The sequence below is a fragment of the Lathyrus oleraceus genome, chromosome 7 (genome assembly GCF_024323335.1).
Source record: "Lathyrus oleraceus cultivar Zhongwan6 chromosome 7, CAAS_Psat_ZW6_1.0, whole genome shotgun sequence".
NCBI lineage: Eukaryota > Viridiplantae > Streptophyta > Magnoliopsida > Fabales > Fabaceae > Lathyrus > Lathyrus oleraceus.
Genome location: NC_066585.1, coordinates 296544828 through 296616916, shown reverse-complemented (window position 1 = coordinate 296616916; position 72089 = coordinate 296544828). Strand labels below are relative to the sequence as shown.

Below are 72089 nucleotides of genomic sequence, written 5' to 3'. Positions count from 1 at the left end.
CCTCATGTTTACTTGAGGAAAAATTTGGCATCTGCGTGGTGTCATTAAAGCATTAACCAGACCTTTAGAACCCTAATTGACTCATCCTGGCCATTAGAAAGTAGTGAGATAACTGACTTCGGTTCCGACTGGGGTCGGTTGAGACTCGATACTACACTCTTTGAGATTGGACTTTAGGGAAGCTTTGGTCAACCACTTGGCGTTGCACTGAAGTGGACTTAAAGAAAGGTCGATGATCTGAGATCCTTCTAGAACCCGGTTACTATTCTAGGACAGGTTGAACCAACCAAACTTCAGTGGGGAGGGTACTTACCTATGGAACTCATGCAAGCCTTAAAACTTAGGAATGATTGTTGTGTGACTTGCTTGTGCTTGTTATTTACTTAACATCATGACATCATAACATCATGGCATTGTACTAACCATTTCGAGGACTTAGGGATTTAACTTTGCTCTATTTCGTAAAAAAAAAAAAAAAAAGTTTCCTTTTTTGGTAGTTTATGCAAAGTTAAATTCCAAAAGTCCTTGAAAATATTTCATACATTGCATAGCATAACATTGCATAACAGGTACTCTAAAGGGATCAATGTTCTCACGGTTTTCCTCCAAACAGAAAAAATGGATCTCGAACAAACTGTCAAAGATCTCCAGACTCAGAATGCTCAATTCAAGGAGATGATGCTAAGCTTATCCAAGGGGCAGGAGGAACTGAAGGCTCTTTTGCTCGAAAAGAAGAAAGACAAGAAAGTTGTGAGTTTCATTAACCCGGGAAGAAGGCGTAAAGGACAGGCCGCAGGAGTCAAGTTTGGAATCCTGAATGGTCCAGAAGAGGGGGCGGAGAATGATTCATAGGAAGAGAATGTTGATTTCTCCAACCCTGAGGATGACGATGAAGATTATGAAAATGAACAGTACTCTCCAAGAGATGATAAGTACAAGTTGCTGGAAGAACGTGTGCTAGCTATGGAGGGTCAGAAGGCGCCCGATCTGGATTTCGAAAGTTTGGGTCTGGTCTCCGATGTGACCATTCCTCGCAAATTCAAAATCCCCACTTTCACTAAGTACGATGGTGCGTCCTGTCCTCAGATGCATCTGAGAGCTTATGTGAGAAAGATTCAGCCGCATACCACTGACAGGAAGCTATGGATCCATTTCTTCCAAGAGAGCTTGTCTGGCACACAGTTGGAATGGTATTATCAGCTCGAGAGCTCTGACATCCGCACCTGGACTGATTTAGGAACAGCTTTCTATAAACAGTACCAGTATAACTCTGAACTAGCACCTACCCGGCTACAGTTGCAGAATATGACTATGGGATCTAAAGAAAGCTTTAAAGAATATGCTCAAAAGTGGAGAGATTTGGCTGGCAGAGTCAAACCCCCTATGACTGACAGAGAATTGGTGGACATGTTCATGGGCACACTGACCGGCCCATTCTACAGCCATCTACTGGGAAGTTCTTCATCAGGTTTCACTGAACTTATATTAACAGGTGAACGTGTTGAAAGCGGCATCCGAAGTGGAAAGATACAGGCGGCTACCTCTGCAAGCACCAAAAGGTCCTATCAGGGGAGGAACGAATCAAATGCTGTGTACGGTCAAAAGGGTCGTAACAAGAAAAACCGTGACCACGACATTGGAGCAGTTACGATTGCAGCACCACCATCTTAAAACTTCCAGCCCAAACAAGACAGGCCAAGAAGGCAGTTCACCAGGATCAATATGACCTTGGCACAGGCACTGCAGGGAATGCTAAAGGCAAATTTGATCACCCTTAGAGATCCTCCTACAAATCCCAACACTACCTCTTCTCGTTATAATCCCAATGCCAGGTGTGCATATCACTCCGATAGCCCCGGGCATGATACAAACGATTGCTGGTCATTGAAGAATAAGATTCAGGATATGATCGAAGCTGGAGAAATTGAGTTTGAGCCTCCGGAGACTCCTAATGTCATCACTGCTCCTATGCCTAACCATGACAAGACTGTTAATGCTATGGATGACGATTCTCACATTTCCAATGTGGCGGACTTAACATCTCCTCTCCCGATCATAAAGAGGAATTTATTGCAAGCTGGTTTATTTCCAGGTTGTGCTGAAGATTGCAATCTCTGCATACTCCGGCCCGAGGACTGTTTGAAATTGAAGAATGGTGTTCAACGGCTGATGGACGATCGTACAGTTCTCTTCGAAAGGATTCCTAAGGCGGAAAACCCTATTGAAGAAATATCTGTGATTGCTAGGTCCAAAGTTCCAGTGAAGATTACCGCTACCAGGGCGCCTGTGAAGATTACTGCTGAGCCCAGGGTTGCTCCCCTAATCATCACTGCACCTGGCCCGATCCCGTATTCCTCAAGCAAAGCTATTCCGTGGAATTATGGCGGTGATGTTTACGTCCATGGCGTAAAGCAAATTGACAATTCTACTAATCCTAATGGCATCGTTGGGACTAGTAAAATTACTCGAAGTGGAAGGATCTTCTCTCCAGAGATCTCACCTCCAGTTCCCGAAAACCGAGGAAAGGAACCAGTCAACCCTTCTCAGTCAGAAACACCGGTCGAAGTTACTACTGAGGATGTTGCCAAACAAGAAATGGAAGAAGTGCTGAAGATCATCCGCAAGAGTGATTTCGATGTGGTAGAACAGTTGGGGCATACCCCGTCTAAGATCTCGATGTTATCCTTGTTGTTATCTTCTGAATCTCATGCCCATGCCTTGATAAAATTCTTGAAGACTGCTCATGTACCTCAGGAGACCTCCGTCGATCAGTTCAAAAATTATGTTGCTAGCCTGACTGTTGACGATGGCCTAGGTTTTTCCAATGCTGACCTGACACCAGCAGGGAAGAATCACAATAAAGCTTTGCATATCTCCATTGAGTGTAAGGGGATCACCTTGTCTCATGTGTTGATCGATAATGGTTCTTCCTTGAATGTGCTACCGAAAGCCGTGCTCGATAAACTTGACTGCAAGAGCATCGAACTGAAACCTAGTGACATTGTGGTACGTGCTTACGATGGTGCTAAGAGTGTTGTACATGGTGAAGTGGTTCTCCCTATCAAAATAGGACCTCAAGTCTTCAACACTACCTTCCACGTAATGAATATTCGTCCTGCCTATTCCTGCTTGCTGGGACGCCCTTGGATTCACGGGGCAAGTGCTGTAGCTTCGTCTCTCCATCAAAAGCTGAGATATCCAATAGAGGGTAAGATCGTCACTGTGTGTGGGGAAGAAGAGTATATCGTCAGTAGTGTGCATACCTTCAGATACGTTGAGATGGATGGTGAATTCTTCGAGACTCCGTCTCAGTCATTTGAAGTGGTTCCTCCGCCCAGCCCTGTCCATAAGCCAACTCCCCTTATGCCCGAGGTTATTCGAGCTCCTCCTGCCATGATTTCTCTGAAAGACGCTCAAGCTGTGGTCGAAAATGGTGGTCGTACTGGTTGGGGTCAACTGATCAACATACCTTACAAGTCTGATAAATCTGGTCTGGGATTTAACTCTGAAAAGAGGGTCAAAGATCAAATCAATGCTGTAGAAGATGCTGATAGCGATTGCGACCTGGACAGCTGGATTTTCCCAACAATTGGCGACGGACTCAATAATTGGAAGGCTGAAGACACTATCCCGATTTCCTTTAGTCAGGAGTAATTGTTATTGTCTGTTTTAGTGTTGCAAATTTTTTAATTTTAATGTTTACAATTGAACTTCTTAAAGCATTGTGTCTACGCCCGGGGCACAATAGCTAATTTTTCAAGGGTTTTGTCATTTTCATAAGCATATTCATATTCAATAAATCAATGGACCTTTTGCATTCAAATATTGCGCTCTTTATTTTTCCTGTCATCTTTCAAACAAGCTATGTTTTCTTTACCGATCCATATCCACTCTGGATCCTGTTGGTAATAACTCTTCTACTGTTCATTATGACTTTGAAAATCCGATCTACCAAGCCGAGGATGGAAGTGAGGAAGATTGTGAAGTACATGGAGAGCTTGCCAGACTACTGCAAGAAGAAAAGACTACTCAGCCGCATGGGGCATCGATCGAAATCGTAAATCTGGACCACGTCGCCCGATTTAGCTCCCATTTGACCGCTACTTGCAAATCCATCTCCAAATTACTGAGACAAAATCAAGAAGTAGCTCAAAGAACCTCCAATTCTGATGCCACCTATCGAAGGAAGACCTCTAGTCATGTATTTGACCGTGTTAGAAAATTCAATAGGGTGCGCTGGGGCAACATGACGAGTCTGGTCGAAAAGAGCATGCAATATACTACCTTAGCACAAGGTACCGACTGTGAAACAAGATATTCCCAGTGCGAGAAAGCTTGTTATGCTTTGGCTTAGGCTGCTCGCCGACTAAGACAGTATATGTTGAATCATATCACTTTATTGATTTCTAAGATGGATTCTATCAAATATCTATTTGAGAAACCTACTGCTTCTAATGGACATCGCTTCATCCTCGTCGCTATTGATTACTTTACAAAGTGGGTAGAGGCCGCCTCATTTGCTTCTGTCACCAAGAATGTGGTGGCACGGTTCATCAAGAATAGTCTTATTTGTCGATATGGCATCCCTGAAAGAATTATTACTGACAATGGTACTAATTTGAACAACAAGATGATTACTGAACTCTGCACGCAGTTCAAAATAAAACACCATAACTCTTCTCCGTACCGGCCAAAGATGAACGGTGCCGTGGAGGCTGCTAATAAGAATATCAAGAAGATCATACAAAAGATGACGGTGACGTACAAAGACTGGCATGAGATGTTACCGTTTGCCCTTCACGGTTATCGTACTTCAGTACGCACTTCGACAGGAGCAACTCCTTTCTCTTTAGTCTACGGAATGGAAGCCGTTTTACCAGTGGAAGTTCAGATTCCCTCTCTAAGAATCATGAAAGAGGCGGGCTTAGGTGAAGATGAATGGATTCAGACTCGACTCGATCAGATAAACTTGATTGATGAGAAGAGACTTGCGGCTGTTTGTCATGGACAGATATATCAGAAACGCATGACCCAGGCATTTAACAAAAGAGTCAAGAGACAGGTGTATCAAATTGGCGACTTGGTGGTAAAGCGCATCACTCTACCACAAGGTGATCCCAGAGGCAAATGGATTCCCACGTACGAAGGGCCGTTTGTAGTTAGGGAGATATTCTCTGGTGGAGCCATGATACTAGCTACAATGGACGGCGAAGACTTCCCGCATCCCGTGAACGCAGACATAGTCAAAAAATACTACGCATAAAAGAGACCTGCTAGGTCGACGTACCTAGGCAAAAGTAAGGGCATCCCGGCGAACCAAAAAGGTTCGGGCAAAAATTAAGGATAAACATAAAAAATGTACGCTCGGCAAGTCGAAAACTTGAAAAGGCGGCTTGGGCAAAAAGGGGTATCCTGGTGGATTGAAAACCTGAAAATGCGGTCCAGGCAAAAAATAGGGATTAAAGCGTATGACTATGTCCCGTTCTCAGACAGCTTCATCCAAGTTCAAAGGACTGAATAAGCTAATCACTTCTATCCGACAGCAGGAGATGAGAGGCTTGAAGACATAATGGCAGTAGTGGAATTAAAGTCAATAGGACGTTTTCGGCATAGCTTTCTCTTTGTTTTCTTGACAATTTCCTCTTACTAGGATTTTTGTCTCCTTGTACACAAATTGCCTGTTTATAGGCCCTCTTTCGAAATCAATATAATTTTAGTTTCAAAAAAATGCTTTTGTTTTACTTTCTCTGTTTTGTTTGCATAAGCGTCCATTGATTTAATTCGAATTAATATATGCATTTGGATATGATCGATGTTTACCAAAAATGCGTGCATAAAATAGAAATAGCGATTACTACTAGACTTCAGGATCGAGGAGAAGGTCTAATCATGCTTTCCAATGAATCCGTTGCTAATCCTATCCCCCAGCAAAGCCAGTCATTCCCAGAAGAGAGTGGCATTACTAGACAAATGGGTCATCTCTTCCACCCCCAGCCGGGCTTCTGTTGAACATTTCTACCATCAGACAGAAATCAAGCATCTCCGGCTAAGAAAGGGTCATCGATACCAGTATCTCCCAACCAGAAGATTGAGATTTATTTTCCCCAGTAGAGTCCCCTGGAAGAACTTTTCCGATGCATAATTCATTCATTACATCATTTCACAACATACGCATGCATACATTGTTCGCATTTAGTTTCAGAAGCATAAAACATCTCATGCATCATGACATGGCATGAAGCTAACCTTATTTTTCATGTTAATTATCCTCCTGATACAGTCAAAATGAAGATCCATTCAGACGGACATCTTTATCGATTACATTCAAGATTCAAATACATTCATTCTGATAAGCACTCTGATATCCTCCTAATGGTGGCATCTTTAAGCCCACCCCAGATATTCATTGCAAATACAGCATCTACAAATACGATCGATACAGTCTAACGTACGGTTCATTCTGATTCAGCCCAACATATAACTCCTTCCACTCAGATACGATCTAACGGACGATCCATTCTGATCTTCAACTACTCCAACACGGTCTAATGTACGACCCAGTTGGACCTTCATTTCTCAGGTACTTCCTAGCATACGGTCCATCCTGATTCATCTCAACATATGACTCCTTCAACTCAGATGCGATCTAACGTACGATCCATTCCGACCTTCAACAACTCCAATACGGTCCAGCATACGACCCATTTGGACCTTCAAGGCCTCGGGTGCTACCTAGCATACGGTACCTTCTGTAGTGTAGTCTGGCATATGACTACCCCTTCATTATCAGATGCAGCCTAACGGACGGCTCGTTCTGCTACTCAGAGACGGTCTAGCTTACGACCCGCTTGGAGGTTCATCCCCTCAAATGCTACCTAGCGTACGGTACATTCTGAAGTGTAGTCTGGCATATGACTACCCCCTTCATCATCAGGTACAGCCTAACGGACGGCTCAGTCTACAACTCAGATACGATCTAGCATACGATCCATTCTGATCCTTCACCCCCAGTAACGATACAGCCTAACGGACGGCTCGTTCCGCAACTCAGATACGATCTAGCGTACGATCCATTCTGATCCTTTATCCCCAGCGGTGTATGACCCATTCTAACTCCCCAGGGAAGTCAACGACCTAATGAATGACTCACTATACGGTCTGGCGTATGACCCAGTGACACCCATGACTTCAGATATCTTCTAACGTACGACGCACTCTGAAGCTCTCATTATCAAACTTCCTAGATGGCATCTTTAAGCCCATCTCCATCAAGACTAACTAATTGACAAGTGCAAATTTTTGGGGCGTTCTAAGTGTTCAATAATCTTCCACCTCCAGACCACGAATAGCGTACATACCATTCTGACTCTCTCGGTTCAAGAATATTGAACAGGGGCAGCTGTCATACCCCAAAATTTGCCCATTAATATTTTAAGACATTTTTTAGGGCACTCCGACTCATTTTTATGACACTGATCTTAAAGGAACGAAGGCCCAGCTCACGAATGGCCCAATCCAGAAAATGGCCCAAAATGGCCCAAACTGGCCTGTTCGCTACACGTTCGCTACACGCTCGCCTAGCGAATGTTCGCTACACGCTCGCCTAGCGAACGTTCGCTACACGTTCGCTACACGCTCGCCTAGCGAAGCTGACAGATAACAGAAAATTCTGGGCTTCACTCTGAGCCCATTAGGTCACAAAAAAAGAGCATTATAAATACCAGCACTTCAGTAATGAAAAGGAGGACGAAAACGGACGAAAGGAGAACCCTAGCACGCAAACCCTAGCGCTCACAGACGGAAAACCCTGAAGGAAAAGCCGGCGGCAGCAAGGTCACTTCCGCTCAATTCGATCCGATCGGCCAATTCAAGGTTACAATTCGATTACAAACAGGTTGGCATTGCTATTACTACCTTATGTTCTTAATTTGCATATGGTATCATGATTGAATTTATGAAACTATCTTAAGTTTTACATATGAATTTAAGTATGCATGAACACCTGAATGTCTAACCACATAATCTCTGTAATGGATGCTATAAGGTGTGAAGCTTGCTGACATTATGCTGTTATCAAAACCAGAATCCGCAGCCGCTCGCTAGCACATTGCTAAGCGAGCATGCAGCGAGTATTCGCTAAGCCTTCGCTAGGCGAGGCAGCGGCGACCGGGACAGTCGCTGATTTTTCTGTTCTGTCCTTTGCTAACCTGTCATGTTTTTATCATAGCCATGTATTGTTTATCTGACCCTACTGCTGTTCTGGTTTCTTTTGCGGTGCAATCCTTGATTGCATCCTGACTTGGTACTCTAACCCATTTGCTGAATTTTGTAAAGGTTCACCTTTCCCAGGAAAAGATTGCTGTCTAGGTCTTCCACTTTATTTGTGGGATACCCTTGTGGAGTTTCACCCTAAATTACCTAATTAATTTTAATGTATTAATTTTAATGTATTAATTTTAATGTGGAGATTCATCCTAATTACCTAATCGATTGTAAAATACGGCCTTTAAATATGTGATCTTGGACCCCTCTTTATTGCCTTACGATATTACGGTATTATGGTCATGTCCCGCGAAGGTAGGGATACACTTAGCAAAGACCCTTCGGTTAAATCATCATAAAATAAATCATGGTCCCTCGGATGTTGCCTTCGAAAATACGATTTTGTCCCTCGATGACCCTTCGGTGTAGCCTACGGTTAAATGATGATCGTCCCTTCGAATGCTAAGGTATCCTTACAACTGTTGCCTTCAATGACCTATCGATGACCCTACGATGACCCTTTTACATCCAAAGGATAAAACTACTTACTTCTCAATAGTAAGGACAGTTTTACCCTCATAAGGATAGGAAATGCCCATAACGACCTTAGGAAGGTATAACTCTCAATTACTGGATCATAACCTAAAACATTTTCCACCCCTCACACTTTGCAAGTCCTAGAAAATCACCACTTGGTATACATTCATACTAGAATCATTACCAAGTTATATTTTTCTAAACTGTTTTTTCAAAATCAAACGAGATAAATACTTTGTATACATTCATACGAGAATCATTACAAAGTTAAACTCTCTTTTCGAAACATTTTTAAACAATTCACCAACACTTTTCATACAAAAATATAAGTGATCCAGCAATTAAGAGCCCATGGATAACCATGGATACAAAGGGTGCTAATACCTTCCCTTTGTATAATGTACCTCCCGAACCCAAAATCTATTGAGGTCTTTCCTGTTCTTTTCCACCTTTCCTTATTGGATAAAAGAAAAGTCGGTGGCGACTCTTGCTATCCGCGACATTGCGATAAAAAGCAAAATACCCCAAGTCAGTTCACCGTATGACACCTTATAAATTTTAAATGCATTAAAATTATCATCTTTAGGCTTTAAAATATATACATGTATGAATCTAGAGCAATCATCAATAAAAGTATGAAATACCTATTTCTTCCACGGGTTAATATGCCATTGAATTCACACAAATCCAAATGCATAAGATTAAGTAAATTGGTATTTCTTTCTACACCATGGAAAGGTTTCTTAATCATATTTGATTCAACACGTATTTCACATTTTTTAAATTATTTACATCACATGAAATAAAGCTAGATTTGATGAACCTTTTCATAGTGCTAATACCAATATGGGATAATCTACTATGCCATAAAGAAACAAATTCAATCATATAAGCAAAAATAGAAACTTTATTAATAATATTGTCAATAGTACAAAGTTTAACCATTCCCTTAATGGAATAACCTTTTCCCATAAATACACTGTTACAGGTCAAGATTAACTTGCTCAATTCATACACATATTTAATATCCAATTTTCCCAAGAGATCCCCACTAACAAGATTCATATTTATGCAGGGAACAAGAAGTATATTGACAAGAGTAACTTTATTTGCACCAGTGAATTTGAGTTCCACATTTCCCATTCTAATGACCCTGGATCGTCTTTCATTTCCCATTTGAAAATTTTGTCCATCGGTGACTTCAAAATAGATTTTGAATGTTGTTTAGGCAGAAGAAACATGGACAATAGCACAAGTATCATATCACCATACTTGTACCTTGTCTTTGATCGCCATAATTTCGATCACAATAAAAATTATGTTATCATCTGCTTGAACATCATTTGCCTCAGTTTTGGACTTATTGTGCTTGCAATCTCGAGCATAATAACCGTGTTTGCCACACACCTAACATCCACCTTTGAAACCCTATGATCCTCCATAATTATTGAACTTATTTTGTTCCTTTTTAGGTCCAAAATAGTTCTTCTTACCATCTTGTGTTCTTCTTGCCTTTTATGCTCACCAAATTAGTATTAGAATATCCAAAAACCTCGAATTTCTTTCTATCTTTTGATTCCTTCTCAATTCGAAGATGTTTATGAATTTACTATAGTGAGAAGTCCTCATAATTGTCAAACAACTTCTTCCTATAACTTTTCCATGAAGATGTCAATTTTGCAATAATTGCACCAACTTAGAAAGCTTCAGAAATATCGATCTTTATAACCTTTAGTTTATTTTCAAGAACCTGTAACTCATGCACTTGTGAAAGAATGAGTTTCGAATCCAACATTTAGAAATCAAAATACCCTGAAATTAGAAACTTCTTAGTACCCTCCTCCTAAGCACGAAATTTGAACTCGAGTGCCTTCCACATTTCAGTTGTCGATTGGTTGTTTGTGTATAGATCATATAGACAGACAAATAGTGTGTTCAGAATGTGTCCACGACACAAAAATTCTTCCTCTTTCTTTTATTGTGTTCTTTCTTGATTTCCTCGAAATCATTTTCTTGCGGTTATGGAACCGGTGCCGAATCAGAATTTAAAACATAGAAAACCTTTAAGGAAGTCAGGAGGAATATTATCTTGTCTTGCCAATAAGCGGAGTTTGTTCCATCAAAATTATCCAACTTGACAATGTCATGGATCTTCACTTTGATGCTTGAAATGAAAGCTTCAGTAGCCATTATTTGAGATATTATTAGAGGGGTAGATAAAGATTGTAAGTTAAATGAATAAATGCTAGAATAGTGCATGTAATCACTTTACTAATAGTATTTTAAGCACTTTGTACATGTCTTAGAGTCTGCACACAGGAATACCTAGGATAATTCATCCTATATTTTAGTTTGCACAGAACAAATGAAAAATCGAAAGTAGGGAAAATGGGAATTTGGAATTTACACTAAAGGAGATAGTTATTTATGTTTTTTAATACAAAATGCCAAAGGCCAACCACCAAAATGCCTCCCGATTACTTTGATACAAGTGCTCAAGTACAGTCTACAAGATGTCACTAGTCCCTACGCACACGCCTCCTGGTACCGGTGCTGAGTCGAAGCCGATATCATCAGACAGTGAGGGGGAGTGTGAAGGTGACAAGTGGAATAAGATTTGGAACCACCACACTTATCCATGTGAAACTTTCTCCTCCTTAGCTCCTTGTTGAGTTAATGAATGTAACTCTATATAAAGAACATTAAAGTGAGTTAAAAAATTTATATGCGACTATATCTTATGCATTGGATGCTTATTCACTCACTTGCAAGTTTTCTTGTTATTATTGTAACACATCAATGGACATGTATTAATTCATTTATTAATTACAAATGTCTATAGAGCAAGAAGAAGAACAAGGTATCATCTTTTCATGTTTTTGTTATCTGCATCATTATTGTTATGGACGAGAGGTATATCTTTATTTCGCTGATTGGTTAGCTTTTTTCTTTCCATTTTCTAAATTTAATAAACAATTTCAGTCTCTATCTCATATCAGTACCACTGGTCCTTTTCTAAAAACCATATTATGAAAACTGTAAAGTAGGGAAAAAGGAAATTTGGAATTTACATTGAAGAAAAGAGTTATTTATGTTTTTTTTTATGAATCTGAAATTCCAAAATACAAGTGCCTCCTGATTGCTCTAATGAAAGTGATCAAGTACCATCTGGAAGGTAGGATACTGCAAGGTAGGATACCAACATATAACTTAATCTACACAATCTCAAATCACAGTATATCAATTACATTCTCACACCAACTCATAAATCACAACTTATTCACATACCAATCACATACCAGTTACACACAACATCAATATCATATACATTTCTCTCATTATTTATCTCATACTCAAAATACAACTCCGTGCAATTTGACACAACTCTATGCATGTGGTACCAACTCAACAATGGCTCACTCAAGAACCATGTCCCCTCTTTGAACCCATGAGCTCCCTCTCTGAGCTCCAAATCACCTCTATGAGCTTAAGACAATCCATTAGTCCCCTTTCTGAACTAGAAACCTGCCTCTTGACACGACTCTTATGATGCATGATCATATCATCAAATTAATGCGTTAAGACTCCTCTTCTGATCCCAACATAATGCATTGTCAGTTATAACAATCCCCTCTTTGGATTACATCTCAATCACAATCATAAAATGCATAACATCATAACTCAAGTATTCAATCAATCTCCTCAATTAGATTATTATTCATACATGCAACAACATAATACTCATAAATACCACCTCAAACATAATGACATCCTCACACTTTTAATTCACACGAAAACATCATTATAAAAAACATCATCATCAAGATGTCATGCATATATTTGAACATGCAACATTATAACAACACCATCAAACATTAACATAATAAGAAATACACCAACATCAATAACTCAACAAATTCATATTCACAAGCATTTAATCACGTTAATTTGTTATAACATCAATACATCATAAAATTAACACAATGATTCATTAATCGATTATACAAATCAATACAACATCAATACAGTAGGAAAATAATTATTATCCAATTATTTCATCAAGCACTACTATGATGCAGCTCTGAGTGTAATTTTCTAACGCTTCAAATTGCTCGCCATTTGGACTTACGGATTAAAAGTTACGGCAAAAATCGTGGGAGATAAAACCAATTTCAACTTCAGTATTTCTTTCAAATATTCAGAGCATCAAACATTTATCATGACCAGTCTCACCAGTTGACAGTAATTCACGTTAGCCTTCCAACACTTCGAACCGCATCTCGTTCCGAGTTATGAAACTCAAATTATAATATTTTTCGTTAGGCATAGTGGAAGTCATGAGGGTATGGACGTCACCCAGAAATGAGTTTTTCCCACGGCTAGTTTGCCGCTAAGCCCTTGAATCTGCGGAAAATAACAATTATTACCAATTGATAGTAATTCACGTTAGCTTTCCAACACTTCGAAACACATCTCGTTCTGAATTACGAAACTCAAATTATAATATTTTTCGTTAGGCATAGCGGAAGTCATGAAGGTATGGACGTCACCTATAAATGGTTTTTTCCCACGACCAGTTTGCCGCTAAGCCCTAGAATCTGCTGGTAAATACCTGGATTCTTTTCCTGTATTTTCCACCATGGAAGCCCTTCCGAACCTCTGATTTCGATTTTGTAAAAAATCCCGATCTTAAAAATCATCCAATGATTAAAACAACAATTTGACACAAAATTCTCAATTTTCTCGAAAACATTAACCCCAAAGCTTCAAACCTTCGAAAATGGTGGAAAATATTAACAATTTCAAAATATTAATCACATATCAAATTATACACGAAAATACACATCAATTCAACAAAGCAAGATTGTAATATCATAGAAACTCAAAATTCTATGAACAACCCAATGCCCTATTGGAGGTTAATGACTTCTCTACCCTATCCCTCATGTATAAGCCCTATTGAAAGCTATTTCCCCCTTACATTTTTCACTTACCAACAATGGTTGGTTATGTTCTCGGTTCTTGTCTCCTTCTTCTTCTTCTCTTTGCCCTATCTATTTCACTCTTCCAATTCACTGATCGTAAAAAAAATCTTCTAACTCTCTAACTCTCTTTTTATAATAACAAAACTCTTAAATTTTGGATTTACCTTTCTATCCTCACTTACTCACAAAATCCAGCAATGCCCTTCCTCTTTTATTTTCTATATTTAATTACTATATTCTTATTATTTTATCTCTAATAATAAAATAATTAAATTCACTAAAAAATGTTATTACTCATATTATTTCATTTAATAATTAAAACACTATTATTTTAATTACTCTAACACTTCTTCACTATCACCGCACTACTCTATTCTTCTTAACCATCTCACTACACTCCACGCACATAAAGCAGATATTCAATTTAAATCAATATATAAAATCATGTGACCATGCTAAATCACTCCAATACATAAATTAACTTAATTAAATAATTAAACTGAAAAATTGGGGTGTTACATCCTTGGTCTACCTCTTATGTGTATCCCATGTTAGGAAAATATTGGTGTGAAATACAAGGAGTATGTTGAGGTTAATAGACAAGAGCATGTGATAGATTTATGGAACAAGATCATGTATTCAAATCAGGTGTTTGAGTATGAGCAACACTTACGACATTTGCAACATTTTGAGTTTATAATTATTCTGCAATATTAATCAATTTCTTTATTACATTTTTCTCTAATATTGTTTTATAGGGTTCAGTTTGCTCATTGGAGACTAAAAACCATGTTACATACTAGTATAAGAGGTTTGTGCAAATGTCGGGATGCAATCAACATCGTGTTAAAGTTGCAACTAGATGCAATAAAAGTATATATTTTTTAAATATGTTGTTAACATTGAATATCGATGTGACACTACTTTTGATTTAAGATTGCATAGTTTCTTCTCAAAATAATGTAAACATCATCTTGTGAAAGAGTTTGAACGAGTTAAAATAATTGGTGTTGATAAAGTTTTAGGTGGATGGTTCATTAAGACGAAGATGAGTTACCTTGTGCATGTGAACTTGCAAATCTTCAAATACAAGGTGATCATGTTCCATTGGATAAGGTGAATAGGCATGCTCATTGGTTCAAATGCAGTCAAATGTTGAAGTTTTTCACAACGGTGGCCTGTATTCGAAGTAGTTCTACGACTCATTTTCAGAAGTTAGGAGTTCATTACAAATCTCTAATTTGGGTGTTCGAGGGAGTGACAAATGGATGACGATTCCTAACATGAGTTTTCTTATTGCTTATAGATATAACGGTATATTGGTCTCGTTGTCCCATAACCTTAATATCACATTCTTCCCACTTGTGTTATCTCCATCTATGTCAGTGGATAGATATAAACGCATACAATTGAGTTTGTTAATAACAATCATTGGTTCAACTGAAGTTGAAATCTAATTAACTATTGTCACTCGCCACTGACTGATGAAGAAAGAACTATAGTGAGGGTGCAGACCATGGGAAACAACATATACGAGACATATAAGACATTGAGAAGAGGAAGCGAGACAATCAACATGATTGAGATTGTATGGACACTTTTAGATGGTAGTGATTGTATGAATACTTTTGTATAGTAGTGATTGTATGAATACGTATGTATGTTCATGTTATGATATGCAATGTTAAGTTAATTTAAAGTCACAACAACATTAAATAATTCACGACAACATAAATTCTAAATAAGCCACGGAAAATGCATACTATATGTGATGCTATAACTTAAACCTTGTCATTTAGGTTTATCAAACCCATGAAAATATGTCCTCGCCATCGCGAGCAACTCTACCTTCTTAGTCATCTCTGTTAGAGCTCTCTGCAACATCCCTAACAGGTCTATCGCTCAATATGCGTATAATTTTACCATCTCTTTCTCTTGTTCTCACAAAAAATAAAATATCCGAACATAAATATTGAATATATTTGATATCAGATTTTTCAAATGTGAGGTAAAAACATAAAAAAAAAACACAGTTACTTGTAAATATTCAGCCAATTCGAGCAAAAATCAGAAACATCCAAATTTTTTTTAAAAATCCAAAAAGTTGATTTATTTTTAGATAAAGGACATTTTAGTCAAATTGTTCAAGATATAGGAGTGGTAATTATAATTTATAAGGTGCGAAACATAATCCTCATTTAAGACTGGGTAGAGGCCCAAACCCAATTACCCAACTCTTATTGTTTTGGTAAAAACATCGCCGTCAAGTCGGAAGAAGAAGAACTCTGTTATCCACTCAGCCGCTGCTAGAAGAAGAACCCTAACCGTGATACACGAGAAATTGTAGCAGCCATGGTGAAAACCTTTTTTTCGCTTCTCATATTCTACTTTGAATTTCCATTGTTGAGTGATTCATTGCATTCTCTGATAATTTATTTCGTTAATTTTCCAGGCAGATGTTGAACCCGAAGTCGCCGCACAAGGAGTGCCAAAGAAGAGAACATTCAAGAAGTTCAGTTTCAGAGGTGTTGATCTCGATGCACTCTTGGATATGTCCACTGATGAACTCGTCAAGCTCTTCTCTGCTCGTGCTCGCAGAAGGTATAGTACTGAATCTTAATTTGGGAATCAGATCTATCTAATGTTTTGAAAAAATGTGAAGAAACTGAGTTTGAAGATTCGTTTTTATGTATTTTATATCTGTTTAGATGTTGAAGTATCTTCTGCTATAATCCACCTCTCATTTTGATCCTTTATCATCATTAACAATATCTGCATTTTAGGTTTCAACGTGGTCTGACCCGCAAGCCTATGGCACTCATCAAGAAGCTCCGCAAGGCGGTGAGTTATTTATTTCTTTATTCATGTATCTATTCTTATAATTTGTTAATTCTTGTTGATGATTGATTTCAAATTAGAGGTTGGAGTTCAAATAAATTTGAAAATAGGAGGTATTTAGAAGGAAGAGTAATGTTAAATGGTTGAGCAACTGAGAAATTGTTTATTAGGGAATGAACTGATTGGATGTACATTGATCAAAGCTTTTTCTGTTATCTTTTTTTGCCTTGACAGCTTTTAGGTGCTGTGATGATTAGTTGAAATAATCTCGTTAATCTGATTTATTATGAGGATAACTTTCATATCCATTCATTACTGTCTGAGCACCCTTCTTCTTACTGTTTACCATTTTTAAATTTTTTTGTCAAATAAACTTGGGGGTTAATATCTGGAATTAGAAGCTCACAGATATCTCATTAAACTTGACTTGTTTCAGTTATCATTCTATATCCATGGTCTGTTTGGTTGGGTATTTAATTATTGCATGTTTGAATTTACGGCTTGTGTGTGCTGTGATGAATAGTTGAAATAATCTCGTTAATCTGATTTATTATGAGGATAACTTTCATATCCATTCATTACTTTCTGAGCACACCCATTTCTTTACATTTTTATATTTCAAACTTAGGGAACATTTATACTTCACAGATTTGATCACAAATATCTGTTTCAGTTATCATGTATCATCTTAAATTTTAATCAAGGTCTGTATGATTGGGTATGGAATTAATGTGTTTGGGTTTACCGAGAGAATGGCATCATCCTGGTGGCACTCTGATTTTACTAAATTCACTACTCATCCAAGCATGATTTTGCTTAGTTATGTGAGGCAGTGTTGTGTTTCATTTTAATCAGAGTCTATATATTGTGACAGAAACGGGAGGCACCACCTGGTGAGAAGCCGGAACCAGTGAGGACTCACCTCCGTAACATGATCATTGTTCCTGAGATGATTGGTAGCATCATTGGTGTCTACAATGGCAAGACCTTCAATCAAGTTGAAATTAAACCTGAAATGATTGGTCACTATCTTGCTGAATTCTCAATCTCTTACAAGCCTGTGAAGCACGGTAGGCCCGGTATTGGTGCTACTCACTCCTCCAGATTTATTCCTCTCAAATGAAGATCTCCATGGATGCCCCTATCTATCTGTCAATGGGAACTTTTCCCTGTTTTAATGCTCTATTTAAATATTTGATTTCTACTTGATACAGTTTTGACATTTAGGATATCAATGAACCCTAAATTTTTGGATTAAGTTATGTCTATTGATGAACTTTTTTTAAACTTTTCATTCCTCCATTAACTAAGGTTTATAGATAGTTAGATGTCAACCATAAAAAGCTTGGAAAAACTATGATGGACGAGTTCACTCATAGAATTGCCTAGTGCCTGCCTACACTGACAGGCACTATGTTTTCCAAACGCAAAACAAATGTACTGTGAAATCACTTGTATTTTCTTCAATTTTTGAAAAATTAGATGTATCAGACACTTTAAAATAATTTTATACCGAAAATCGACATGTATTTTGTCAAATAATTTTAGATCGGTTTTTAAAAATTGGTTAATTTATTTTGGTTTTTCTACTAGTCTGTCTATTTTTAAAATTAATTTGACATTCATATCCAATTGGGTGGATATCCACAACCAAATAAAAACTGATTAAGCCCAGTTGATTTTTTATTATTCTCTCAATCTTAATCAATGCATTCTTTGTTATTTTCCCTCAATCTCAATACAAAATCTTAAACCTAGCTTAAACGATTCTTTGTTCTATCTCATTCTCAATTTTGTTTGGTTTTTATATATGTATTGCTTTTATTAATTTGCATCATTATTATATGTAAGCTGCAGTTTCATGGACGCTAGTAGTTGAGTGAGGTCAAGGTTTTGTTGGACATATGAGATTTGAGTCATCTGTTAACAATGTTTAAAGAGTATAACACATATTCTTTACCAACTGTTGAAATTTCTATCAAATATTAAAATAAAAGAAATACAAAAAGAAAATCAATTACTAAATAATAGCCACATCACACTAATCGTGTAACTTCCACCAGTGTGACCCTTTTTTCTTTTCTGCAATTACTATTTTAACTTTAAAAGAAAATATTAACTCCTTTATTATTCACTATTTACTCACTATAAAGAACTATACTTTTTAAATTCTCCACACAAAAAAAATTTACTCCTCTTTTTTCATACGCTGCTTTTTAAATAAATTGTTTAATTTATTGTTATGCTTAATATTTGTTTCTGTTATATTTTTTAAAGATTATATTTCATACTGTTACTTCAAATCTTTCTTCTAAAATTATTTTTATATTTATTAAGAAGTAGTATCTCGTTATGCAATAGAAAGAGAAGAAGAGAAAATTGATACTCATAATTGAACGATTTTCAACTTTTTATCATAAAACGGTTTTCTATTTTTTTATCGTGTAACATTCTTGTACATAATAAAATTGAAGTAAAATATGAATAAGAGTTTATATTGTGGCAGTTTTCTTATTAGAAGGCTTTAAACATGGATATATATCTTACTCGTTTTTGGTTCCGTTAATCAAATTCTTTTTCAAATATTATTATTTTATCTTTTTTTGTTACATGTTAAAAGTGAGTTTGATTTTCTATAATATTTTTTAACAAAAAAAACTTAATTTGCAAGAACACCAAAAAATACAGTCACAATAAAAGAAGATTTGTTTTCTTCAAAATTAATGAATTAATGAAAGTAATTTTAATTTGTTTAGTTCCAACATTTTTGATTTTTTATGTGTTTTAAAATTTGTTAAGAATATATATTATTCTTCACATAACTAAATATAAAAGAAGGAGAAATTGTGTTTGCCTTAATAGTGGAGTAATAAAGAAGAAGAGAGATTAGACAAATAAAAAAAATGATGATAAGTTGCATCTAGTCCTGTTTCCATTTATGCATCGAAACAAATTTATTTTTTACTTTTAGATAATTTTAAAGAAAATAAGCCATGCAAATAATTATATTACATTAAAAGAAAGGATATAATTTATTACATAAAAAGAAAATATCGTTTAAATTTTAATATATATATATATATATATATATATATATATATATATATATATATATATATATATATATATATATATTGTTTAAATATATTTATCATTATTGTTTGCATGTAAATTTTTTTTATCCGATTGTAATAATAAATTATTTTTATGACAGGAGATGTAATTTTTATGGAAGGACAATGTCCTTGATTAAAAAGTAAACAATATATTTATTATGTTTCTTATTTTTTTTTGTTTCAAACAAATTTAATTTAATTTAATGTGTTAAAAGTATATTAAATCATAAAATGTCACTCACTTACTAGCCATCATGTCCTAATGAGAATGGGCTAAAAAAAAGAGTAAGTTTGAAACACTTTCCAATTTTAGTTCTTAAAATTTGTTTTTCAAATCTATTTTAAAAAACTATTTTTAAGAAGAAAATTAACAAAAAATTTGTTTGATAAAGTAATTTTTAAAAACTGTTTTAAAAATATGAAAATGAAAAAACTTGTTTGATAATCTAATATTTTAAAGTCACATTAATGTTATTAATGAAAATTATAATTTTTTTATGTTTTTTCTTCAAGTTTTATAATACTAAAAACCAAAAAGTGAGAAGCAAAACACAATTAAACTGTTTCACTTTTTTACTTTTAAAAACTGAAAATAGAAAAGAGTTTTTAAAAACACTTTTGCAAAATATTATATTCAAACAAGTTTTAAAATTTTAAATTTTCAAAAACTAAAAAAGAGTTTTTAAGATGCATTTCAAATAGGCCCAGGAAGTGAGTGATTTTGCAAAACAAAGAAAGAAAACAGAAAGGAAAATTATTTTAAAATTGAAATATTGAAATAAAAATATACGATTAAAAAGAAATGAAACAATGATAATAGACAAGAAAAATTAAATAATGGCTTTTTAAAAAAAATCAATACTTAGTCAAATATAATAACGAATGTCACTAGAAGTTAATTAAACTCCTAATCCTTTCAAAATGCTAATATACTATTTAATAATGATGATATGCTTAGATATGGAAAAATAAATCACACAACATCTTTAGTTATATAAAAAAAATTACACACTATACTGAGGCGCCAAACTAATTAACGCCTCCTCTCATTTATAATAGTCACCTGAGGTTGTATTAATTAATACACGGTTGAAGGGTTAAAAACTAGAATTAATCCGAAAATTCTAAGAAACTCAAATTCCCTCCGTTCCCACACGGAACCGTCTTGAAAACAATTTAAAAATAGTAACATTTTCAAACCTAACTCCACTCATTCACACAGGAAATACCATGCAATGCAAACACCACAACAAACTTCACCCACGTCTATTCTATTTTATTTCCATTCTCTATTCATTTAACTAAATTCATCAAAACACCTGACGAATATCCGCTGTCTTTTCTTGACTCTATCTTCAATGGCTTTCCTTGCCCACTTTTCCCGTCTCCCCGCCGCCACTCGCATCAACGTTCCTTCCCCGGACACTTTCCGCTGCCACAAAGTCTTCTCACTCCGTTCTTCAGCCGACTTCGATTTCGATCCCAAGGTGTTCCGAAAGAACCTCACCAGGGGTGACAATTATAACCGCAAAGGCTTTGGACACAAGGAAGAGACACTCAAACTCATGAAACACGAGTACACTAGTATGTTATCTTTTTTCTTTCCTTTTTTTCCTTCCATCCTTAATCCGTTTCTCAGGTAACTTCATCTCAAAATTTCATGTTTAGCTTCTTTTTATATGCTTATGAATCATGTTCCATCAAAAAACTTGTTACTATCTACAACCACTTCCTATTCAGGTGACATCATTGAGACATTGAAGAAAAATGAGTATGAGTATACATGGGGTAATGTCACTGTTATGCTAGCAGAAGCCTTTGGCTTTTGTTGGGGAGTTGACAAAGCTGTTCAAATTGCTTATGAGGCCACAAAACAGTTTCCTAATCACAAAATTTGGATTACCAATGAAATCATTCACAATCCAACGGTTAATAAGGTATATGCATTTCCTGTCACCTTCAACGAAAGATGAATTTGTTGATATTTGAGGTTTGATAAATTATTGATGCAGCGGCTAGAGGAGATGGGTGTGGAGAATATTCCTATAAGAGAAGGAAAGAAACAATTTGAGGTTGTCAACGAGGGTGATGTAGTCATATTGCCTGCTTTTGGAGCCGCAGTCGATGAGATGTTGATTTTGAGTGACAAAAATGTTCAAATCGTTGATACGACTTGCCAGTGGGTTTCAAAGGTGACGATGGTTTTCAGTTCATATATCAGTCAGTATGTACCAACAGATACTGAGATTATTTCTTCGATGAATTGTTTTTAAGGTATGGAATGTTGTCGAGAAACACAAGAAAGGAGATTATACCTCGATAATTCACGGTAAATATGCCCATGAGGAAACGGTAGCAACTGCTTCTTTTGCTGGAAAGTACATAATTGTGAAAAATATGGCAGAGGTTTGTCCTAAATTTCTGCTACTAGTCGATTTTATGTGCGGCGAATGCCTTAAATTGAAAAAATTTGTTGTAATTTTTGCATAACTGTCAAACTTATCCAGGCTGAATATGTTTGCGACTATATTCTTGGTGGTGAACTTAATGGATCCAGCTCAACCAGAGAGGCATTATACGAGGTGCGAGTTTTATAATGTGATCGATATTGCTTTTAAAAATCTGTAGTGTTCAATGTCATGATTATTTTGTTTTTTCGTGTACAGAAATTTAAATTTGCAGTTTCTAAGGGCTTTGAACCAGACAATGACCTGATAAAACTTGGCATTGCAAATCAGACAACAATGCTTAAAGGAGAGACTGAAGAGATCGGTTAGCTTTTATCTTTTTTAGGGTTAGCAGCATATGGATTCTCTTGTGCTCTATTCATAAATTATAATTAACTGTGATATGTATTTTGTTCATCGGTTTGCAGGGAAACTAGTAGAGAGGACTATGATGCGCAAATTTGGCGTGGAAAACGTTAACGAGCACTTCATAAGCTTCAACACAATTTGTAATGCTACCCAGGTATTTACACTTCTCTAGTCCCTTGATGTTCTAAACATGTCTTCATTCTAATCAAACAGTTTTGAATTTTTTTTTCTCTTTTAGGAGAGACAAGATGCTATCTACAAGCTGGTAGAGAAAGATATGGATCTTATGTTAGTAGTTGGTGGCTGGAACTCGAGCAATACATCACACCTGCAAGAGATAGCTGAGGAACGCGGAATTCCTTCTTACTGGATCGACAGTGAGCAAAGAATTGGTCCAGGAAACAGAATAGAACACAAGTTGAATGTAAGCATAGTTAAAAAAGATTAATACCTCGTTAACTTCTGTTAATATCAATAAAAAAAATGTATGTTTTCATCTTTCAGCATGGCAAGCTTGTGGAAACAGAGAACTTTCTACCAAAGGGCCCATTAAAGATCGGTGTAACTTCTGGTGCATCCACACCAGACAAGGTATTTTCTCTTGCCTTGTATGTGAAGTAATAAAAACTTGTGTATTTTTTCGAACTTCAAGTGTTATTCCTTCGATTCAGTTTTTGCTGATAATATCCGATTAAAGTTTGTTTAACAACGTTTTGCATCATTGATTTTCACACAGGTTGTGGGAGACGCGCTCATCAAGCTGTTTGACTTGAAAAGGGAAGAATGATTACATCTCGCATAAAGTAGATCTGCTTAAATACCATAAAAATAGACGCGAACAGTATGTAGTTGCAACTGCAAACTGTACATTATGGATGTACCAAGTAGCACAAGATACTATCCGGTTCCACAAATGAGAGGCAAAAATAATACAAGAAATAAGAGCTTTGGTATCTGGCTCTATTAAACAAAATTAATGTAATATACATGTAATATACTTTAAGAGCTTTGGTATCTGCAAAAGTTTTGTTGATTGACTCATCCATGGGATCCAATTTGTATGGTTGTATGTCCAAGTACTCTATCATTACTATATAATGATCTATATAAGTAGCTATCTTCCAATTGAAGAGTCTTTTATTTCTCACCTTCATGTCTCAAAAGCTATCAGCTTTGCTTAGATAGAGATGATGATTCAACTATTTCAGGGATTTTGTCAAGCAAGAGGTTCATCTCGTCCGGAAACTCTAATTTTGCTCTATTTGTCTTCCCTCCGATGACGACTGTTGTCCCGTCTTGTAAGGCCCATATCTTTCAATTGACCAAAAAGTTTATTAACATTTCGATATATAATTGAACATGGATAATCAAAACACAACTAAGCTACCACTTATGCATATGACATTTGTAACGAAAATCTAAAACTAATGAAATTGTAGAGACTCGCCTGTGAGTGAGATAAGTAGCTGATGCAAGTAGTGAGCATTAGAGCACCAAAGCCAGCATACACAACTGGCACACCAGGGTCAGTCTGCGTAATCATTAAGCAGTGAGTTAACAACTAAGGTAACATAACCAATTTCGGTTATAAAGGAAAATAACCAAACTTCGCTTAAGCTCGCACCTTCAAGTCCAGGCCACTACTTCCTATTGCATCAACAATGACAATTTCTGAGCCATCAATGTTGATTGGGAGATTTGAATTAGGTCGTCTAACTCCGGCAAACTTCCCTTCCGTATCATAAAGGACAATCGATTGCAGGTCACGAGCAAGCATAGATCTAAAATTCAACAAAAGTTTGTAAAAAGAATGTCAATGCAGAATATTAATGTGCAAATGCCAGAATGAACTATCATAAATTTTCTCTCGCCAAATTATCTCATAAAACTATGTAAAGTCTTAAATTAAGAGCTTCCGAATATCGAAAAGAACATTTTGTGTCAAAGTGGATATTTAAAGACTTACATTCCCTTGACATTAGGAGAGTTAACATCTCCAACAGGTAGAAAAGTACCATAAAGTTTCTTATCTCCATTGATCTTAAGAGGTGCCACAGCCAAATTAAAAGGTCCTTCTTTGTCCTTGAGAACTTGTAGAGTTGAAATACTCCAATCCGTTTGGTATATCGTGATACCCTCGTATCTTAAAGGATCATTTACACTAATTGTTTTTCTCATTACTTCTTTCCCATCCATGTTCAACAGGGAAAGATCGGTGCGGAACTGTGAAACCTGTAACATCAATCAAAAAACAAAATTGTCCATAAAAATTAATTGCAAGAAAACTTTACACTTTGACCTATTCTGGTCGAAATTTCATGAATTCAGTTGCAACTTTCATTGCACCATTTCATAGAAAACAAAAATCAACATTTACCTCTCCACTTTCATAATAATCCATAGAGAATCTGTTGACATGAACCTCTGTATTAAAAGCATCAGTCGGAGACGAAAGAAAGCCAGTAGGACCGAGAACATCTCCTACAACAAAATTTAGCCCCTGAGGCACATTGACTGAACCTTTAAAGCTCCCTGCAGCACTTAAAGTTCCTCCAGCCATTATCAACAAAAGTGCTATGTGAACTCCAACTGGGGCTAGCCGACCGGCAAGTCCACGGAAAGCATACAAAGTTGGTCCTTTCAAGAATACCTATAATCGAAAATTACATTTTGTCATAACACATAAAAGTATTCAAGTGAAGTCTATTGTTGGCAGCCAATAACTAAAGTGCTTATGTTAAGCAATTTCTATAACAAATGGTAAAATAAAGTCAATATTTGCATATAAGTTGTTTTCATAAACTATCTTCTAGAGCTTATGGAAATAAGCTGAAAACAGCTTATGAATATTGTCATTAGCTGCTAAGTATAAGTTATGGCATGGAATTATTACCTCATATCCAGCTCCCATTAGTATAGTACCAACATCTTGGATTGATGCTCTGGGCAACGCTTCTGAAAACTCTTGCTTGCGTATGACCTCGGCAGAGTGCATAAATGACCATCTACGAAACAAATATGCCTTGAGCGATCAAGAAATTTCAAAAACCAAGCATTATGATCACAGAAAACTGACAACCAAACCTTTTAGAAACCTTGATGAGTGGGAGCTGTGTCGTGTATGTGCAGGCCATAAGGGAAGCAGCAAGAAGAACCAACATGCCAAGAAATATAGGCGCCGAATACATGTGATCAAAACCAAGGAAGAAAATCCATCTCCAAGTAAAAAATCCTAAGACAGGATGATCTTCAGGGTAGTGTTGGAAATAAAACTCAGGAGTCTCACCTTGTTCAATAAAAGTGCCTGGCATAAAAGGCCAAGTCTTAGTTATTATATGGCCTTATTAAGTACTTATAGCATATAAGCTTATCATGCCAGTACTTATATATAAGCTATTTCTATAACAAAAGATAAAATAAAGTCAAACTCTTTTATATAAGCCATAAGTTCTTTTCAGAACCTCTTCTAAATAGTCTCATAAGTGCTTATGCTTGGAGATAAGCTCAAACAAGTCAATCCAAACAGGTCCTAAAGTACATTTGCTACAAGTTATTATCATAAGCTATCTAAAAAGCTTATGGAAGTAAGTATAAAAAGAGCTTATGCATATGCATGTGTTTTAAGCTGATTTCATAAGCTATCCAAATCAGTCTCAAGTACTTATGTTAGTATATAAGCTCAAGTCAATCCAAACATGTCATACGTAAATTTTGAGAAATAAAAAGGATGTAAACAGAAAAAAGAAGAAAACTTTTGATACATACCCAAGCCCATTAAAAAAGCAATGGTGAACATTTCTCCAATAGCCAAAGGCAAATTAGAGAGAATCTGCAAGACCCTTTTGCTCAACTTCTTAAACAAACCACTAGGGCCTTTCTTTTCCTTTGAAGTTGAAGGAGCATCATTATCCTGTGTGAGTGGTGGAGGAGGAGCTTCTGATAAGACAATCTTCCGGGACAATAAGTCCTTCTTCCCCACGTTTTTGAGGCTGCAGTTGATGGTGAATGAGAGAGTATGAGTTCTGTTTGAAGCATAGTTAGTGTATGGGAATGGGTTGAATTTGAAGAAAGGGTGAAAGGTGGGAACTTTGAGAAAATGGGTTTTGGGAAGACAGTGATTTGAGTAGTTCATGATGGGATTCAAGGATGTGGCAAAGGAAAGGAGTGTGTGTCATCTCTGTTTTAACGACCACAGCGGTTACTCTATCCATATCAACAGATATTTTTAAGATTTAAACATGGTTTTAGTCTCTCTCTTTCTTTTTTTTTGGTTTAATAAATGTGTCATTTTTGCTTTTTGATATTTTTATTACAAATTAATTAATTTAATATTTATTTAAAATTTTATTTTGAAAAATTAAAATCAAATATTTTATATATTATACACGTCAAATTTAATAAGAATATTTTTTTAATAAGAATATATTGTTGAATAAAAAACAAAAAACAAAAATGATAGGAACATAAAACCTAATTCATCAATCATATATTAAAAACCATAGATGAACATGATCAATCTATACTTCAATTATTTTTTTCAAAAACACAAATAAAAAATGAATCTTACTGAATGTCATATAAAAAAAGAAAAAACAAAAAGGATAAGAATATAAATCCTAACTCATCAAACAGATATCAAAAACGATAGTTGGACATGATCAATCTATCCTAAAAAAACTTTCAAAAGCATAAATAGAAAGTGAATCTTACCAAGTATCATAATCAACGAAAAAATTTTGCATGGACTAATCTAACTACACATGTATTTCCTTAATGTGAGGTATCTTCAATCTAAATGAGCGTATAATGTATAAGTATTCTTCAATTTTATTAAAAGATATCAATAGACAATGTTCACATTAGAAAATGCACAAATGGCCACCAGCATTGAGTCAGTTTCAACTCAAAGATTTCTATAATTCTTCATGTTATAGTATTCGATATCAAACATAATTTCAAGCAATTGAACTTGAAAGGAGGTGCAAACTCTAACTTTAGTTGTGTGAAAGCTCTCAAATATGTTCCTGAATTATCTCTGAATATGTCACCACAGGTTAATACTCTAGAATTTTCTCTTGAAGCTTCATCTATGTTGCACTTAATTCAATTATGACTAGAAAATCATCAATTAATGTGTATGATTCAAGGTGCGCGTGAAGAACGACATTTGATGTCCAAAAATTTAATAATTATAAACTCACGAATTGAAGAGTACATGTGCTCCTTAAAAGAAGTAGATGTTGAATTGTAATTCCTTGTGTCAAAGCAAGTTGCTCGACAGAAGTAAGGAAGTGTCGAGTCACCTGGTGTGTTGAGTTGTATTAGTGTGTCGAAGTGTTGAAACATGTTGCTTCACACAGGATTTCGACTTAGGCCTATTTTTAGTAGTGTTAACTATTTTGGGCTTTTGTAGTTTTGGGCTTTAGCTTAGGGAGCAAGCTAACCTAAATTTATAAATAGAGGGAGTAACCTTTATTCTTGTAAGAACTCATAACATTGTATTCACAGAATTTTGCAATGGCAAAGTGAATAAAGAAGTTTTCCACATGTTGTGGATAGAGAGAAAACTCTGCAGAAAATATTCTTCTTCTCAAATGTTTCTTTTCTTTCTTTCTCAATTGTTCTTTTCTTTTCACTGTCATTGTGTGGTTGATAACAATCTTATTCATCAGGATTATAGAAATTCTCCATAGGTTGTGGTGTATTTTCAACATCTGGTATCAAGAGCTTCGGTTTAAGCGATTCGTGGGAAGAAAATAACGATGGCAATGAATCATCCAAATGGGTATTTTCCAGCAAATCTTCTGATTCTCAAGAACAATAATTATGAGAATTGATGCAAGTAGATGAAGGTTGTGGTCTGTTATTAAGATCTTAGGGATCTTGTGAAGGAATGAGTAACAACGCTTGCAGAAAACGCGAAGGATCAAGAAAGGGTTGCACATAAAGAATTGAAAAAGAAAGATTATAAAGCTCTCTTTATTATCCATCAATGTGTTGATTCAAATAACTTTGAAAATGTTAGTGATGTAGAGTCAGCAAAAGAAGCATGGGAAATTCTGGAGAAGTCGTTTGGAGGCACGGAGAAGGTGAAAGAGGTGAGATTATAAACTCACAAAAGAACGTATGAATTGCTTCAGATGGAAGACAATGAAAGCATAATTGATTTCTTCACTAAGGTTACGAAACTGGTGAATCAAATCAAGGTATATGGAGAAATGTTGACATCAAAATCTGTTGTTGGAAAGATCTTGAGGTCGTTGGCTCCAAAGTTCGACCACGTGGTAGTAGCCATAGAAGAGTCGAAAGATTTGTCAAAACTGACAAAGGAAAAGCTTCAAGGTACACTTAAATCTCATGAACAAAGAATGGCTGAAAAAGTTGCAGGAAATTCAAAGAGTGATATGGCTTTGCAGGCGCAATCAGCAAAGAAAGGAAAGGCAAAGGAAGGTGGAATGGAAACAAAGGTAATGGAGGCTACAACAATTCAATTGGTTAAAATCAGCAAGAAGGAAACTCGTCAAATCAGAGAAAACCCTGGAACCAAGGCAACCAAAGAGGTGGTGTTGCAGGTAGAGGAATAGGTGGTGGTCGAAAGCAAGACAAAAGTCATATTCAGTATTAAAAGTGTTAGAAGCATGGTCATTATTCTAGTGACTGTCCAGAAAAGCAAAAGAACCAAGAAACTTATGCAAAGCTGGCGAAACATGAAGAAGAAGAGATGTTGCTAATGGTTACAACTAGAGATGAAGAGAGATTCAATGACCAGTGGCACTTGGACTTAGGATGCTCATCACATATGTCTGAAAGGAAATATTGATTTGTCAACATAAAGTCTTCAATGACGAACATGGTGAAATTTGCAAATGACAATAGCTGAAGGTGTTGGTGATGTTCTAATTATGAGGAAAGATGGAAAGAGGTCAGTATTTTCAAATGTGTTGTACATACCAGGCATGAAGAGGAATTTGCTCAGCATAAGGCAGTTAGTCGAAAAGAACTACAACATGTCGATCGAAGACAAGATGATGAGAGTTCTCAACTCAAATGGAAGGTTGATCTTGAAGGCTCCAATGTCTTATAATAGAACCTTCAAGATTGAGCTTAATGTGATGGTGCATAAGTGCCTTGCAACAGCAGCCACCAGAGATGAATGGATATGGCATTATAGACTTGGTCATCTCAATTTCAAAGACATTAGAGATTTGAAGAGAAGAAGTATGGTTTCAGGATTACCAGAAATCGACATTCCAGATGAAGTGTGTGAAGAATGTGTGCAAGCGAAGCAGCACGAGAACAACTTCAACAAAGATCCAAGAAGCATGTCGAAGGAAATTATTGAAGTCATATACTCTGATGTATGTGGTCTTATCCAGGTGGATTCGATTGGAGGTAATAGATACTTAGTTACATTCATAGACGGTTTCATTCAAAAACTGTGGACTTACCTGATCAAGAAGAAAAGCCAAATGATTGAGGTATTTTCCAAGTTTAAATCAATGGTCGAAAGACAAAGCGGTCAAAATATCAAGATTTTGAGGACTGATGGTGGTGGAGAATATGTGTCGAAAGACTTTGACACATTATGTGTGAAAGAAGGGATTGTGCATGAAGTGGTCCACCCTACACTCCACGACAGAATGGAGTCGTAGAAAGGAAGAATAGAGCCATCATTAATATGGTGAGAAGTATGTTGAAAGGCAAGCATTTACCCAAAGAATTATGGGGAGAAATTGTATCGACTGAAACATATATCCCAAAAAGATGTCCGATGAAAAAGCTAGAAGGAATCACGCCAGAAGAATGTTGTTCTAATGTCAAGCCTAGCCTGAGTCATATGAAGGTGTTTAGATCTATAGCACATAGACATGTGTCAGATCAGTTGAGAAGAAAACTTGATGACTAGTCGAGTCAGATGATCCTAATAGGATATCATTCAACTGGAGGACACAAGTTATTCGACCCAGTAAACAAGCAAGTAGTGATCAGCAGGGACATGATCATAGATGAGCTTAAGGAATGGGGTTGGAGTGAGAATGTTAAGAAGGATTCAATGAGAATCTTTTGCAATGAACCAACTGAAGGAGAATTGCGATCCAAAACGCAACGGAAATTAAAAATTTCTCCTTTAGAGATCCTTACAAATGGTCATGATCAGTGATAGAATATTTACCTCTTGTGACGATTGAAACCTTTGGTGCAGATCTCTTGTGACAATCAAAACCTTTGATGCAGATCCACAGAGCGATCACGAACCTTGAACGATGACAACGTCTCTACTCAGTCCACACTAACGGATTCCTTCAATCTCATTGCTAGCTGGTATGAATGAAGGCTTTGAATGAGAGAGAGAGAGAGAGAGAGAGAGAGAGAGAGAGAGAGAGAAAACGAAAGTAATGCAACTGCCATCAATGCTTCTGCACAAGGGTTCTATTTATAGAACCACTTGTGTGGGTTTCAAGCTAAAAGGCCCACTTAAGTGTATTTTGGCCCATATCTTATAATATGCCCAAAATCACTTAAGCCCATGGTACCCTACCATATTTCGTATTCTACTCAAGTACACCGTACCTTACGATGCTCTATAATTCACTTAAGGGCACCGTACCTTATGGTATTCCTTAGTTACTATATCTCTCATTAATCCGTCCTTTGTGTGTGACCCTGTAGGTTTTCGTGACGTTGGCAATTATATTAAATCACGCATTTAACATAATAAACAGTGAGCGGTATCTAGCAACACATCACTGCTACCCAAGACACGAAAATGTCATGTGATCTGACAATTCATTCTGTGATAATACGTATGTGTATAATTACCCTTTTGCCCTTATGTCTATATTGAACACAAGGCATAGACCGTGTCATCCTTGTCCAGTTCAATATTGGGCCCATAGACATTTATCCTATTATGCAGGATGGGCAAATTCCATCTAGGTCACTCATGTCCCTCAGCATGCTTCGTGGAGTACCCATCAACTGTCTTTATGGTTATCTAGTTACGGACAACGTTGGATCAGCAATAAAGCACTCGACTCTACATCTAGGGTCCATAGTGGTTTCAGGTCGAAGAGTGGTATACACCATTATCACCATGAGAATAACTTATGACACTTTGCATAACTTTCTATATAGTATTCTCATAGCGGGTCAATCCAGTATAAATATTACTCTTAATATTCATACCTATGTTTAAGACTTGATAACTCTTTATCCATGATCTATGAGATGCGATCATCAGTCTACAAACATAATAGTCTTAATGCTTTAATGTTATCCCACTTCACACTAAAGCTCGACTACAGATACTTTAAGAATAGTGTCCCTATGTTTAACGTGATCTCATGATCAAGTCACACTTGATACATTAAACGGACTAGCTATTCCAGGGACTTTATTAAACAACCATAATAAATAAAAAGCCTTTTTATTATTAATAAATAATTCGATACAAGTACCAAAAGTATTGGTCTCTAGGGCTTACACCAACACCAGCTAGTGAAGTCGAAAGAGAAGATCGACAAGAAGTCAGAGGTGAAGCAGGCCCAAGCAGACCTCAAAGAACAAGACACATGTCTGCAAGGTTGCAAGAATGTGTGATTAAATCAGATGATGTGGTAAATGAAGAAGGTGAATTGGTACACTATGCTTTCTACGCAGATGTTGAACCAGTCAATGCACCTAAGGCATTGAAAGATTCAAAGTGGGTGAAAGCAGGCCCAAGCAGACCTCAAAGAACAAGACACATATCTCCAAGGTTGCAAGAATGTGTGATTAAATAAGATGATGTGGTAAATGAAGAAGGTGAATTGGTACACTATGCTTTCTACGCAGATGTTGAACCAGTCAATGCACCTAAGGCATTGAAAGATTTAAAGTGGGTGAAAGCAATGAACGAAGAACTTAAGTCAATCGAAGTCAACAACACTTGGTCACTTGTCGAATTTCCCTAAGACAAGAAGGCAATCAATGTGTAGTGGGTATACAAGGTGAAGTTGAATCCTAAAGGATAAGTGACTCGACACAAGGCAAGACTTGTGGCGAAAGGATTTCTTCAGAAAGAAGGAACCGACTTCGACGAAGTTTTTGCACCTATTGCTAGGATCGAAACAATCATGTTGGTTGTTAGTCTAGAAAACATGAACAACTGGAAGATGTGTCAGATGTATGTGAAATATGCATTCCTGAATGACCCCTTAGAAGAAGAAGTTTATGTTGCACAACCAACTGGGTTTGTGAAAAAAGGCGAAGAAAGAAAGGTATACATGTTGCATAAAGCTCTGTACAGACTTAAACAAGCTCCAAGAGCTTGGAACAAGAAGATAGATGAGAAGGAATTTGTGAAGTGCAAAATTGAACATGGAGTATATGTAAGAAGAAGCAAGAGTGAAATGCTTATACTATGTCTCTATGTCGATTACTTGTTGATAACATGTAGCTGCAAGAAGGAGATCAAAGACTTCAAAGGTGATCTCAACAAGGAATTCAAAATGTCAGATTTGGGTGACATTTCATATTTTCTTGGCATCGAATTCTACAAGAGTGGTAAAGGTTTGATGATGCATCAAATAAGGTATGTAGGTGAAATACTCAAGAGATTTGAGATGCAAGATTGCAACCTAACTTCGACTCCAACTGAGCCCAGATTATAACTTTCGAAAGATTTAGATGAAGATGATGTCGACCCAACCCAATATAGAAGACTTATTGGGTCACTTTGATACCTTTGTCACACCAGGCCTGACTTAGAATACAGTGTAGGTATGGTGAGTAGATTCATGCAGAAGTCAAAGGTATCACATCTAGCAGCGGCGAAGAGGATACCAAGGTACCTGAAAGGAACTCTCGACTATGGCATTTTTTTTCTGCAGTTGATGAAGGAAAATAATACAAACTAGTTTGATACACCGACTCAAGTTTGTGTAGTGATGCTGAGGATCGAAAAACCACAACTGGCTATGTGTTTATGTTAGGTGGTGCACCAATTGCTTGGAGTTCGAGAAAGGAGCCAGTAGTGCATTATCGTCATGCGAAGCAGAATACATAGTTGCTTCCCTTTGTGCAAGTCAAGCAACGTAAAATCTAACATATACACATTAATTTAATAAGAATATTTTTTAATAAAAATATATTATTGAATAAAAAAGAAAAAATAAAAATGATAGGCACATAAAATCTAACATGCCCTTAGAAAAAAAACTTTCAAAAACATAAATAAAAAATAATCTTACCAAATGTCATATAAAAAAACAAAAAAACAAAAAGGATAGGAACATAAATTTTAACTCGTCAAACATATATAAAAAACGAATCAAGTTGCCTTCTGTTGCAATAAAATTATGCATTAACTTCTAAGTCAATAATGACTTAGCATGCGTTATGTGTTGAGAATGTATCAAGTGTGAGTAGTGTGGATAGTAGTCTCACATTGATTGAAAATATGGAGACTTTGACATTTATAAGTGAGAAACAAATGGTATCATGAGCCTTTGGTTCGAGAAAGGGGTCGACTTACTTGTATCGAAAGTCAACGGCGCCACAAGGATGGTGAGTAAGAAATGTTTCGTTGAAGATTTTCAACGGCGTCAGGGTGGTGAATAAGAAACGTTAGGTGCGGTACCATAGTTTGTGGAAGTAAGAAGAGTTTTCACTTGAGGGGGAGCATTGTGGACTCACACTTGATGGAGGTGTTGAGAATGTATCAAGTGTGAGTAGTGTGGGTAATAGTCACATATTGGTTGAAAATATGGATACTTGAGCATTTATAAGTGAGAGAACTCACCCGCCTATCACCTTAAGGTTTTGGATGAATATGTGGTGTGTCTCTCACAAAGGTCTTGCTCTAAAAAGAAGAAGTCCAACAATGTTCAATGCTCCCATTTATCATTTGTAGGAACATTTAAAAGAACACCATGATTGATAGTGTGACTGAATCTAGAATGGTAAGAATCAAATCACATTTTTTTATCAAAGAGAAATTGAATAAGAATTTTAATAAGATATTGTCAATCTAAAGTATCAAGATTTTTCTGATTTCTATCTTTAAAGTCATACTACCTTAAAAAGATTTCTTTTCTAACATATTAATGTCTTCTTAAATAATTCCATGCACTCATAAATTTATATGTCTTTAATGAAGTTTATTTTGTGTTTAAAAACAATTTTAGGAGTTAAGATGACTAATCTGTCTGCAATGGATCAATTATCTAGCCAACTCTAATTACAAATGATTACGTCAAGATTAACAGAAGAGTAAAAATCACATTTCCTCCCTTTAACCTAAATGTAATAACTGTCATTACACTCATCTTTATAAATCAATTTTTTTACTTTAAATTGAGAGAATTTGCCACTTTCATGAAAGTTAATTCCCTAAATGCCACCTGCTTTATTTTTTTTCCAACCATGCCACTTTTTTGTCTTTTAGTAAAGTTTTTTTATTAATTTTTAGGACTCTCCATCCTAGATGGCGGACACTCCAGAAGTGCAGTTGGGGTGCGCCATCTAGGATGGAGTACTTTTTTTTTTTTTTTTTAATTTCCGAATTAATTTTAAATGATTAAAATAATTAATTAATATTACATATTAATTAAAATATTATATTTAATATAAATAAGTTTTTTTTTAAAAATAATAAATTAAATACTTTTTATATAATATTTTTAATAATTATTTAATATTAATAAATTATATATCTTTTTATTTAATATTTGTAATAAATATTTAATATTAATTAAAAATTAATATTAAAAATAAAATTTAATAATAAATTGTTATTTCATATAATTAATAAATTGTATTAAAAATAAATTGTTATTTCATATAATTAATAAATTGTATTAAAAATAAATTGTTATTTCATATAATTAATAAATTGTATTAAAAATAAATTGTTATTTCATATAATTAATAAATTGTATTAAAAATAAATTGGTATTTCATATAATTAATAAATTGTATTAAAAATAAATTGTTATTTCATATAATTAATAAATTGTATTAAAAATAAATTGGTATTTCATATAATTAATAAATTGTATTAAAAATAAATTGTTATTTAATATAATTAATAAATTGTATTAAAAATAAATTGTTATTTCATATAATTAATAAATTGTATTAAAAATAAATTTATTAATAAATGGTTACATAATATTAAAAATATATTTATTAATAATTATTTAATATTAATAAATTATATACCTTTTTATATAATATTTGTAATAAATATTTAAGATTAATTAAAAATTAATATTAAATATAAAATTTAATAATAAATTGTTATTTCATTTAATTAATAAACTGTATTAAAAATAAATTGTTATTTCATATAATTAATAAATTGTATTAAAAATAAATTTAATAATAAATGGTTACATAATATTAAAAATATATTTATTAATAATTATTTAATATTAATAAATTATATAGCTTTTTATATAATATTTGTAATAAATATGTAATATTAATTAAAAATTAATATTAAAAATAAAATTTAATATTTATTTTAACAAATTAAATAAATTGTTTCTTAATATTTTTAATAAATATGAAAAATTAAATAAAAAAATTAATAGTATATTTCGTACATAAACGTAGAATATAATGTTTCCCGTCCAAATAATTTTTCGGTATAGATTTTTCCCGCCTAAAAAATATTATAATATTATCTTTTATTTCCATTAGGTTTTCTATAAATAGAGGAAGCATGTGCAGATGAATATATTAGTTGTATCAAATAATTGTTCTACATATTTGTGAATCATGTCTATGTGTTGTATTGTTTTCTTTGAAACAGATAAGCAGATGAGGGTTTGTTTGAATCCACAATGGAAGTTCAAACAATTGGTTTCTGCCATCAACGCTAGTTTTGGGCAGCTGGGTGTTCCGATTCGACGTGTTAGAAAAATTGAATATTATTGTCCTTACATAACTCTAACGAATGCTAGCCCAGATGCTACATACATGCATTATTGGGATCATGTAGAAAATGATCTGGATGTTACTTTTATGTTTTCTGCGCATAGTGGAGAAGTTAGTCGAGGTGTTGAAGAAAAACTTATTTTAGCTACTATCATTTAAAATGATAATATGATAAAGGGTGTTGGAGTGATTAGCTGTTATAACGTGTTGGAATAGTTGTTGTGTTTTATCTTTATTTGAAGTTGTTATTATGTTGTAACCTTTCTTGTGTTGTAGACGAAAATGTTAGGCTCTAAATAAAACTTGTTGTTGAAAAAGAAAATACACGAAATATAACGACGATTGAATAGACTAAAACTTCAGACATAACTAAGTAGAAGGGCCAAGCCTGTTTGGACATTTTCCGTGCATATGTCTGATTTCTCGACAAATACCACACCTCTTTTTTCTTTTTCAACATTGTCCATTTCAGTTCTAATCCGACAACTGTTTGGGCGACCTTTCTTTTTTCTCCGCATGTTGTCGTTGTGGCAAAACGTGTCACCTTCATATTGTGGCCAACTTGTTTCGGTCGGGATCCCGAGGAAACTCTCCTCGTAGACCTTAAATACGTTTACAACTTTGAACACATCAGCTATATGCACATAATAGTCTTGTCTTATGCTTGAACACGCTGCAATAACATGTGAGCAAGGGACATGAAACGTTTGGAATCTTCCACACTCACACGTCAGATTCTATAGGTCGACGTTGTAATGGGTAGTCGGCCTGCCGTCATTATGATGCACAGTTTCCTGGACCAGGAAGCAGAACCTCTCACGATCAAATTGCATAACCGTGTGGCTATTTGATTTGATTACCTCCTCCTCAATTCCCTTCATGCAATTTTCAGTGAAAAGTCGGCCAAAACCCAACATTTTAGTCTAGACATGTCCTCTTTTCCCAAACAGTGTGCCCAATCGATAATATGTTGATTTTACCAAAGCAGTAATAGGTAGGTCGCGTGTGGCTTTTAAAACTGAGTTCATTGATTCAGTAAGGCCGGTAGTCATATAACCCCAACGTTTCCCTCCATCGAATGATCTCGTCCATTTTTCTCTAAGAATATTGTCTACCCATTATAACGCTGCTATGCTAACTTTACGTATCTCTCCCCTAACTTTACGTATCTCTCCCCTGTAGTATTCATATGTTGCCTCGTTTAATGCATACCCTATGTATGAAAATGAAAAATAAATTAGTATATAGAAGTTATTGTTAGATATGTTAACAAAGATATGTTTAGGAAAATACCCATGTTAACAACTTTTTTTCGAAGTTCCTTGTCTCTGAATTCCCTCATAAAATTTTGCGCTATATGTCTGATGCAATAGACGTGTGATGAGGGATGGTGTTTCCAGCCATTATCCGGGTTATTATAGGCACTATTTATTGACTCATGTCGATCTGATATCAAACATAGGTTGGGTTATGGTGTAACATGCATTCTAAGATTCCTCAAGAAAAAATTCCATGCTTCTCCAGTTTCACCCTCTACCAATGCAAAAGCTATTGGAAATATGTTCCTATTTCCATCTTGTGCCACAACCATTAATAAAGTTCCCATGTATTTTCCATATAACCATGTGCCATCTACTTTAACCACAGGTTTGCAGAATGCAAAACCCTTGATGCATGGTTGGAAAGCCCAAAAAAGACGGTGAAAAACTTTAGCACCACTAATTTGAGTCCCTTCGTTTGAAAATACAGGAAGGGTCTCGAGTTCTATTATAGTACCTGGTAGAAATGTTTTCATGACCAACAACCATTGCGGTAGGTCATTGTATGAAGTCTCCCAATTTCCATAAATAGCAGCGATAGCCTTATTCTTTGAAATCCATGCCTTTTTGTAAGAGATTGTGTAGTTGAATGTTTCCCGAATATGAGCGATGATGTGTTTCACTTTTAATGAGGCATCACTGTTGATTAGAGACTTGATACTGTCACATATTAGATTAGAGTCAAGTTTTCTATGATCTTGAGACATTGTGGAAGACATGCATGTGTGCGGACCACTAACCTTAGTGATCACCCACGTACCACTCCCCTTCCCCATATATGTTATGAATTTGAAGATGCGTTCCTCGTTAACACACTTGATTATGAGTCGTTTAGAATCAGACTTATAAACAGAATAATCAAGACAATTTCTGATGTGAAATTGGCGAATGACTAATACACATCCCTCTTTGCTATTAAATTCCATGCCAAGCAATCCCCCCTCTATCCGAAGTGGCTTTGTGGTTTCAAATATTGATGCATTTTCATCATGTGAGTATGTGGAATTTCTCATGTGTAGTGGTGGATTGTACAGATCTTGCACTTCATCTTGATGCACCACGGGGATATCGTTGTCAGAGTTGTCACTTTCTCCACTGAAAATATTTTGCGTATTTACGTACCGCGCTTCTTCATAGTCACTATCATCCCCGACATCCTCATCTGGAACTGGTGTCAACGATAATATAGTCTCTTGACTCATTTGATATTGATGAGATTGAGAAGTTTGCGTCGAATACGTTACTTGAGCACCCTCATTGTGGTCTACTAAACACGCGTATAATTCAATCACACTTGACAAATTATACGTCGAGTGGCACTGAAGCATTAACCCGACGTCATTGTCGTCTTCTATTTTCGTTGTTGTATAAGTCACACTATTATCGTCGTCATTAAAACATGGATATCGATAATAAATATCAGATATTTGTTGTTGGAGCTTGTTTTTGAGTCTTTCTTTTAGACGCGTGTAATTGGATTTGGGGTGTATTTTGAGTTGTTGTACGTTTGTGTTTTGAAATATGACCCCGACATTGACATCTGGAAAAATACTTCCATTATAATGGACTTGAACTGTGATATTGTTTTAAGCCATTGTGTGTATGATTAAATTTGAAAATTAAGGGTTCAATTATATACAAGGAATGACCTAAAGTTAACGTGGAAGTCATGCAGAAGACGTCCGTCATTTGAGATGGAGGACCTCAACTAGCTTCTAAAAAGTGAGAAGAGGTTTGTCGTTTGAGAAGGGGGGGCCATGCATGTGAAAGAAGTTGTGTTATGGTCCACCATTTGGGACGATGTGCTCCTGCACCAATAGCCATGTAGGTGCGCCATCTTGGTTGAAGGACCAATGCACATGAAAAGAGACCATGTTGGGATGCGTCATCCTGCATGGAGGACACTACCAAAATTCTGAAAAGCTACTTTTTTGATCCACCATCTTGGAAGTTGTATATATACTGCATGTTTGGTCTTATCAAACACAGTATTAAAGCCAGACCTGAGCAATTATAAACGCATAAGCTACCTACATGGCTCTCCTAATTGGTCTAGTATACATTATTAAGCCAATATCATCTGAAAAAATTGATTCTTGCAACAGTACTTCTGATCCAATATCAATCAGAATAATGGAAAACTTTGGTTTTGACGACATCCAAACTCAGATATGTCATGTTACCGAATTTGAGAGAGAAATTGTTGCTTTGCGCTATCAAAAATCTTACATCAATTCAAATGACATGCTGCTGTATGAAGAAATTTGAATTTGTAATGACGAAGATGTACGTGAAATGTTTGACAATTATTTAAATTTCATTAACTTATGCCCATTAGAGTTGTATGTTAGTTTTTGTATAACAGTAGATGAAATTGTACCATTATGTAAAAATCCTAACTAGAACACCTCATGAAAATATATCTATAAATACTCCACCATCAATTCATTTTTACCACAACTCACACTTCTATCTTTTGCAACTTATCATCAATTCATTTTTACCACAACTCAAACTTCTATCATTTTTACCAAATCTCAGTATGTCTCAAACTCCTTTTTTTTGGATGGTGATAAACATAGGGGAACTAATGATAACATTCAAGCATTAGTAAGTGATACTTATTGTTTTATTTATTGTTTAACATATTCTTTGTTTTTTTATAAGTAAATATATATTATGTATTTGTTATTTTGTTTATTATTTTCACTGCATATATCAGGTGGAACCCGAAAGAGCTTTTAGAACCCGAAACCATAAGTTAATTGATGCCCCACATATTATACGTCCTTTTTTGGATACCTCCCGTTTTGCAAACGTCTCAAAACTGAAGGATATAGTAATTGATACAAGTTTTATATATGCTCTACTTGAACGATGGAGACCCGAAACACATACTTTTCACTTTCCAACCGGTGAGTGCACTATAACTTTAGAAGACGTAAGTATGCTTTTGGGTCTATGCGTCAATGGTAGAGCCGTCGTAGGACCATCCGAGATTAGTGCAAGTTCTTGGACCATGTTTTTGGGCTGTCAACCACCAAAAAATCAAATTAAAGGTAGACGTGTCCGTATCTCTTGGTTAAAACAAATACTAGAAGAAACTGAAATATCTGAAAATACCTCCCATGACGAACTCATTATATACACAAGAATTTATAATATATTGTGCATCTCCCAAACCTTATTCCCTGATAAATCGGAAAAACATGTACATAGTATGTGGATACCATTTGTTCAGGATTTGCGTCAGTGTGGTGAATATAGTTGGGGATCAGCTGTGTTAGCATTTCTATATAGGAAAATATGTAAAGCAGTTAACATTGATGTTGATGGTATGGAGGGGGGTGTAAGTCTTAATTTTTTCATGTAAATCTATTATTTTACATATGTGTGTTATACAATATGTTAATTTTCCAATGTAATCTCCATTTTTTTAGATGGGCTTCGACCAACAAGAAAAAAAATTGCTTTAAAAATCCTCGTCATTACCTTGACGGTTACCGTGTCATGTTCGATCACATGTCGTCAACCAACGTAATATTGGTTTCTCTACTTTTTTTTATTACATGTCACTCAAACAATAAATGGTAAAGTAACGTATTTTTTTATACAATAACAATTTATATGGAGGTCATATCTTGGATACCCCCCTTGGAGAATGATGATCATTTGATTTGGAGTGCAACGACACCTATCTTGTGCTTTTGGATCGTTGAAATGCATCAATAGGATAGGGTAAAATTGCAATTTGGGTATTATCAAGACATACCCAATCCTCCTAAATGCCTCCAAGAACAACATACCATGACTATGCAAAAGTCATGGAATTATAGCTACACAACGTTGAATAGAAATGAACAACAACTTTGGGAAAACAGACACCAACTGTGTTTGACTGGGGTAACGTTTCAGGGAGAAATGAAGCCAACCGAAGAATATATTAATTGGCTTCGACATCTTCCATTACAATACGCGTCAATTGAATAACTACTTATTGACCCCCGTCAGCACTGTTACACATCACAGATGTCGACTACACCACGACCACAATTAACAAACCCCTAAACAAGAATCCCTCCCAACCAACATTATACACAAACTTCGACTTCCACCCAATATGAACCACAAACTCAATATACACAACCCTACCAACAACAAACACAATACACCCAATACCATCAACCAAACTACCAAACCCAAACACAACACACCTCATACCAACAATCAAACTACCACACACTAACACAACAAACACCAACTAATTACCCATGCCAAACACCACAAAATCCTATAAACTACACTTCTCAAACCCAACAACAACCATACCTACTCCCCCCACATAACTACACACCCATCCCACCACCTAACTTTGATTATTCAACTACACATCAACAATCAACAACCACCGATGTGAGCGACTATTACATCGCAACCATAGAACCTTCAAACCCAAACCCCGCCTCATTTACACAAATATTAAATAACTTTTCTCCTAATATGGATTTCGAGAATTTTGAGGCATTCAAAAATTTTCGTGAACAACCCACCCATTTTTCAAACCACTGCTTATCCGTCCACAACAACAGCCCCTCTTATACCTACCTCAACATAACCATTAGGTCGCGGTCACCGGGTTCGAGTTCGTGCAAGATGTGGAACTGGTAGTCATTTCGTCGATGAAGATCCCAATCAACGTCGAAATTAATTTCTTTTTAATCTCTTGTAATTTGTAATTATAGTTAAATAATATTAAGAATGTAAACATTGTAAGTATCGTTTTTAATTAATATTATATAAATTAATATTTTTTTATTTAATTTTTAAATTTTACTAAAAATAATATGTAACCATTTATTATTAAATTTATTTTTAATACAATTTATTAACTATATGAAATAACAATTTATTTTTAATACAATTTATTAATTAAATGAAATAACAATTTATTATTAAAAAATTTATTTTTAATATTAATTTTTAATTAATCTTACATATTTATTACAAATATTATATAAAAAGGTATATAATTTATTAATATTACGGTTGCAATCGTCGAACTGTTGTCACAATGAATGACGGTTGCAGACTCTTCTTCAGCTTTAATCTTCTCTAAGATCCTTCTAATCCACACACATTGACAAGCACAAAAGGCAGCAGCAATATATTCGGCCTCAGTGGTGGAAAGGGTGACAACAGGCTGCTTTTTAGATGCCCAAGAAATCGCACCGGACCCTATCAAAAACACACAGCCTGTTGTGCTCCTCCGATCATCCAAATCGCCGGCGTAGTCGCTATCCGTGAATGCCATAAGTCTTGTACTGCTTCTTTCACTTCTCCGGTAGAAGATTCCAAGTTCGATTGTACCTTTTAAGTATCTTAAGATCCTCTTCGCAGCAAGCCAATGTGACATCCTTGGATTTGCCATGAATCGACTTATGAGACATACTCCATACATTAAATTCGGCCTGGTCACTGTTAGATACATAAGACTCCCAACTAATTGCTTGAACATAGTTGCATCCACCTTCTCGCCATTCTCATCTTTTGTGAGCTTCGTTCCCGGCACAATCGGATTTTTAACAGCATTGCTTTCTTCCATTCTAAACCTTGCTAAAACTTCACGAGCATACCGTTTTTGACAAATAAAAATCCCATTAACACTCTGCTTCACCTCTACCCCAAGAAAATGTTTCATTTTTCCCAAATCTGACATCTCAAATTCCATCATCATCGACTTCTTAAACTCATCACACATAGCTCTATCATTTCCAGTGAATATTAAGTCATCAACATACAAGCTGACAATGAGAATTTTACCTCCTTTTGTCTTGGTAAATAGAGTATGCTCGCTCGGACACCTCTCAAACTCCTCATCCAAGAAATATCCTTCAATACGGCTGTACCAAGCTCTTGGGGCTTATTTGAGCCCATACAATGCCTTCCTCAGCTTGTATACTTTCTCCTCTTTTCCTTTCTTTATGAATCCCTCCGGTTGTCGCACATACACATTCTCTTTTAGTTCCCCATGTAGAAACGCACTCTTGACATCTAATTGGAAGATTTCCCAATTTGATTGTGCTGCAACCGCAAGTATAGTTTGAATCGTATCGAGCCTCACCACCGGAGCAAAGACTTCGGTATAGTCTATACCATAACACTGAGCATATCCCTTTTGCCACCAACCTCGCCTTGTATTTGTCGACTTTATCATCTTCATTCAGGTTTGTTTTATACACCCATTTCACTCCAATTGGTGTAAAACCTGCAGGTAAGATAGTTAGCTCCCATGTGTTGTTTTTCTCGATCGATTCGATCTCGTTTTTCATTGCTTCTCTCCATACATTGTCTTTCACTACTTCTTCGAATTTGACTGGATCGTTTTCTGTCATCATCATCAATAGCATGACCGATAAACTTTCTTCCTCATCTTCTCCTTCACCCGTGACATAATCAGCCAAATAACCCGGTGTTCTCCTTACCCGCGGACCTGCAACCACTTCTCTTTCAATCGATCTTGATGGAGATGGCGGAATTGGACTGGGAAGAGAAGAGACTGGGCTTGGCGGTGTCGAATTACCACCAGATGCGGAAGACGAAGACGAACCAGAAGGCGATGAATTCGCGGTTGGCGGAGGACAAGCCATGTCATCTTCTCTCTCTTCTGTATTCTGTTCTTCTTCTCCACAGTCGAGTATTTTCTCTTTTACACTGGTTTGATTCCAATCCCAGCTTTTGTCTTCATCAAACACTACATCTTTGCTTATCACGATCGTTTTCGTAACCGGATCATACAACCTCCATGCTTTTGATTCCTCACTGACTCCGAGGAAAACACATTTCTTGCTCTTATCATCTAGTTTTCTCCTCTTATGATCAGGTATGTGCGCATATGCTATGCACCCAAAGACACGAAAATACTCCACCTCAGGTTTTGAACCGCTCCAAGCTTCTTCAGGTGTCATGTCTTCTACTGCTGCTGTTGGAGATTGATTCTGGATGTGCACACTCCATCTTGTAGCTTCGGACCAAAACTCCTTTGGGACTTGCCTCTCACTCAGCATAGATTGTACCGCATTCATTATTGTTCTATTCTTCCTCGTTGCCACTCCGTTCTGTTGTGGCGTAAATGCAGCCGTCAATTGCCGGGTGATACCATGAGTTTTACAAAACTCTCTGAATTCATTGGACGTGAATTCCCCTCTGCGGTCTGTCCTCAAGCAAGCGATGAAGGTTCCAATCTCCTTTTCAACACTTGTTTTGAAAGCTTTGAAGGTGATGAGTGCCTCCGATTTTTCATGGAGAAAATAAACCCAAGTTTTTCTAGTGAAATCATCAATGAAAGTTAAAATGTACCGCTTTCCGCTGTGTGAAATTGGTGTAATCGGACCACATATATCCGAGTGCACCAGCTGCAGCTGTCTCGATGCACGCCAAAGGCTCCTTTTTGACATTGACTCTCTGTGTTGTTTTCCAGTCAGACACACCGCACATATCTCCTTCGTGGACTTCAGCATCGGCAGCCCAATAACCATCTTCTTTTATGCAAGTTGTTTTAGAGCTTCTTGGTTTAAATGCCCAAAACGGCGATGCCACAAATTCGTCTCCTTCTCAATCACCTCTTCTGTCTTCAAGCACATCGTGTTTTTCTGCAATTTGGATGTTAGAAGAAAGAACATCCTGTTTCCACTCATATTAGTCTCCATGATTGCACCTTTCTTGGGATGATATACTTTGCAGGTTCCATCACGAATCAAAATTGCCAAGCCTCACTCCTGCAATTGTCCAAGGCTTAGTAAATTGTTCTTGAGCTCTGGGACATAATAAACTTCAGGTATGACTTGGGTGGCTCCGTTAACTTGTACTTTGACGCTTCCTTTTCCCACCACCGACATTCTTGTGTCGTTTCCAAGTTTCACAGATCAATTCAAACCTTCTTCCAACTCGAAAAACCAATCTTTGCACCCGGTCATATGATTGCTGCACCCGGAATCAAGGAACCAAACTTCTTCTCTGTTTGCCTGATGTTTCTCAAGATAAGACATCAAGAGCAACTCTTCTTCTTCTTCTAGTTCAGCATAATTCGCCTTCTTCTCCCATTCGAGACACTCGTTCTGATAGTGCCCTAACTGGTGACATTTGTAGAACTCGATAATGGCACGATCGACTGCGTTTCTTCCTTTTCCTCTACCGCGTCCACCTCGGAACATTCCGCGACCTCTTTCTCTACTAGGTTTTTCATCTTGATACACTTTTAGTGCCAGCTCTTCTTGCACACATCCATTCAATCGCTGCTCATGGACAAGTAGGTTGCCATGTAATTCATCGATACTCATCGTGCTCAGATCATTTGATTCCTCAATCGAACACACCACATAGTTGAATCTCGAGGTTAGCGATCTGAGAATTTTGCTCACGATTGTGCTCTGCTCCATTGATTCACCATTCACCTTCATCTTGTTAACCACCGTCAAGATTCTTCCTAGGAAAATGTCGATCTTCTCTCCTTCTTTCATGGCCAGCAATTCGAACTCCCTTCTCAAAGCTTGCAATTGCGCCCTTTTCACCTTTGTAGAGCCTTGATACTTCTTTTTCATGGATTCCCAGATAGCTTTAGAGGTACCTTTGTCAAGAATAGTTTCCAGAATCTCTCTGTCAATGGACTGGAACAAGAAATTCTTGACCTTCAAATCCTTCAACTTCGCCTCTTCTACCAATTTGTTTTGCACCTCACTCGCTCGTGTTGTTTCGATCGACATCGTCGGAATGCCATCTTCCACCAGACTCCACAATTCTCTGCTTCTCAGAAAATTCTCCATCGTCATGGACCAAAAATCGTAATGGCCATCAAATGTTGGGATGGCTGGCTGCACAAATTTTTCAGATCTCTCAGACATCTCTCTCGATCACTTTCTCACACGGGTTTTTGCTCTGATACCAAATGTGAAATATAAAGCTGAAAGTGATGATATATTAAACCAAAGACTATGGCATTATATAGCGTTACAGGAGAAATAAATAAAATAACGGAAACAAGCTAGAAATTAGGAAACTGACTCCACTACACTAGAAACTAGAAAACATACTTCACTATAGCTAGAAACTAGGAACAAACTCCACTAAGTAACAGTAGATGACTTATTCAACTTAGACAAATTCAAACTCCAACAAATTTTATGACTAAATTTATTCTAAAAATATATTTCTAGAATGTCTTAAAAAAATATATATTTCTCTAATCTACTTGTTTTTATATATTGAAGTACTTGTTCATATATGGCTATTTGTTCTTATAGACAATATTAAAGTGCTTTTTTTGGATATATATTATCCAATTAAATTGATATTTCTTTAACAAAAAGTGTGGGAGTTGAACTTGAGGAACACATGACTTTCAAAGTTTATTGTACGCCATGTTGGTAAAATAAAGCTAATAAATAAATAAGAAATTTCTATTGTACTATACACGGCTACTTACGGATTTCAGAAATATATATTTTTGGAGATTTTTCAAAAATACATTTTTAGAATAAATTTAATATAAAATTAATGTATAACTCAAAAAAGAATAAATTGTGTGCGTATAAAATGCGTTCTATCTCCGAATTCTAATAGACATTTTGAATTTTTTTTTATAGAGATAAGAAATTTCCATACTTTTAACATCTTTTTCCAAAGTAAATTATGAACTATTTGTAAAACAACTCATAGTTTTTTTTTTATTTTTTTTTTATTTTGACACTTTCCATTTTTTTATAAATTTTCTAAGTAATTACTGTAAAGAGTAGATGTGTCAAAACAATAAACTAAAAAAAACACATTTTTCACATTGATTTAAGATAGTTAAATATATGTTATTGGAATAACTAAATATATCATCCATGATTGATATGTTGATAGATTTACAAAATAGGATTGGAAATAGTTTGGATAGCATTTATCATAAGAAAAATAGTGAGAAATCGACTTATGTGGTTTGAATAGATAGAATGAAGACTTTTCAATCCAACAGTAAATAGAATAAAATCCAATAGTAAAGAGAAAAGATTACGCAAATCACTTAGGATAGAATATTGGGTTAGTTTACTTCAGCTTCAAATGGATTTTTTGTGTGGATTTTTAAAAATTGATTTTATAAAATATTACAAAAAAAATTATATTCATTTTTTCTAAATTGAAAAATTAATTTTGACATTTCTATTACATAAACATTCATTATTGAATATCAAAACATAATTGAAATCGTAATTTTTTTGAAAAATTGTATCTCAAAAATTATTTTTATAAAAAATTATTTGAAATAACTTCAAAATTAAATAATTATTTAAAATTTTGATATTAAATTTTTTTTAATAAAATAATAAAATATTTAAAATAACATTTTAAAAATACTTATTCAAACCAAATTTTCATTTGAAATTTTTATAAAAAAAATTATCAAAACTATATTACACTATAAAAATCATTTTTTTTTAAAAACAAAACAAACAAGAGGACCATTATGCCATTGTTTTATATTTTACAAAAAAAGAGCTTTTTATAATATTGATTGCGACACTGATTAATTTCTATATAAAATAACAGTTAATATTGTTTATTCAATCAAAAAGATTGATTTTGAGCAACTATCATCATAAAAATGAATTTACCGTTACTACAGAAAACTCAGACAGAATTTGTGGCACAAGAGTCTGAAGATCATAATGCTGTACAATTCATAAATTTCCAATTCTAAATAACTCTTAATTTTATGCTCTCACCTTTCTCCACAAAGATACAAAATGCACTGAATAATATGAAAGGGAACCTTGTTTGCACGTATCAGATTATGGGTCAGTTGTCAGTTCTCAGAAACATGAGCATGAATATTCCTTTTCCTTCAAAATTTTCAGATTATAAAGAAGAGATTAATCAGCAAAAAGTGATAGGATTCAGCTCTGATTTGATACTAGCTCGATGTCAGATCCAACTTCAGCAATCTTGGAGTCCTTAGAACCTTTGGCTGCTTTTGCAATGCTCAAAACATCAAAGTCCAGTGCTATTTTTTTGACAAGTCCCTCAAGCATCTATTTTAAGAGGATTTGACAAATGAAAGGTTTAGTAAAGCATTTCGCAAGCACGTGAATTTATTAACATGAAATCTGGCTAATGTCACATTTTGATTTAATCGTTTTTTATTCTTTTTGAATAGACAAAATGCTTATTTATTCTTGAAACTTCTAGTTTCCAAAGGGATGTCTTTCCTTATGCAAATCATGTATAACAAAACAAGGGTGTTCCACTGACTAGGCTATAAAATTCTAATCGACATGACAATTTTTGAAAATAGGTCAGCAGGTGTAGACATACGTAATAAATGATTTGAATAATCAGGTTTCACAAAAGCAGATTGTAACAAACGAGCAAAAAATGAGTAGTTACATAACATACAGAACAGCTAGACTTACATACAGACAAACTATAATAAAAATAATGTACCCAAAAAACAGATGAGACACAGAAACTTGAACATACCAGTGATCCAACAGCAACTAAAGCACGGAATTTTGAATCAGGTCCTACATTTTCATCCTCGACAATCTGAACAAAACAAAATACATATCAGTATTAATCAGAAATATATCATCACAAATTTGATATTTAAACAATGTACAAATATAGAATCAAGATATTGTCATTTTTCTTCAATTTGAGGACTATTAGGATATGGTATTTAATATTAGAATATTATCAGGATATTAGTTTCAGGGGATGGATGGATAATGCTATGAACCACATTCGGGTATTATAATTATGAGGCTCATTGTATACTTACAAAAGTACGGGACAAAAAGTATAAAAAGTGTTATAAAAAAACAAAAACAGAGCATCCTGCTATCTTCAGTTTTGACTGTGTGCCAAATGCAGCATTAGGATTTTATTTTATCTCAAGAGGAGCACTATTGGAATAACACATTCTGTGCCGATACCAAAATAAAACTTAATGAGCAGCCATTTTGTCCAAAAATATTAACTGCAACTTTGCCTTTGGATACAGCCTACTACACTTGATGGAGTCGGTTTACCGGGGGTGATAATGTTTGGTGATGTGGTGGTTATACCCAGGTAAAAATAGCATAAGACATACCTCCAGTGCTGCTGATAGAACTTGAGATTGACCTTCTTGATCCTTAGATTCAATCAATAATACTGCATAACTGAGGATCATATTAAAAGTCAAAGTTATTGCATGCTTACGATGTGGACGAGTATTATTGCATGTAATGACAAAAATCATGAACCAGTAACTGATATCTGTATGTAAAAATATCTAAAAGCCACCACCGCCTCTTCAGTATCTATACCAAATGCAGCAGGGTGGAAAGGTTAGTTAGGGTGGCACACTGAGCAAATAAAAAATCCAATGCTCCCAGATTTGCCCAACTACCAATTTTTATTCAAGAAAACAATTTATTTAGGTCCAGTTTGGATTAGATTCTAGCTTAATAGAGCTTGTCAGTTAAAATAAATTCAGGGTTCTTCAATTGTGAAAGTTTTTTAAGCTTATAGGTATATAGAAAAAGGTTAAATGAAAGAACTGAAAAAGTAGAGAAGCAGAAGCTAACTTCAATATATAAATTTAGTTATTATTTCAAAAACCCATAGTCATTGCAATACTATATTTTAATATTCCTTTTCTCCTAAGTGCTGGCGGAGAAGTTTTTCCAAACCAACTCTTAACCTTTTTTGGGTTTTAAAAAATCAGAAAGCCATGGAGCACTTTAAGGAGACCGTATCTTTTATTTAGAATTAAGACACAAAGAATAACAAGAACTTTGAGTTGAACAAACAAATTATAATAAGTAAATATAAATGCAAGAGATACTTGTGAAATTCCATTAATAAGTACTGCTATTTTACAAAACAAGTTTGCTTCAATCTACAGTCAATAAAAGACTTCAGTATCTGTATAAAAAGACTGACTTACTTGAGTATCAATGTAGAGTAGGACAACTGCAAATTTTTGTTTGTAGATGCACTACAGCTTGAGAAAGCATCAAGAATCTGCAACTCAGACACAGCACAAGTAAATGACCAAACTCCACCACCAGAACCAACCAAAAAGAGATGGATTCAATTCATATAATTTCTCGAAAATGTTCTTTTAATAACAGGCATAAAATTTGTAGGAGAGTTGAATTCATCTAATTAAACTGCATTTTTAAAAGTCAATGTATACATTGAAACACACACAAACACACTAGTAATACTTGAAACCAGAGCCATGAAAAGCTCTATATTAATCAGAGAAGATATCAGTTCAAACACTTTTAAAAACAGACGTGTTACACAAGAAAATTTCTACATAATGTTGGTTTTCCAAACTTATTATCAACTCCTTTAAATAATCCAAGTGAAAAATAAATAAAAACAATAATGAGCTACTGACCTCACTGCGATGTTTCTGCAACCAGTTGTAGTAGCATGAATTCTTAAAGAGATTAGTGACGGCACGAACACTGGTCAACAGATTTGCAGGGATTGTTGGGTTTATTGTGACCTTCTTAACCACTTCCATTAAAATGTCTGCATGTAAAGGGAGAAAATTAATTAAACATTTCACCTCATCAGCAAAGAACAAGAAGAAAGTAAGATAGAACAATAACCAAGTGGACAAGCCTTATCCCACTAAGTCAGGTTGGCTACATGGATCAAACAACACTATAATGTTCTATCATGAATCATATCTCTAGCCTGATAGATAGGTTTTTATTAGTTTCTATGCTTAATAGTGCTGAGCTGTATTAGTTTGTTACAGTTTGTTATAGCTTTCCCACTCTCTATATATAGAGTGTTCATTGTATCACTATGATTATGAAATACAATGACAGATTTTCTAACTGTCTTCTCTAACTGCATTATGAACTTCTATCATGGTATCTAGAGCTTTCTTTTACGATCCAGCCAAATGCTTCCATGGATCTTCTGTTTCCGTCTTCGCAAGTGAAGCTTTCACACTTGATCTCAGTAAAGCTTGATGACTAGAACTTCAAGCAGTGGAAGCAACAGATCGACGGCGTTGTTTGTGGTCCTCGCCTGCAACGTTTTGTCACCGTGTCGGTGATTCCTCAACGGTCACCGTCCGATTCTGATTCAGCACTTCACGGTGCGAATTCTGCGTATCTTGATTGGGAACAACAAGACGCACTCATCTGCACATAGCTTCTATCCACCATCTCCGATTCGCTTCTACCGAAGCTCGTGGATTGCAAGCATTCATGGCAAGTCTGGACGGAAGTTGATCGTTATTTCAATACGCTTCTCTCCACCAAAGCACGTCAGTTACGATCGGAACTGCGTCGCCTCACGAAAGGAGCGCTTACGATTGCAGAACTCATGGTTCGAGTTCGTGAAATCAGTGAATCACTGATTTTATTGGAGATCCCGTTCCCCTTCGTAACCTACGTGAAATCGTCCTCGATGCTCTTCCAGAAGAATACGACTCCATTGTTGCAGCTGTTAATAGCAAAGAACTCGGTTCTCTTGATGAGCTGGAGTCGTCGCTTCTTGCGCATGAATCGCGATTGGCTAAGCATCGCAAAGCTGTCATCACTGAGCCAGCGACTGTGAATCTCACGCAGGTAGCGCCACCGTCTACGACGGTCACCAGCAATCCCTCTGTCACTTAAGTGTTTCCTCAAGGTACGAGTCACGTTACGGCCAATGCTGAGAATCATGGTTATAGCGTCCGTGGAGGTCGTTCTGGTCGTGGAGGTGGCTGGTACGGCGGTGGCGGTGGTCGATTTGGTAAAATGCAATGCCAGATTTGTCGCAAATCTGGACATGATGCACCTATCTGCTATCATCGTTATTCCAATCCAGTGGTACTATGTATCAACCTCAGAGAGCTCCCTACAATCCTTTTCTAATGTCTGCACGCCCTATGTATCAACCTTCCTTTGGGTATAGCGCTCCCAAAGCCACTCCTCCTAGGGCTTCTGCACCACAAGCTTTCTTTGCAGGTTCTGAAGCTAACTTCAACAATCAATGGTGGTATCCAGATTCAGGTGCTTCTCACCATGTTACTCCTGATGCCTCAAATTTGTCTGACTCCATTTCTTTGTCTGGATCTGAGCAGGTCTTTATGGGAAACGGCCAAGGTTTGTCTATCAACTCTGGTGGTTCCATGTTCTTTCCTTCACCAAACTATCCTAACATGTCTCTCACCCTTCAAAATCTTTTACTCGTGCCACACATCATCAAAAACCTAATGAGTGTAAGCAAATTCGCTCAAGATAACAATGTTTTCTTTGAATTTCACCCTAAATTATGTGTTGTCAAATCTCAGGCTTCTTTTGAAGTTCTTCTTCGTGGTTTAGTGGGAGATGATGGCCTCTACAAGTTCCCCAATCCTGCCACTCAAGTATCCAAGTCTACTCTCAGTCTTAACACATGCCTAGCTCAATCTTCTTCTATGAATAATTGTAGTACAGCCTGTACCTTACCTTGTACTCCTTTAGCACATAGTGATGATACTTCCAGTTGTATGTTTAATTGTATTCCTTCATGTAATTCTGCCTTATTCAATAATAATACAATGAGCATTTTTCCCAATTCTTCCTATATCAATTCTGCCACTCATAATACTGATTTATCTTCTTAGCATGTTAACAGCTCTTCATTAATCGCCAATAATAAATATGTTTTGTGGCATACCAGATTAGGGCACCCACATCACCATGCTCTTACTGAAATTTTAAAACTGTGTCACCTACCTATCCCCCCAAAAAAACCTGTTGAATTGTGCTGAACTGTGCACTGCCAACTGCTTAGGCAAATCCCATAGGCTGCCAACTTCCTTATCCACCACTGTGTACAGTCAGCCCTTTGAACTTGTGGTTTGTGACCTATGGGGACCAGCTCCCATGAAATCTTCAGGTGGCTACACTTATTTTCTGACCTGTTTAGATGCTTTCTCTAGGTTTGTTTGGGTGTTTCCCCTTAGACTCAAATTTGACACCCTAACTCAATTCACCCAATTTAAGAAAATGGTTGAACTTCAATTCAACGGTCAAATAAAATGTGTTCAAAGTGATAGGGGAGGTGAGTTCAGGCCCTTCACTAAGTATCTCACTGAGTTGGGTATTATTCACAGGTTTACATGCCCACATACACACCATCAAAATGGTATTGTTGAACGCAAACATCGCCACATTGTTGAAACTAGCCTAACCTTACTTGCTCAGTCTACCCTCCCATTAAAACTCAGGGATCATGCTTTTGTCACAGCTGCTTACCTTATCAACAGACTCCCTAGCCTCACACTTGACAATCACTCCCCTTACTCCAAATTACTTAACAAACCACCTGACTACTCCACTCTTAGAGTGTTTGGATGCTCTTGTTATCCTTTCATTCGGTCCTTTAACTCCCATAAATTGGACTATAGGTCACAATAATGTATATTTCTTGGACATTCTACAACTCACAAGGGATATAAGTGTCTTGCATCTAATAGACACATTTACATCTCCAAAGATGTTTTGTTCCATTAGTCCAAATTCCCTTACTCCACTATGTTCCCTACTACTTCTCAATCTACTCCAACCTCCTCTTCTGTTCCCTACTACTTCTCAATCTACTCCAACCTCCTCTTCTTTTCCTACTGTATCTTCTTGGTCTATGACATCTCTCTCCTCTATTCTTGTCCCTCTACAGACTGTCAGTCTCTCATCTTCTTCTTCAGCCAATTCTCAACAATCCATTCCATCCAACACTGAACATGTGTCCCCTCCCAGCACTGTGTCATCTTCTGTGCCTTATGGTCTGTCTACTACCCCTAACACACCCAATTTATCCTCTCATTCCTCCCCTGCACTTATTACTTCTGATCCAGCAGAAGCCAGCACCATCTATCTATCTTCAGCCCAAAATCTGTCTCCTGGTTCTAGCCCTGATTCTCCAATTACAAATCAACCTTTCATCAATCCCCTAAATGTTCATCCTATGCAAACTAGGGCCAAAAGAGGCATTACTCTACCTAGACTCAATCCCACCCTGAACCTTACTCATATGGAACCAACATTTGTTGGCCAAGCTTTGGCTGCTCCCCACTGGTTTCAGGCAATGAAAGAAGAGTATCAGGCACTGATGAGAAATCAAATCTGGACATTGGTGGCATCATCTGATTCTAGAAAGCCCATAGGTTGCAAATGGGTTTTCAGGACAAAAGAAAATCCTGATGGCTCTATAAACAAGTACAAGGCCAGACTTGTGGCCAAAGGTTTTCATCAAAAGGCTGAATCTGATTTCACTGAAACATTTTCACCTGTAGTTAAGCCTGTTACAGTCAGGATTGTCTTAACTCTTGCCGTCACCAACAACTGGACTATTCAACAAATTGATGTTAACAATGCCTTTCTCAATGGCACTCTTGAGGAGGAAGTATTCATGCAGCAGCCCCCTGGGTTTGAATCAGCTGATAAGTTTCTTGTATGCAAGCTAAATAAGACTATCTATGGGTTAAAACAGGCTCCCAGGGCCTAGTTTGACAAACTTAAGAGTGCCCTTCTTCAGCGTGGGTTTCAGGCCAACAGGTGTGATCCCAGCTTATTTTTGCTTAATCATGTTCACATCATGATACTTGTCTATATTGATGATATAATCATCATAGGAAATTCTGCATCCTTTATAGACTCTTTGATCAAGCACCTTAATGCTAAATTCTCTCTCAAGCAGTTGGGAAAACTTGATTATTTTCTAGGCATTGAAGTTACCCACTTGCCTAATGGATCCTTACTTCTCTCTCAAACAAAGTATCTCACTGACTTATTGGCCAAAGTGAATATGTTAAATGCGAATGGCATGCCTACTCCTATGATTTCCAATAGTAAACTCTCAAAAGTGGGTTCTACTGCAGTTGCTGACCCTACTCAGTTCAGGTCTGTTGTTGGTGCTCTGCAGTATGCAACCTTAACTAGGCCTGAAATTTCTTTCTCTGTCAATAAGGTTTGCCGGTTTTTATCAAATCCTTTGGAGGAACATTGGAAGGCAATCAAGAGAATTTTAAGGTACTTGAGTAGCACCATTCATCATGGCCTCCTTATTCAGCCAGCATCCACTAAGCAGCCTCTGCATTTACTAGGGTTCCGTGATGTTGACTGGGCATCAGACCCTGATTATAGAAGATCTACTTTAGGGGCATGTGTTTTTCTTGGTCCTAATGTGGTGTCATGGTGGTCTAAGAAGCAGCAGCTTATGGACAGATCCAGTGCAGAAGCAGAGTATCGCAGTATGGCTCAGCTGGCTGCAGAATTGATCGGGGTTCAATCATTACTTAAGGAACTACATTGTCCTTTTCAAGTGCCCAAAATCTTGTGTGACAATATGAGCACAGTCACTCTTGCTCATAATCCTGTTCTGCACAACAAAACCAAACATATGGAGCTCGATATCTTTTTTGTGCGTGAGAAAGTTCTCAGCAAAAGCCTTGGTGTGGCTCATGTTCCAGCTCATGATCAATGGCCTGATGCACTGACTAAACCCCTATCTGCAGCAAAATTTGTTTCCCTGCGTGCAAAGCTAAGAGTGTTCAACAAGAATGATTAGACAAGACCACCCCTAGCTTCTAAGGGGGAATGATAGATATAGAATAGATAGGGATTTATTAATTTCTATGATTAATAGTGTTGAGTTGTATTAATTTGTTCCAGTTTGTTATAGCTTTCCCACTCTCTATATATAGTGTTCATTGTATCACTATGATTATGAAATACAATGACAGATTTTCTAACTGTCTTCTCTAACTGCATTATGAACTTCTATCATAGCCAAACCATTGACTTTTAGACTTTCTTAATAGTTTCTCCTACACCTTTTCTTGGCCTTCCTCTGCCTCTAGCGATTGGCCTACCCTTCATCCAATTTTCTCTCCACACATGTCCAAATAACCTAAGTTGAGATTCAATCATCTTTCTATAATAATACTATCATTCCCAACCATATCTTGTCTAGTATTGGCACACCTCTAGCACAACATTCTTATCTTTGCTTCATTGATTTTATTCTTGTGTTGGTTTTTTAAGCTCAACACTTCATCCCATAAAACATTGTCGATGATGATATCAAACAAAGCACAAGAAGAAAGATAAGATCCAAACCAAAGTTAAAGAAGTGTCTGACATTGTAAAAATGGAGTTAATCGTATTATTGACATAATATAATGTCACAACAAAATGATGGAAATGCTGATACCTTTTTCAGATTCAAGATGCTTGTGAAGTGCAACAGCCCCTTCTGGGTGAAGAACTAACATCCTTACAATATCAATGACTGCATATAGAAAGCACAACATGAAGTAAGAAAATGATTTTCCAAAGACCAGAGAAGTGTACTGATTAAGAATCAAGCATACTAAAAAAGAAATTGATCCAATGACTTTACAGAGATAACAGCATAACACAAGAAACAAAATACTTCAACTAACCAGGAAATATCATTGTGATTGGCCATGAAGATAGCATTTTCATTAGCAAGGCTATTTCAGAGTCTGCAAATTTACTGGAATGATAATGTGAAGTATCTTTCAGTGTTTTAACAATGGCATCCAGTCTGGAAACATCCAACTCAGCCAAAGACAACTTCTGCTTTTCCTATATCAAATTGACAATACAACCAGATGCTCAAAAATTCACTACTGAATACACATGTCATCATCATAACAATTAAGAAAAATAATGATGAGGGGCACAACCATGCTTTCTAAAACATGCAACTTTATTGTGCGCAGACACAGCAAATCCTGGTACTAATAATACCAAACGCACAGTTCACTTGACTAGGGTTTATATTTTTATATCAAAAGACATCATTAAATGTAGATCCCCACACCAAAAGGCATGTTTGCAGTGTGTGAAGTTAGGATGATCAACATATACATTGGAGTTTATAAAAGTTCCCCAATCTTTGACATTGTGGGTGAGTTCAACATCGTAAATTTAAGTTTCTTCTACCAAAAGGTGTGTTTTAACAGTATGTATTACACAGTAATAACAAGAAGGAAAAAGAAAAAATATCTTCGATCATGTAGCCTACCTGGTCTGATAATAAGGCATTATTGAACTCAACAACCTTTTTAAGGATCCCATCAAACTGAGCAGTATCAAAAACAAGCATCCCTTTCTGAAAATGGAAAAAAAAAACTGGGCATGAGCTATCAAACTAAACTATTACTGTGAAGAAGGAATAACGATATAGCTCTGCAATAAGGAGGTTTGAACATCGGATTTTCTCCGGAAAAAATAACCACACTATTTCAAACACTAATCAGTTCCATAAGTTGAATCAAATACTTGTACAGAGCAACACTCTATAAAGATGATATATTGACATATGTGAACATCTTATCAAAATAACAACGGTAGTAGTAATATCAACTTTCAGACTACTAAAAACAGAACGTTGATACAGGGTCCCATCAAGCAATTTTCCTTAAGAGAACAAATTTGTAGCAAAGGTTTTACCAAGTAAGATCTATCATAATCAATTTATAGCTATTGAGCTCCACCTAGAGCCATATTGGCCTTGAACTTACCCATCTAATAGGCAAGAATAAATAAACCACAATGACACCAAAGTACAAAATTTACAAGCTCCTTTCTTTTCAAAAAAAAAAAAACATACCAATCAGATGCTCATATTATAAATTTATGCAATCGTTGGGACAAACAAAATATAGCATGTTAGGACTGAGACATTGTGACATGACCTGGCTTAGACTAATGGATTGGCCCAAGTAAATAACAAAGCATGCCTTTACTTTAATCAAAATAGAATGACATATAACTATAGTAAAAGGCATATGAGATCATCCACATTTTTGGGCCTTAGAACTTATATGCTAAAATGTATTCCTTCAAGACAAATATATCAGCAACTTCCATAGCAAAGTGTATGAAAGCATACCTTAGGAATATGCTTGAATGTAGGCTTTGCAGAGATATCTGATATTAAAAAATAAACAAGGTTAATTGGTTGCACAAGACATATTACAACATGAATGTGATGGAATTCATGCTTGACAAAATAATGTGAATTTTTATTACCGGATGTACGTGAATGTTGACCTGGTACGTAAGCATTGGCTGAATGGAAAAAAACGACAAAAACAATCAAGTAAAAAAAAGGAGTATTACAAGGATAATGGACCTTATTGATCGCCATCAATTTATTATTATAAAACACTATTCTTACAGCCGGTGTATGGATCACGAAATGAAGCATCAAAAGTAACATCCTTTTGTCCACTATTTTGAAGTATGAACTGTACAACTTGTTCACGAAAGGAAAGAGGAAGACCCTCCTTGAGTAGCCATTTATCAGCAACATCATAAGCATTATCTGGAGAAATTTTTACAATTTTCTTTAATAGTTAGCACTTAGCAGATTATTATCATTCACGTGCACAAATCATTTGGAGCATACAAACTAAGAAGCCATGAAAGCAAAAATCAAAAGGTTGCGTAGACAATGGCAAGGTTTGATTCTCAGCATATAAATAAAAACAAGATTAACAATTGGAAGGCAGAAGAAAACCTACAGCAGACATTGGGCAAGAAAGTAACTGATCAGAGTAAATGGGTTTGTCAATCAAGTACAAAGTATTCCAAACCTAATGCATCATTTCCTAAGCCTTAAAAACTGAAACACGCATACTAAGTAAAGGTATTACATTACCTTCGCATTGCAAAAGAATATAAAGGAAAATAATATTTGAATAGCTCGGCACATTTTTCAAACAAATTTCTTGCTACTATCTATAGTACTGTGATTTAAGACTTCAAGGAATAAGCAAAAGTGAAATGCAAAATAAGCAAAAATATGAATAGTCAACAGTCTACACCGTGATTTATTCACAGACAGAGCAAAATTGTCTTATTCTTAGTACATTGAGTCGGCAAGCATGTATACGTACGTGCATACACATGCAATTTGCCTCCTGGAAACTAAAACAGCCTAACATAGCAGTTATTGGTTGACAAGACCCGGTAGTTCATTTTCAGGATCATTAATAACTACTATAATAACTGTAAGAATAAATTCATCCACTGCTCTAAGTTCTTAGAAAGAATTTGTATACTATTAGTGTGAGAAACTATTGAAATAATTCAATATACAATAACATGATGTAACTGAGTTCCAAAAATCCATATAAATTTATTTTTCCAATGCATTTAAGTGTACAAAGAGACAATTACATCACTTGCTGTGGCACAAGAAAGTCAACCCTAACATTAGCAGCTCAATTAAAGTTGCAAAGTGTGGTGAAAATTTGTACCTGATCGGTTGTATGGCAACTTCCTGATAGGCATACCATCTCCAATATCCACATCAAACACTGAATAGCCAGGTGTAAACTTTATAAGAAAGGAGTGTAAAGAAGGTAAGCCAAGTGATCAACTATCAAGGACAAAATAAGGAAACTGACCATAATCATACTGAGCACCATCGAAGAGAGGGCGACTTGATCCTTCTGGTCCATCAACAACTTCACCAATCTTAAGGAAAACATAAAATGTTAACAAAAAATTACACTGTAAAATCATTTGTATATGACACTGCAAAACTTGAGATTGACTAAGGGAGCAGATTTACAAAGGTTAAGGGAAACAGAAACCATATAAGTTAAATTTTTCCCTTTGGGATTTACAGGTAAGAGAATTACTTTATCCCATTTCTGTTCTGCCATGTTCCATGCATAAGCCACCCCATTATCTCCCTCTCTAACTACTTTTGTCTGGCCATCAGAAGTTCCTGTTCAAAACCAGATGGGTTGTTGGATTATGTATGAAATTATCAACATGATACATAAAGGAAAAACACTCTGACCACACTTTGTATCGGCCACAAATATAAATTAAAAATGTCATCAGATCAGATACCACTAAATTTATCTTTAAAAAAAACAGTTAAAATCAAACCTGGGATCTTCAGTGCATCCAAGCCTGGTAACTCCTCCAATTTTAATCCACCAACCCTCTTTCTGGCATAAATTAACAGATCAAGCTAAGTTCATCAGTAATAGCAAGACATGATTTATTCAAGTATGAAGAAATCTATTGATTAAAATTTTTAAAACAAAAACAGGAAATGTAACGATTTACTTTACATGGAGTAAAAAGTTCCCAAGAAAATGAAATCAGAGTTATTCACCAAGGACAAATGAACCATATTTTTCAGATTGAAACTATGGTTAATAAATTCAGAATATCTATATACCTATATATAAAGGGGATAACTAGTTTTGGTGTGCAATATCTATCTACACCTATATATAAAGGGAATACATAGTTTTGATGTAGTACATTTTCTTCCAATTATACCTTTCATTTAAACTATTGCATAGAATTTTATCGTTTTTATAATATTATTTAAATCATTAATTAAAAAAATCAGTTAGTCTCATTGCAATAGGAACAATATCTTGCACTATAAAGGGAGCTTGTTATCCAAAATTATTTGATTTGATTGTGAAATATACCAAAAAAACTATAATTAGGTGCGATAAAATATACATACAACTAAGCGCAATAGAAAAGCGGACAAACTGACACGTTAGTGTCCTCCATTCGGCTAGTGGATGGATAAGAAGAGAAGCTGATGAGACGGGAGTAGAAAGTGCATTATGATAGCCAACAAAAATCCTACCTGCTAGACTTGTACTGAGAAAGTTGCGAAGTGTATAGATCAAGCTCTAGCTGGTCAGCAAAATAATCTTGATTTATGGTCCAAATGCGTACGACTCCATCAGAACATGCTGTCACAATATCCCCATTTTCCATAAATTTTGTATCCCAAACACAACCAGGATGCTCTATGCTCTGAACACAAACTCCATCTGGAAAATGTTTAAGACAAAAAAAGTTCATAATTCTGAGGTACAAGTTCCATAAGTTGAGGCAGAAAAAAACTAAGGCAATCAACCATGTGTAAATCAGATGCCTTTGGACAGATTAAAACCCTGAGTGCTTTACATGCATGGCATGGCAATTTGATCGGTGAAAATGGAATGATTCGTATGATACTCCAAAACAAAACTTGTGACATTTTCTTATTAATTAAACAAACTAACTAACTTATATTTAACATACAAATAAGTTGCAAAAACAGTAGATGTGAAAATTTTAATAAGCAAGCATAACCCAAATTTTTTATCCTGAAGCTATGAGTTGTGAAAGCTGAGCTGACAAAAGAGAGCATAATATCAAGCAGTTTCTTACAACTGTTGGCCGGAATAAAGAATGGGGTGAGACATCCCCCTCCCCAACACACACACACACACACGTCCACAACTAAACAAAATTCCCCTATAAACTTCATGAAGACGGACCAAGATTAATTCTCATTTCTCAAGCTCCCCAAGGACACTAAAAAACCCCGTAAAACTTAACAAAATTGAGTACTATCACTAAGCAATATATGCAGATACTATTCAAATGAAATGCGACGTGATCTCTATACCATGAAGCAAGAGAGGTTGTCACCTTTCCATACTTTTGCAAAACGGTCTTCGCTGCCACTGACAATAAGTCCTGATGCATGTGAATCAACTGAATAAACAATTGCAGTATGACCTACCATCTCCATTAACACTTCACCACTTACTGCCCATAATCTGAGAGAACTGCAGTAATGGAAAGAAGTCAAGCAGGATATATATTTTTTCTGATGCAGAACCAGGCATTCAGTACTAATTAAATCTAGAGTAGCATGTGCAGAATGAACCTACCCATCATGGGATGCAGATAGGATTCCTAGATCAGACATCACAGCCAAGCCACGAACTGTATCTGTACACCCCTCAAAGGTTATTTGCAGTGTTATTAGTTTATATTTAGAGGTAGACACTTAAAACAACAAAAATATGGTGCCCATGGCAACATAAAAGAATATAATATGACTTCTTTAAACATGTTAGGAAACATTACTGCTAGAACTTCCTTGTCCTAAAATCGAAGACACGGACCAAATAGAAAGAAAATCACCTTAATAAAATAATTCACCGAAAAATAAAATCAATTCACAAATATGCAGTGCAAATATATTGAACCTCAACACTAAGTCTACCATTCCTCCGCAATCAAAAAAGTATGAGGGAAATAAACCAAAAAAACATATAAGTTAACCATTATAATTCGATGACAAAATCAAAAATTAAAATGGGTGTCTAAAGATGGGAAAGCAAACCTGAATGTCCTTCAAAAGTATGTAAACAAGTTTTTCCCTTCCAAGTCTTTAAAGTGGTGTCACTTGAACCTAGAATGATAGAAGATAAATTAAGAAACTCGCTTCAGTCCAATATCATTTCAATATTATTTACAAGAATAGATGTTGTGAACACCAAGTACAAATACTTCCTTAGAAGCATGACTCTAAGGGTCTGTTAAGGAGAAGGATTTTAGAGGGGAGGGGGAGGGCTTGTTTTTCTTTTCTAAATTAAACAAGCTATAAAATGTTTCTAAAAATGAATGAGGTTTGATTGAATTGTTATACGATCATATATCATGGTATTCTATCAATTTTTAAAAAGTATAGACCTAACCCTCCAAAACCTTCTTAAATCCCCTTCAGAAACAGACCTTAAGATTTTGTTTGCGAATTTGGAGGGGGGAAGAGGATAAAAAAATAGGGAAATCTTTCACATTTTTTGAGAGAATGTTTCTGTAGAAAATAATAAATGAATGCTCATGCTTTATATACTTTTAAGTTTGAGAGTATTATAGCTCCATCGGTTGAATTTAAAGAATTTATATAAACCCTCTAAAATCTTACTCTAGTAACATTATTGAGTTCCCCTATTATGAGGGGAATTTGTATTATGAAGAAAAATAAACTCCCCAAAGCCCCCCCTCCCAATGCTCTCAGTTCCTTCTACTTCCTCCTTCCTTTTTTCCAAGCTCTCGTCTCTCTTTCCCTCCTAAACTCGCAAACAGAATCTAAGGGTATGTTTGGGAGGGGGATTTAGGAAGAGAGGGGAGTACTTGTTTTCTTTTCTAAATTAAACAAGCTATAAAATGTTTCTAAAAATGAATAAAGTGTAATTGAATTGTATATGACCCTATATCATGGTAATCTTGTAATTATTTTAATCTTAGATATATAGATTAAATATAGACCTAGTCTCTTCCATAATCCCCATCTCAAACACAACTAGACCCTATGTATAACCCAACAAACAAGTGATTATGAAATGTTGTTAGCAAAAAATGTATCAACGAGTAACTATACCTGTAACAAGCTCTCCTGTGGGTAGCTTTATAACTGCTTGAATCGCTGACTTGTGAGCCTCCCATGTCTCAACGCATTGCCCATTCCTCCACCGCTTCAAAGTACTGCACAAGAAATTCCGGTAGCAAGTTAAGACTAAATAGATTGATCAGTATCAATAGTATAAAATTACTCCTATGGAAAAATGGAAAAACCTAACATGTTAAATTCAGTTTAGTTCAATAAATTAAATGATCGGTGGTGAATGGAAAATAGAGTTCGCGAGATGATAAACAAACTGGACTTGAAAACCCTACCAATCAATGGAAGATGAAACAAGATCTCCATCATCAAACGCAATGCCGGTGACCTGATATTGATGACCTTTGAGTGTATGAAACTTCCCACCTGTGTTCAAGTCCCAAACCAAGACAAGAGTATCCATGCCGCCAGAAGCGACGCCGCCCTGAGGCAAATCGGAATTTGGAGGAATCCATGTCAACGGACCGACGAAGCTGGTGTGACCTACCAGAAGTTTGGAAGAGACGAATTTGCGATTTTCCTGAGACCATAACCTAACGGTTTTGTCCCTGGATGATGTGGCTATATCGCCGTTGCCGCAGATGGTTATTCCACGAACCTGGTGGTTGTGGTTGTGGAGGGGTTAAAGCAATCATCAAAGGAATTATAATTATGAATGAAATTGAGAGATAGAGAGAAAACTTACGTCGTCTTCGTGGCCGTGAAGTTCACAGCGTAACTGATACTCTTTGAAATCAATGTCCATTTTTTTTGTTTGAGAGAGAGAGAGAAAGGATCAAACGCGCAGAGGTTAGAAGGAAAACTCAGCTTACACTCTATAACTAAACCTTTGCGTCTTCAACCTCCTACCCTTTATTCTCTTTTTATTTTTATTTATTTTTTAATTAGGTACATGGTTTATTGAAAGAAGCTTAAGCCTGCATCCCTTGGGCTACAAATAATCTTTAACGCTTGTAGTGCGATCCAAATGCATTTATTCTATAGTAAACAAACAAACACTAAAAAATGTTATGCTCGAGTATACAAGTAAGTTGATTGTAGAACGTAAACATTATGCATCCGTATTTTCTACCACGAGCTACGGAATTTTGACTTTCTCATTGCACTATGAGGATATATAAGTACAAGGGATTGAATCCTTAGCGAGCACATTAATTACTATTTTCTTTTTTCCCCTAATTCTTTTAATATTTTTCTTCTTACGCGAGTGATCTTTACATAGTAACACTCGTTCTTACAAAGAACAATTAAAATGGCTCCCGTTGAATATAACGGATGTGAGAGATGCTAATATTTTCCCCTTGCATAACCGATTTCCTTACCTTGTTTTCTTTTTTCCAATTTTTATCAATGTTTTCCCTTTCCTTCGGGAATAAATAAAATTTGAGTGCGATGCGTTCGGCTATATTTCGCATAGCTTCAGTTGACGACTCTGTTAGGGAGACCTAAACAAGTCGAGTTTGGTTTTGTTTGTTTTCTTTACATGCTTTGCGTGTTTATCTTTATCGTTTTACTGGCTTTATTTTTATGTTATTTATTGCATTGCTTTATTGCTTTAAAATAATTATATTCTGCTATATTATTGATATTATCTATTATACTCTCTATTGGATTGGGATGATATTATATGAGAGAAGTTCTACACCCGAGTTTGAGTATATACACATGATAGATTTGTGGATAGTCATGTTGACATGCGTTTCGCGCGTTGGGTTAGCACGAGACTCACACCCATACTAGATTCACTTGGAAGTACTTTTGTCCTGCGAGAATTCATTACGGCAGAGTATTTTCATTTGGATCAATGACTCTGGGAGACCTTTTAGGAACCACCTTTGAGGACTAGTACACGCATGTGAGAGTGAATATTGGATTTTTACAGGAAACCGAGACTCTTCATACCATTGTTCTCTTGTATATGTCGGACATTTGTTCCTACATTGAGTTACATGGGCATATTATCCATAATATCCAGATTATATTGAACCTTTGAATTTATGATGCTTGCATATCATTTCATTATATTAAAGCTAATTTTTTCATGTGCATTTCCATGGAATTCAAGAGCCTGCTTTTTTGTTTAAGTGGTCAATAAGAGAATGAATTATGTCAGAAGTGGCATTTATGAGTTATGACGATGTCAAGATCATTTTTAATTGTGGTGATTTCCCTAATGTTCTCCTCTTAGATACAAAAGGTGGAATTAATTACAATTTGAGATTGGCATTGTGTCAGTTGGGCTACCTGATGATAGACAAACCAGACCCCAAACAGTTGGAGGATTTTATCTTGTATGAAGGGGGTGACAATTTAGAGTTGCAGAAGAAGATCGTCAGAGCTTGGGGAGAGAGATATCGCCAAGGAAGGGTTAAATTGGGAAAGAAGAATTGTATACCAAATAAAGCCTACACGCAGTGGGTCAAGGAGAGGGTCGAAGAAGTTATGTTGTCGTTTCCACCTGAGCCTTCAATAAGCATCAAACATGTTGAGCCTATTGTTGTTCTTATCTCCGAGATTGACAAACTCAAAGAGGTTATCAAAGTTCTACAAAAGGAGAATGTCGATCTCCGATCTAACATTAGTAAACTTACTTTGGATAGGGAAAACTTGAAGTTCAACCTTAATTAGAAGAGGAAACGAGCACTAAAGGCAACTAATGAGGTTCAAAAATAAAATTACAAGAGGAAAGTATGTGAAGCTTTGAAGGGAACTTATGATAACCTTTCTGCCAAGAAGAAGCAACTTGCCAAAGCTCAGTACAGATCCAGCAAGACAGAGATCAATTGCAAAGATCAGCTCAAAAAGCTTCAAGACTAGTTAGAAAGTTGCAAGAAGGAGTTGAAAGAAGAACAAGGTCGTGCCAAACAGCTAGAACTTTCTCTCTCTCACAATGCCATAGTGAACTTGATAAGAGGTTTGAAGAAATTCAAGAGCTGAAGAGTCAAGCGCACAAGAATCTTGAAGATATCAACCTGCTCAACCAATAGGTCACTTATTTGGAGAGACATATTTGTCATCTTTAAGTTCTTTTGAATCAAAAGGAATCCTTCCTACAGGATCTTCTGAATGGACTTAATCATACTCTGTTGTACAATCTGCTTAAGGATGCACAATACTGGAATGACAGACATACGCGTCTAGCTCGGTTTGTTGTCCACGCACTTGAAGATCTACCTGAGTTGTTGAAGAGGCTTATGATGTTATGTTTCTACACAACATTTTGTTGTATTCATTTTATCTCTGTCTGTAGAGTTGCATTTGAGAGGTTTCAGGTTGATCATGTCGTACCTTGTTGAGCAAATTGTTGAGTTGTATTTGTACTCTTTATTCTTCCATATTGAATAAAATTAGTATCTCACTTTATTTAGGCACTATCTTCTGTCTCTATTTTCTTACGCCTTATGATTACTCGTAACAATAGACAAATCTCGCGATTCTATGGAAATCATTATAACAATAATAAAAACTTTTTGCATGCATGCATCATTCACGCATCATATTGCATTTCATAAAGAGAAGACCAATGAACTCGATGTTACCTGACCTTCTGTTATAAGAACTATTATCGTCAAACTGACTTCTCGACATCGTACAACACCCGCACTAATCAGAAGATAATCATGATCAGTTGGAATAAAATCAAACTACTATGAGGGAGGATATGATTACTATGAGGGCCCTGATGGGTCAACTGATGGGAGCAATGCAATATATGGCCAGGGGCCATGAAGAGATCTGCCAGGCTAATATGAGAGGCATTGTTGCTAATGCAGTTGTGACACTGCCATTAAATCCATTAGGGGGTACCGATACTCCAATTGTAACTCACCATCTATTGAGGGTGATCCCGCTAACCAGAATGATGCTCATACTTTCAACATCCACGTCCATTGGGGAACCCAAACTAAGATAGATGATCATCAAGATGCCTTTTTCATTCCTAAAGTTGATTCGGTCTATGATGCCTATGGGCCATAACCTACTGAAGTGGAGAAGAAATCACGTGTTCTAGAAGAGAAAATGAAATTTATTTAAGGTTTTTGTGCCTTCGGTTTAGATGTTGCAGATATGTGTTTGGTACCCGGTGTGAAGATTCCTACCAAATTCAATATCCTCAATTTTGAAAAATACAAGGTGGTCAGCTACCCAATGAACCAAGTTCGATCTTATTGTAGAATGATGGTCGTGTAATGTGACGATGAAAAGTTGTTAATGCATTTTTTCCCATACAACCTCAATCAGGCTTCCCTCGAATGGTATATGCAGTTTGAACGTACGCATATACGCACTTGGAGGGAGTTGGTTGAAGCTTTCCTAAAACATTATCAATATAATACAAATATGGCCTCAAATAGGACTCGGCTCTAGAGTCTTACTCATAAATCAGAGGAATTGTTCAAAGAACATGCTTAATGGTGGAAAGATATAGCTGTAAGAGTTCAACATCCTCTTTTGGAGAGAGATCTGGTAGACATGTTTATGAGCACCCTTCAATGGCCTTATTTGAACAGAATGCTAGAGAGTGCATCTTCAGGGTTTTCAGATTTGATAGTCACTGGTGAAAGAATTGAGAATTGTTTGAAAAGTGGGAAAATTCATAGTGTTACTGTTGTTCTGAATGGGGTAAAGAAGCATTATGTCGGGTTCGCTAAAAAGAAGGAAGGGGGGGCAAATGTTGCCTCGACATCCAAAGGAATGGGAAAGGCTTATAGGGTGTCTTACTATCAGGTTGCAGAAGTGACGCCTAGTCCGTATCAACAACATGCCTTTTCAATTCCTATTGGCCAATAACTTATGCCATATCAACCACAGATGCAGTATCAACAACCATATGTTCCTCAACGTTGGAACTACTATCAGCCAGGACAACAAAGGTAGAGAATGCCTAAAATAAAATTTGATCATATCTTCATGCCATACAGCCAGTTGCTTAGTTATCTACTATAAGGCTCATTGATCTAACTGAGGGAATTGGGACCTCCTCCAACCCCACTTCCTCCTGGTTACGATGTCAATGCAAGATGTGAATTCCATTCTGGTGCTCCTGGACACACTATTGAAACACAACAAGGATCTAAAGCATAAGGTACATGATCTAATTGATTCTAATGTCATTTAGTTCACACCTAATGGTCCTAATGCCAATAATAATCCTATTCCTCCTCATACCGGTCATTCAATGAGTATGTTGGAAGAGTCTGGAGAATGTAGCTTGGTGTCAAAGGTTGATAAGATGAAGACCTTTTTTATTATGGTTAAAGAGAAGTTATTGTTAAATTATGTGTTTTTAGGTTGCATGTCTGATTGCAAATAATGTTTGTTGAACCCTTAAATGTGTGAAGAGTTGAGACATGGTATTTAGCAATTGATGAATAAAAGGACTTTTGTGGTGGATCAAATTTTTTATGAGCATGTGGCTACTTTAGAGATTCCTTATAGTCCTTTTCAAATACCAATATCATTTAGTTCAATAACTCCTATGGTGATCATTGTACCATCCCTGTTTCATTTTGAGAGTACCAAGGTTATTCCCTGGAATTATGATTCCACGGTCTATATTCACGGGCAAAAACAAGATCAGCCACTTGTAATCAATGAGTCAATGGTCAATATTGCTGGAATAGGTGGAATGACCAAAAGTGGTCATGTATTTGCGGTAGCACCACCTCATGAGAAGGACAATCTTGAAGTTACAACCAAGAATAAAGGTAAATAATTGTTAATGCTAATCAGGGGAAGGTTCTTCCCCGAGATAAATCCACTCCTGATGACATCGAGGAATTCCTCAGAATAATCAAGAGGAGTGATTATAAAGTGGTTGACCAGCTTAACCAAACACCGTCCAAGATTTCCATAATGTCTTTGCTATTATGATCCGAAGCACACCGGGATGCTTTGATCAAGTTCCTCAGTGCAACTCAAGTACCCCAGGAGATTACTGTGAATCAATTTGAAGGGGTCGTGGCTAACATTGTGGCTGGTGGTTGTCTAGGCTTTTCTAATGATGAATTTCCTCCAGAGGGTAAGGATCACAATAAAGTTATTCATATCTCTATTAAGTGTGTTGACATCGTTTTATCGAGAGTCCTGGTTGACACATGATCATCATTAAATGTACTTCCCAAAAACTCCCTAACAAAGCTGACTATATAGGGGTTGTTGATGAAACCAAGTATGTTAGTAGTTAGAGCCTTTGATGGCTCTAGAAGGACTATGGTGGGGGAAGTGGATATCTCAATCAAAGTTGGTCCATATAATTTCTTTACTACTTTCTTTGTTATGGACATTTATCCAGCGTATAGATGTCTTTTGGGGCATCCTTGGATCCATTCAGCAGGGCAATTACTTCTACCCTTCATCAAAAGTGTAAGTTCATCGTCAACGACACGATGATTGCAATAGATGGTGAAGAGGACATACTGGTTAGTCCACTATCTTAATTCGGATACATAGAAATGGGTGGTTAGATTCACGATACCCCGTTTCAGGCTTTCGAAATCGCCAACATGATAATGGCTCTGTTTTGCAATGAAGAATCCAGGAAGTCTGAATTCCTTATGTTTTCCTTGAAAGATGCCAAGGCTCTGGTAAAAGCGGGTCATCCTGAAGGTTGGGGTAGAGTGCTTGAATTTCCAGTGAATAAAGACAAATCCGGGTTGGGATGTCAGTCACATAAGGTGGCACAACATAAAATCCCAAAGGCATCCAAGGGGAAAGTTCTTCCGTTACCCGAGATGTTTGTCAGTGTTGGGCACCTTTTTGAGGTTTAGATCTCTCTTGTAGATGATGAAGCCAATATATCTGATGCAGAATACTTTGTGTATTAGAAGGCTCAAAACCAAGAGCTCAATAATTGGACCTTCGTGGACGTCCCTCAAGTCACTTTGATTAAAGATTAATTTTCTTATTCATTTCAAAATCCTTATGCTCTACCAAAGGCATAGTGGAAGCTTGTACGACCCCAATTATTTTTAAAACAACGTTTATCATAAATAAATTTAAGCATTTTGCATTCAATTATGTTCCATGTCTTTCATTTTTCTTTTACAAATACGACAATGTTTTATTTTCATATCTCCTTGTTCCCATTATTCTAAAATAAAGCATGAATCATCATTCATGCAGATCCATTTTGGATTCCATGGATAACGGTACTGCTACTGCCCATTATGACTTTGAAAATCCAATCTACCATGCCGATGAGGATTGTGAGGAAGATTGTGAACTCCCTGAGGAGTTAGCCAGATTATTACAGCAGGAATAAAAGTTTACTCAAGCATACTAGGAATTAGTGGAGATCATTAATTTAGGGAACAATGAAAATAAAAAAGAAATCAAGATAGGTGATGCCTTGGATGAAATCAGTGGAGATCATTAATATTGGGACCAATGACAGTAAAAAAGAAATCAAGATAGGTGGTGCCTTGGATGATGATGTTAAGAAGGGGTTGATTGAGCTTCTGCACGAGTATGTTGATGTGTTTTCCTGGTCATATCAAGATATGTCTAAGATTGATACATATATTGTGGTGCACAAATTGTCGCTCAATGAAGAATGTCCTATAGTGAAACAAAAGTTGAGAAGAACCCAACCTAATATGGCTATCAAGATTAAAGAAGAGGTTCAGAAGCAGCTCGATGCATGTTTCTTAGCAGTGTCTAATTATTCTCGGTGGGTTGCGAACATTGTGCATGTGCCAAATAAAGATGGTAAGGTACAAATGTGTGTTGACTAAATGGATTTGAACAAAGTGAGTCCAAAAGATGACTTTCCACTACCACACATTGACGTGTTGGTGGATAATACAGCTCAATTCTTTGCGTTCTCATCTATGGATGGCTTTTCTGGTTACAATCAGATCAAGATGACTCCAGAAGACATGGAAAAAATTACCTTTGTTACCCCTTGGGGAACCTTCGGTTATAAGGTCATGCCTTTCGGTTTAAAGAATGTTGATGTAACATATCAACGGGAAATGGTGACTCTCTTTCATGATGTGATTCATA

The 72089-nt window shown here is 36.0% G+C and overlaps 4 protein-coding genes and 2 non-coding genes across 6 annotated transcripts; 4 read left to right on the top strand and 2 right to left on the bottom strand.

The window, feature by feature from the left end:
• Positions 1–15970: 15970 nt before the first annotated feature.
• Positions 15971–17880, top strand: LOC127106162 (40S ribosomal protein S15-4). Its single transcript, XM_051043451.1, has 4 exons — positions 15971–16139; positions 16237–16385; positions 16568–16625; positions 17497–17880. The coding sequence occupies exons 1-4, from the start codon at positions 16137–16139 to the stop codon at positions 17743–17745; spliced, it is 459 nt and encodes a 152-aa protein (XP_050899408.1). The 5' UTR covers positions 15971–16136; the 3' UTR covers positions 17746–17880.
• LOC127109616 (small nucleolar RNA U30) lies at positions 16865–16947 on the top strand. Its single transcript, XR_007796888.1, has one exon. It is a non-coding gene; the product is annotated as a small nucleolar RNA U30 (small nucleolar RNA).
• On the top strand, positions 17131–17213 carry LOC127109617 (small nucleolar RNA U30). The gene has a single exon (XR_007796889.1). It is a non-coding gene; the product is annotated as a small nucleolar RNA U30 (small nucleolar RNA).
• A 3067-nt stretch (positions 17881–20947) lies between the features above and the next one.
• Positions 20948–23701, top strand: LOC127106161 (4-hydroxy-3-methylbut-2-enyl diphosphate reductase, chloroplastic). Its single transcript, XM_051043450.1, has 10 exons — positions 20948–21322; positions 21479–21675; positions 21751–21930; positions 22013–22144; positions 22246–22320; positions 22405–22510; positions 22614–22708; positions 22793–22978; positions 23059–23145; positions 23291–23701. The coding sequence occupies exons 1-10, from the start codon at positions 21097–21099 to the stop codon at positions 23339–23341; spliced, it is 1335 nt and encodes a 444-aa protein (XP_050899407.1). The 5' UTR covers positions 20948–21096; the 3' UTR covers positions 23342–23701.
• LOC127106159 (cytochrome c biogenesis protein CCS1, chloroplastic) lies at positions 23401–26764 on the bottom strand. The gene is made up of 8 exons (XM_051043447.1): positions 26320–26764; positions 25639–25858; positions 25448–25559; positions 24932–25204; positions 24521–24786; positions 24179–24335; positions 24002–24085; positions 23401–23865 (listed from the first exon to the last, which is right to left on the bottom strand). Exons 1-8 carry the CDS (start codon positions 26684–26686, stop codon positions 23722–23724), a joined length of 1623 nt encoding a protein of 540 aa, XP_050899404.1. The 5' UTR covers positions 26687–26764; the 3' UTR covers positions 23401–23721.
• A 21622-nt stretch (positions 26765–48386) lies between these two features.
• LOC127100834 (uncharacterized) lies at positions 48387–65011 on the bottom strand. The gene is made up of 22 exons (XM_051038120.1): positions 64768–65011; positions 64358–64680; positions 64062–64165; positions 63021–63089; positions 62563–62623; positions 62318–62457; positions 61482–61671; positions 60755–60816; positions 60499–60587; positions 60262–60331; positions 60112–60171; positions 59028–59174; positions 58880–58918; positions 58740–58777; positions 57870–57956; positions 57262–57427; positions 57030–57107; positions 51226–51362; positions 50764–50840; positions 49924–49993; positions 49311–49376; positions 48387–48862 (listed from the first exon to the last, which is right to left on the bottom strand). The coding sequence occupies exons 1-22, from the start codon at positions 64825–64827 to the stop codon at positions 48728–48730; spliced, it is 2268 nt and encodes a 755-aa protein (XP_050894077.1). The 5' UTR covers positions 64828–65011; the 3' UTR covers positions 48387–48727.
• Between the last annotated feature and the right edge of the window lie 7078 nt (positions 65012–72089).

Bases quoted from the DNA above. Each gene is read 5' to 3' on its own strand.
- LOC127106162 (XM_051043451.1), top strand. The intron at 16,386-16,567 runs GTATAGTACTGA...TCTGCATTTTAG, and splicing joins TCTGCTCGTGCTCGCAGAAG to GTTTCAACGTGGTCTGACCC. The intron at 16,626-17,496 runs GTGAGTTATTTA...ATATTGTGACAG, and splicing joins TCAAGAAGCTCCGCAAGGCG to AAACGGGAGGCACCACCTGG.
- LOC127106161 (XM_051043450.1), top strand. From the start codon at position 21,097: ATGGCTTTCCTTGCCCACTTTTCCCGTCTCCCCGCCGCCACTCGCATC. The intron at 22,511-22,613 runs GTTAGCTTTTAT...ATCGGTTTGCAG, and splicing joins AGGAGAGACTGAAGAGATCG to GGAAACTAGTAGAGAGGACT. The intron at 22,979-23,058 runs GTAAGCATAGTT...TTCATCTTTCAG, and splicing joins GAATAGAACACAAGTTGAAT to CATGGCAAGCTTGTGGAAAC.
- LOC127106159 (XM_051043447.1), bottom strand. From the start codon at position 26,686: ATGAACTACTCAAATCACTGTCTTCCCAAAACCCATTTTCTCAAAGTT. The intron at 25,859-26,319 runs GTATGTATCAAA...CTTTTATGCCAG, and splicing joins TGCTTTTTTAATGGGCTTGG to GCACTTTTATTGAACAAGGT. The intron at 25,560-25,638 runs GTTTGGTTGTCA...TTTGTTTCGTAG, and splicing joins CTCATCAAGGTTTCTAAAAG to ATGGTCATTTATGCACTCTG.
- LOC127100834 (XM_051038120.1), bottom strand. From the start codon at position 64,827: ATGGACATTGATTTCAAAGAGTATCAGTTACGCTGTGAACTTCACGGC. The intron at 57,957-58,739 runs GTATGCTTTCAT...TTCCATTTTCAG, and splicing joins CATTCAAGCATATTCCTAAG to AAAGGGATGCTTGTTTTTGA. The intron at 48,863-49,310 runs GTATGTTCAAGT...CTCTTAAAATAG, and splicing joins TAGTTGCTGTTGGATCACTG to ATGCTTGAGGGACTTGTCAA.